Source organism: Procambarus clarkii, chromosome 18 (genome assembly GCF_040958095.1).
Source record: "Procambarus clarkii isolate CNS0578487 chromosome 18, FALCON_Pclarkii_2.0, whole genome shotgun sequence".
Classification (NCBI taxonomy): domain Eukaryota; kingdom Metazoa; phylum Arthropoda; class Malacostraca; order Decapoda; family Cambaridae; genus Procambarus; species Procambarus clarkii.
This window is the reverse complement of record NC_091167.1, coordinates 12,391,651-12,463,739: the sequence shown is the minus strand read 5'-3', so window position 1 is coordinate 12,463,739 and position 72,089 is coordinate 12,391,651. Positions and strand designations below refer to the sequence as shown.

General features: G+C 51.1%; 1 protein-coding gene across 1 annotated transcript; it reads left to right on the top strand.

Annotated features, from left to right (window-relative positions):
* The first annotated feature begins 26,553 nt into the window (after positions 1-26,553).
* LOC123760572 (uncharacterized) lies at positions 26,554-71,755 on the top strand. Its single transcript, XM_069326260.1, has 4 exons — positions 26,554-26,631; positions 33,476-34,913; positions 69,363-69,565; positions 70,838-71,755. Exons 2-4 carry the CDS (start codon positions 33,515-33,517, stop codon positions 71,012-71,014), a joined length of 1,779 nt encoding a protein of 592 aa, XP_069182361.1. The 5' UTR covers positions 26,554-26,631; positions 33,476-33,514; the 3' UTR covers positions 71,015-71,755.
* The last annotated feature ends 334 nt before the right edge of the window (positions 71,756-72,089 follow it).

Genomic DNA, 72,089 nt, shown 5'->3' with positions numbered 1-72,089 from the left:
CGGGGAGCACAAGAGTGCATGTATCCGGGGAGCACAAGAGTGCATGTATCCGGGGAGCACAAGAGTGCATGTATCCGGGGAGCACAAGAGTGCATGTATCCGGGGAGCACAAGAGTGCATGTATCCGGGGAGCACAAGAGTGCATGTATCCGGGGAGCACAAGAGTGCATGTATCCGGGGAGCACAAGAGTGCATGTATCCGGGGAGCACAAGAGTGCATGATCCGGGGAGCACAAGAGTGCATGTATCCGGGGAGCACAAGAGTGCATGTATCCGGGGAGCACAAGAGTGCATGTATCCGGGGAGCACAAGAGTGCATGTATCCGGGGAGCACAAGAGTGCATGTATCCGGGGAGCACAAGAGTGCATGTATCCGGGGGGGCACAAAGAGTGCATGTATCCGGGGAGCACAAGAGTGCATGTATCCGGGGAGCACAAAGAGTGCATGTATCCGGGGAGCACAAGAGTGCATGTATCCGGGGAGCACAAGAGTGCATGTATCCGGGGAGCACAAGAGTGCATGTATCCGGGGAGCACAAGAGTGCATGTATCCGGGGAGCACAAGAGTGCATGTATCCGGGGAGCACAAGAGTGCATGTATCCGGGGAGCACAAGAGTGCATGTATCCGGGGAGCACAAGAGTGCATGTATCCGGGGAGGCACAAGAGTGCATGTATCCGGGGAGCACAAGAGTGCATGTATCCGGGGAGCACAAGAGTGCATGTATCCGGGGGAGCACAAGAGTGCATGTATCCGGGGAGCACAAGAGTGCATGTATCCGGGGAGCACAAGAGTGCATGTATCCGGGGAGCACAAGAGTGCATGTATCCGGGAGCACAAGAGTGCATGTATCGTGGGAGCACAAGAGTGCATGTATCCGGGGAGTCACAAGAGTGCATGTATCCGGGGAGCACAAGAGTGCATGTATCCGGGGAGCACAAGAGTGCATGTATCCGGGGAGCACAAGAGTGCATGTATCCGGGGAGCACAAGAGTGCATGTATCCGGGGAGCACAAGAGTGCATGTATCCGGGGAGCACAAGAGTGCATGTATCCGGGGAGCACAAGAGTGCATGTATCCGGGGAGCACAAGAGTGCATGTATCCGGGGAGCACAAGAGTGCATGTATCCGGGGAGCACAAGAGTGCATGTATCCGGGGAGCACAAGAGTGCATGTATCCGGGGGAGCACAAGAGTGCATGTATCCGGGGAGCACAAGAGTGCATGTATCCGGGGAGCACAAGAGTGCATGTATCCGGGGAGCACATAGTGAGTGCATGTATCCGGGGAAGCACAATGAGTGCATGTATCCGGGAGCACATGAGTGCATGTATCCGGGGAGCTACAAGTCGTGCATGTATCCGGGGGAGCACAATGAGTGCTATGTATCCGGGGAGCTACATGAGAGCCTGTATCTCGGGGAGCACAAGAGTGCATGTATCGGAGGAGCACAATGAGTGCATGTATCCGGGGAGCACATGAGTGCATGTATCCGGGGAGCACAAGAAGTGCATGTATCCGGGGAGCACAAGCAGTGCATGTATCCGGGGAGCACAAGAGTGCATGTATCCGGGGAGCACAAGAGTGCATGTATCCGGGGAGCACAATGAGTGCATGTATCCGGGGAGCACAAGAGTGCATGTATCCGGGAGCACAAGATGTGCATGTATCCGGGGAGCACAAGAGTGCATGTATCCGGGGAGCACAAGAGTGCATGTATCGGGGAGCACAAGAGTGCATGTATCCGGGGAGCCACAAGAGTGCATGTATCCGGGGAGCACAAGAGTGCTGTATCCGGGTGAGCACAAGAGTGCATGTATCGGGGAGCACAAGAGTGCATGTATCCGGGGAGCACAAGAGTGCATGTATCCGGGAGCACAAGAGTGCATGTATCCGGGGAGCACAAGAGTGCATGTATCCGGGGAGCACAAGAGTGCATGTATCCGGGGAGCACAAGAGTGCATGTATCCGGGGAGCACAAGAGTGCATGTATCCGGGGAGCACAAGAGTGCATGTATCCGGGGAGCACAAGAGTGCATGTATCCGGGGAGCACAAGAGTGCATGTATCCGGGGAGCACAAGAGTGCATGTATCCGGGGAGCACAAGAGTGCATGTATCCGGGGAGCACAAGAGTGCATGTATCCGGGGAGCACAAGAGTGCATGTATCCGGGGAGCACAAGAGTGCATGTATCCGGGGAGCACAAGAGTGCATGTATCCGGGGAGCACAAGAGTGCATGTATCCGGGGAGCACAAGAGTGCATGTATCCGGGGAGCACAAGAGTGCATGTATCCGGGGAGCACAAGAGTGCATGTCCGGGGAGCACAAGAGTGCATGTATCCGGGGAGCACAAGAGTGCATGTATCCGGGGAGCACAAGAGTGCATGTATCCGGGGAGCACAAGAGTGCATGTATCCGGGGAGCACAAGAGTGCATGTATCCGGGGAGCACAAGAGTGCATGTATCCGGGGAGCACAAGAGTGCATGTATCCGGGGAGCACAAGAGTGCATGTATCCGGGGAGCACAAGAGTGCATGTATCCGGGGAGCACAAGAGTGCATGTATCCGGGGAGCACAAGAGTGCATGTATCCGGGGAGCACAAGAGTGCATGTATCCGGGGAGCACAAGAGTGCATGTATCCGGGGAGCACAAGAGTGCATGTATCCGGGGAGCACAAGAGTGCATGTATCCGGGGAGCACAAGAGTGCATGTATCCGGGGAGCACAAGAGTGCATGTATCCGGGGAGCACAAGAGTGCATGTATCCGGGGAGCACAAGAGTGCATGTATCCGGGGAGCACAAGAGTGCATGTATCCGGGGAGCACAAGAGTGCATGTATCCGGGGAGCACAAGAGTGCATGTATCCGGGGAGCACAAGAGTGCATGTATCCGGGGGAGCACAAGAGTGCATGTATCCGGGGAGCACAAGAGTGCATGTATCCGGGGAGCACAAGAGTGCATGTATCCGGGGAGCACAAGAGTGCATGTATCCGGGGAGCACAAGAGTGCATGTATCCGGGGAGCACAAGAGTGCATGTATCCGGGGAGCACAAGAGTGCATGTATCCGGGGAGCACAAGAGTGCATGTATCCGGGGAGCACAAGAGTGCATGTATCCGGGGAGCACAAGAGTGCATGTATCCGGGGAGCACAAGAGTGCATGTATCCGGGGAGCACAAGAGTGCATGTATCCGGGGAGCACAAGAGTGCATGTATCCGGGGAGCACAAGAGTGCATGTATCCGGGGAGCACAAGAGTGCATGTATCCGGGGAGCACAAGAGTGCATGTATCCGGGGAGCACAAGAGTGCATGTATCCGGGGAGCACAAGAGTGCATGTATCCGGGGAGCACAAGAGTGCATGTATCCGGGGAGCACAAGAGTGCATGTATCCGGGGAGCACAAGAGTGCATGTATCCGGGGAGCACAAGAGTGCATGTATCCGGGGAGCACAAGAGTGCATGTATCCGGGGAGCACAAGAGTGCATGTATCCGGGGAGCACAAGAGTGCATGTATCCGGGGAGCACAAGAGTGCATGTATCCGGGGAGCACAAGAGTGCATGTATCCGGGGAGCACAAGAGTGCATGTATCCGGGGAGCACAAGAGTGCATGTATCCGGGGAGCACAAGAGTGCATGTATCCGGGGAGCACAAGAGTGCATGTATCCGGGGAGCACAAGAGTGCATGTATCCGGGGAGCACAAGAGTGCATGTATCCGGGGAGCACAAGAGTGCATGTATCCGGGGAGCACAAGAGTGCATGTATCCGGGGAGCACAAGAGTGCATGTATCCGGGGAGCACAAGAGTGCATGTATCCGGGGAGCACAAGAGTGCATGTATCCGGGGAGCACAAGAGTGCATGTATCCGGGGAGCACAAGAGTGCATGTATCCGGGGAGCACAAGAGTGCATGTATCCGGGGAGCACAAGAGTGCATGTATCCGGGGAGCACAAGAGTGCATGTATCCGGGGAGCACAAGAGTGCATGTATCCGGGGAGCACAAGAGTGCATGTATCCGGGGAGCACAAGAGTGCATGTATCCGGGGAGCACAAGAGTGCATGTATCCGGGGAGCACAAGAGTGCATGTATCCGGGGAGCACAAGAGTGCATGTATCCGGGGAGCACAAGAGTGCATGTATCCGGGGAGCACAAGAGTGCATGTATCCGGGGAGCACAAGAGTGCATGTATCCGGGGAGCACAAGAGTGCATGTATCCGGGGAGCACAAGAGTGCATGTATCCGGGGAGCACAAGAGTGCATGTATCCGGGGAGCACAAGAGTGCATGTATCCGGGGAGCACAAGAGTGCATGTATCCGGGGAGCACAAGAGTGCATGTATCCGGGGAGCACAAGAGTGCATGTATCCGGGGAGCACAAGAGTGCATGTATCCGGGGAGCACAAGAGTGCATGTATCCGGGGAGCACAAGAGTGCATGTATCCGGGGAGCACATGAGTGCATGTATCCGGGGAGCACAAGAGTGCATGTATCCGGGGAGCACAAGAGTGCATGTATCCGGGGAGCACAAGAGTGCATGTATCCGGGGAGCACAAGAGTGCATGTATCCGGGGAGCACAAGAGTGCATGTATCCGGGGAGCACAAGAGTGCATGTATCCGGGGAGCACAAGAGTGCATGTATCCGGGGAGCACAAGAGTGCATGTATCCGGGGAGCACAAGAGTGCATGTATCCGGGGAGCACAAGAGTGCATGTATCCGGGGAGCACAAGAGTGCATGTATCCGGGGAGCACAAGAGTGCATGTATCCGGGGAGCACAAGAGTGCATGTATCCGGGGAGCACAAGAGTGCATGTATCCGGGGAGCACAAGAGTGCATGTATCCGGGGAGCACAAGAGTGCATGTATCCGGGGAGCACAAGAGTGCATGTATCCGGGGAGCACAAGAGTGCATGTATCCGGGGAGCACAAGAGTGCATGTATCCGGGGAGCACAAGAGTGCATGTATCCGGGGAGCACAAGAGTGCATGTATCCGGGGAGCACAAGAGTGCATGTATCCGGGGAGCACAAGAGTGCATGTATCCGGGGAGCACAAGAGTGCATGTATCCGGGGAGCACAAGAGTGCATGTATCCGGGGAGCACAAGAGTGCATGTATCCGGGGAGCACAAGAGTGCATGTATCCGGGGAGCACAAGAGTGCATGTATCCGGGGAGCACAAGAGTGCATGTATCCGGGGAGCACAAGAGTGCATGTATCCGGGGAGTACAAGAGTGCATGTATCCGGGGAGCACAAGAGTGCATGTATCCGGGGAGCACAAGAGTGCATGTATCCGGGGAGCACAAGAGTGCATGTATCCGGGGAGCACAAGAGTGCATGTATCCGGGGAGCTACAAGAGTGCATGTATCCGGGGAGCACAAGAGTGCATGTATCCGGGGAGCACAAGAGTGCATGTATCCGGGGAGCACAAGAGTGCATGTATCCGGGGAGCACAAGAGTGCATGTATCCGGGGAGCTACAAGAGTGCATGTATCCGGGGAGCACAAGAGTGCATGTATCCGGGGAGCACAAGAGTGCATGTATCCGGGGAGCACAAGAGTGCATGTATCCGGGGAGTACAAGAGTGCATGTATCCGGGGAGCACAAGAGTGCATGTATCCGGGGAGCACAAGAGTGCATGTATCCGGGGAGCACAAGAGTGCATGTATCCGGGGAGCACAAGAGTGCATGTATCCGGGGAGCACAAGAGTGCATGTATCCGGGGAGCACAAGAGTGCATGTATCCGGGGAGCACAAGAGTGCATGTATCCGGGGAGCACAAGAGTGCATGTATCCGGGGAGCACAAGAGTGCATGTATCCGGGGAGCACAAGAGTGCATGTATCCGGGGAGCACAAGAGTGCATGTATCCGGGGAGCACAAGAGTGCATGTATCCGGGGAGCACAAGAGTGCATGTATCCGGGGAGCACAAGAGTGCATGTATCCGGGGAGCACAAGAGTGCATGTATCCGGGGAGCACAAGAGTGCATGTATCCGGGGAGCACAAGAGTGCATGTATCCGGGGAGCACAAGAGTGCATGTATCCGGGGAGCACAAGAGTGCATGTATCCGGGGAGCACAAGAGTGCATGTATCCGGGGAGCACAAGAGTGCATGTATCCGGGGAGCACAAGAGTGCATGTATCCGGGGAGCACAAGAGTGCATGTATCCGGGGAGCACAAGAGTGCATGTATCCGGGGAGCACAAGAGTGCATGTATCCGGGGAGCACAAGAGTGCATGTATCCGGGGAGCACAAGAGTGCATGTATCCGGGGAGCACAAGAGTGCATGTATCCGGGGAGCACAAGAGTGCATGTATCCGGGGAGCACAAGAGTGCATGTATCCGGGGAGCACAAGAGTGCATGTATCCGGGGAGCACAAGAGTGCATGTATCCGGGGAGCACAAGAGTGCATGTATCCGGGGAGCACAAGAGTGCATGTATCCGGGGAGCACAAGAGTGCATGTATCCGGGGAGCACAAGAGTGCATGTATCCGGGGAGCACAAGAGTGCATGTATCCGGGGAGCACAAGAGTGCATGTATCCGGGGAGCACAAGAGTGCATGTATCCGGGGAGCACAAGAGTGCATGTATCCGGGGAGCACAAGAGTGCATGTATCCGGGGAGCACAAGAGTGCATGTATCCGGGGAGCACAAGAGTGCATGTATCCGGGGAGCACAAGAGTGCATGTATCCGGGGAGCACAAGAGTGCATGTATCCGGGGAGCACAAGAGTGCATGTATCCGGGGAGCACAAGAGTGCATGTATCCGGGGAGCACAAGAGTGCATGTATCCGGGGAGCACAAGAGTGCATGTATCCGGGGAGCACAAGAGTGCATGTATCCGGGGAGCACAAGAGTGCATGTATCCGGGGAGCACAAGAGTGCATGTATCCGGGGAGCACAAGAGTGCATGTATCCGGGGAGCACAAGAGTGCATGTATCCGGGGAGCACAAGAGTGCATGTATCCGGGGAGCACAAGAGTGCATGTATCCGGGGAGCACAAGAGTGCATGTATCCGGGGAGCACAAGAGTGCATGTATCCGGGGGAGCACAAGAGTGCATGTATCCGGGGAGCACAAGAGTGCATGTATCCGGGGAGCACAAGAGTGCATGTATCCGGGGAGCACAAGAGTGCATGTATCCGGGGAGCACAAGAGTGCATGTATCCGGGGAGCACAAGAGTGCATGTATCCGGGGAGCACAAGAGTGCATGTATCCGGGGAGCACAAGAGTGCATGTATCCGGGGAGCACAAGAGTGCATGTATCCGGGGAGCACAAGAGTGCATGTATCCGGGGAGCACAAGAGTGCATGTATCCGGGGAGCACAAGAGTGCATGTATCCGGGGAGCACAAGAGTGCATGTATCCGGGGAGCACAAGAGTGCATGTATCCGGGGAGCACAAGAGTGCATGTATCCGGGGAGCACAAGAGTGCATGTATCCGGGGAGCACAAGAGTGCATGTATCCGGGGAGCACAAGAGTGCATGTATCCGGGGAGCACAAGAGTGCATGTATCCGGGGAGCACAAGAGTGCATGTATCCGGGGAGCACAAGAGTGCATGTATCCGGGGAGCACAAGAGTGCATGTATCCGGGGAGCACAAGAGTGCATGTATCCGGGGAGCACAAGAGTGCATGTATCCGGGGAGCACAAGAGTGCATGTATCCGGGGAGCACAAGAGTGCATGTATCCGGGGAGCACAAGAGTGCATGTATCCGGGGAGCACAAGAGTGCATGTATCCGGGGAGCACAAGAGTGCATGTATCCGGGGAGCACAAGAGTGCATGTATCCGGGGAGCACAAGAGTGCATGTATCCGGGGAGCACAAGAGTGCATGTATCCGGGGAGCACAAGAGTGCATGTATCCGGGGAGCACAAGAGTGCATGTATCCGGGGAGCACAAGAGTGCATGTATCCGGGGAGCACAAGAGTGCATGTATCCGGGGAGCACAAGAGTGCATGTATCCGGGGAGCACAAGAGTGCATGTATCCGGGGAGCACAAGAGTGCATGTATCCGGGGGAGCACAAGAGTGCATGTATCCGGGGAGCACAAGAGTGCATGTATCCGGGGAGCACAAGAGTGCATGTATCCGGGGAGCACAAGAGTGCATGTATCCGGGGAGCACAAGAGTGCATGTATCCGGGGAGCACAAGAGTGCATGTATCCGGGGAGCACAAGAGTGCATGTATCCGGGGAGCACAAGAGTGCATGTATCCGGGGAGCACAAGAGTGCATGTATCCGGGGAGCACAAGAGTGCATGTATCCGGGGAGCACAAGAGTGCATGTATCCGGGGAGCACAAGAGTGCATGTATCCGGGGAGCACAAGAGTGCATGTATCCGGGGAGCACAAGAGTGCATGTATCCGGGGAGCACAAGAGTGCATGTATCCGGGGAGCACAAGAGTGCATGTATCCGGGGAGCACAAGAGTGCATGTATCCGGGGAGCACAAGAGTGCATGTATCCGGGGAGCACAAGAGTGCATGTATCCGGGGAGCACAAGAGTGCATGTATCCGGGGAGCACAAGAGTGCATGTATCCGGGGAGCACAAGAGTGCATGTATCCGGGGAGTACAAGAGTGCATGTATCCGGGGAGCACAAGAGTGCATGTATCCGGGGAGCACAAGAGTGCATGTATCCGGGGAGCACAAGAGTGCATGTATCCGGGGAGCACAAGAGTGCATGTATCCGGGGAGCACAAGAGTGCATGTATCCGGGGAGCACAAGAGTGCATGTATCCGGGGAGCACAAGAGTGCATGTATCCGGGGAGCACAAGAGTGCATGTATCCGGGGAGCACAAGAGTGCATGTATCCGGGGAGCACAAGAGTGCATGTATCCGGGGAGCACAAGAGTGCATGTATCCGGGGAGCACAAGAGTGCATGTATCCGGGGAGCACAAGAGTGCATGTATCCGGGGAGCACAAGAGTGCATGTATCCGGGGAGCACAAGAGTGCATGTATCCGGGGAGCACAAGAGTGCATGTATCCGGGGAGCACAAGAGTGCATGTATCCGGGGAGCACAAGAGTGCATGTATCCGGGGAGCACAAGAGTGCATGTATCCGGGGAGCACAAGAGTGCATGTATCCGGGGAGCACAAGAGTGCATGTATCCGGGGAGCACAAGAGTGCATGTATCCGGGGAGCACAAGAGTGCATGTATCCGGGGAGCACAAGAGTGCATGTATCCGGGGAGCACAAGAGTGCATGTATCCGGGGAGCACAAGAGTGCATGTATCCGGGGAGCACAAGAGTGCATGTATCCGGGGAGCACAAGAGTGCATGTATCCGGGGAGCACAAGAGTGCATGTATCCGGGGAGCACAAGAGTGCATGTATCCGGGGAGCACAAGAGTGCATGTATCCGGGGAGCACAAGAGTGCATGTATCCGGGGAGCACAAGAGTGCATGTATCCGGGGAGCACAAGAGTGCATGTATCCGGGGAGCACAAGAGTGCATGTATCCGGGGAGCACAAGAGTGCATGTATCCGGGGAGCACAAGAGTGCATGTATCCGGGGAGCACAAGAGTGCATGTATCCGGGGAGCACAAGAGTGCATGTATCCGGGGAGCACAAGAGTGCATGTATCCGGGGAGCACAAGAGTGCATGTATCCGGGGAGCACAAGAGTGCATGTATCCGGGGAGCACAAGAGTGCATGTATCCGGGGAGCACAAGAGTGCATGTATCCGGGGAGCACAAGAGTGCATGTATCCGGGGAGCACAAGAGTGCATGTATCCGGGGAGCACAAGAGTGCATGTATCCGGGGAGCACAAGAGTGCATGTATCCGGGGAGCACAAGAGTGCATGTATCCGGGGAGCACAAGAGTGCATGTATCCGGGGAGCACAAGAGTGCATGTATCCGGGGAGCACAAGAGTGAATGTATCCGGGGAGCACAAGAGTGCATGCATCCGGGGAGCACAAGAGTGCATGTATCCGGGGAGCACAAGAGTGCATGTATCCGGGGAGCACAAGAGTGCATGTATCCGGGGAGCACAAGAGTGCATGTATCCGGGGAGCACAAGAGTGCATGTATCCGGGGAGCACAAGAGTGCATGCATCCGGGGAGCACAAGAGTGCATGCATCCGGGGAGCACAAGAGTGCATGTATCCGGGGAGCACAAGAGTGCATGTATCCGGGGAGCACAAGAGTGCATGTATCCGGGGAGCACAGGAGTGCATGTATCCGGGGAGTACAAGAGTGCATGTATCCGGGGAGTACAAGAGTGCATGTATCCGGGGAGCAAAAGAGTGCATGTATCCGGGGAGTACAAGAGTGCATGTACCCGGGGAGCACAAGAGTGCATGTATCCGGGGAGTACAAGAGTGCATGTATCCGGGGAGTACAAGACTGCATGTATCCGGGGAGCACAAGAGTGCATGTATCCGGGGAGCACAAGAGTGCATGTATCCGGGGAGCACAAGAGTGCATGTATCCGGGGAGCACAAGAGTGCATGTATCCGGGGAGCACAAGAGTGCATGTATCCGGGGAGTACAAGAGTGCATGTATCCGGGGAGCACAAGAGTGCATGTATCCGGGGAGCACAAGAGTGCATGTATCCGGGGAGTACAAGAGTACATGTATCCGGGGAGCACAAGAGTGCATGTATCCGGGGAGTACAAGAGTAGCATGTATCCGGGGAGTACAAGAGTGCATGTATCCGGGGAGTACAAGAGTGCATGTATCCGGGGAGTACAAGAGTGCATGTATCCGGGGAGCTACAAGAGTGCATGTATCCGGGGAGTACAAGAGATGCATGTATCCGGGGAGTACAAGAGAGCATGTATCCGGGGAGTACAAGAGAGCATGTATCCGGGGAGTACAAGAGAGCATGTATCCGGGGAGTACAAGAGATGCATGTATCCGGGGAGTACAAGAGAGCATGTATCCGGGGAGTACAAGAGGCATGTATCCGGGGAGTACAAGAGAGCATGTATCCGGGGAGTACAAGAGGCATGTATCCGGGGAGTACAAGAGAGCATGTATCCGGGGAGTACAAGAGGCATGTATCCGGGGAGTACAAGAGTGCATGTATCCGGGGAGTACAAGAGTGCATGTATCCGGGGAGCACAAGAGTGCATGTATCCGGGGAGTACAAGAGATGCATGTATCCGGGGAGTACAAGAGTGCATGTATCCGGGGAGTACAAGAGTGCATGTATCCGGGGAGTACAAGAGTGCATGTATCCGGGGAGTACAAGAGTGCATGTATCCGGGGAGTACAAGAGTGCATGTATCCGGGGAGTACAAGAGTGCATGTATCCGGGGAGTACAAGAGAGCATGCATCCGGGGAGTACAAGAGAGCATGTATCCGGGGAGTACAAGAGAGCATGTATCCGGGGAGTACAAGAGAGCATGCATCCGGGGAGTACAAGAGAGCATGTATCCGGGGAGTACAAGAGAGCATGTATCCGCGGAGTACAAGAGAGCATGTATCCGGGGAGTACAAGAGTGCATGTATCCGGGGAGTACAAGAGAGCATGTATCCGGGGAGTACAAGAGAGCATGTATCCGGGGAGTACAAGAGAGCATGTATCCGGGGAGTACAAGAGAGCATGTATCCGGGGAGTACAAGAGAGCATGTATCCGGGGAGTACAAGAGAGCATGTATCCGGGGAGTACAAGAGAGTATGTATCCGGGGAGTACAAGAGAGCATGTATCCGGGGAGTACAAGAGAGCATGTATCCGGGGAGTACAAGAGAGCATGTATCCGGGGAGTACAAGAGAGCATGTATCCGGGGAGTACAAGAGAGCATGTATCCGGGGAGTACAAGAGAGCATGTATCCGGGGAGTACAAGAGAGCATGTATCCGGGGAGTACAAGAGAGCATGTATCCGGGGAGTACAAGAGAGCATGTATCCGGGGAGTACAAGAGTGCATGTATCCGGGGAGCACAAGAGTGCATATATCCGGGGAGTACAAGAGAGCATGTATCCGGGGAATACAAGAGTGCATGTATCCGGGGAGCACAAGAGTGCATGTATCCGGGGAGTACAAGAGAGCATGTATCCGGGGAGTACAAGAGTGCATGTATCCGGGGAGAACAAGAGAGCATGCATCCGGGGAGTACAAGAGAGCATGTATCCGGGGAGTACAAGAGAGCATGTATCCGGGGAGTACAAGAGTGCATGTATCCGGGGAGTACAAGAGAGCATGCATCCGGGGAGTACAAGAGAGCATGTATCCGGGGAGTACAAGAGAGCATGTATCCGGGGAGTACAAGAGAGCATGTATCCGGGGAGTACAAGAGTGCATGTATCCGGGGAGTACAAGAGTGCATGTATCCGGGGAGTACAAGAGTGCATGTATCCGGGGAGTACAAGAGTGCATGTATCCGGGGAGTACAAGAGAGCATGTATCCGGGGAGTACAAGAGTGCATGTATCCGGGGAGTACAAGAGTGCATGTATCCGGGGATTACAAGAGAGCATGCATCCGGGGAGTACAAGAGAGCATGTATCCGGGGAGTACAAGAGAGCATGTATCCGGGGAGTACAAGAGAGCATGCATCCGGGGAGTACAAGAGAGCATGTATCCGGGGAGCACAAGAGAGCATGTATCAAGGGGGTACAAGAGAGCATGTATCCGGGGAGTACAAGAGAGCATGTATCCGGGGAGTACAAGAGAGCATGTATCCAGGGGGTACAAGAGAGCATGTATCGGGGAGTACAAGAGAGGCATGTATCCGGGGGGTACAAGAGAGCATGTATCCGGGGGGTAGCAAGTGAGCATGTATCCGGGGGTACAAGAGAGCATGTATCCCGGGGGGGTACAGGAGAAAATGTATCCGGGGGGTTCAGGAGAGCATGTATCCGGGGGGTACAGGAGTGCATATATCCGGGGGGTACAGGAGTGCATGTATCCGGGGGGTACAGGAGTGCATGTATCCGGGGGGTACAGGAGTGCATGTATCCGGGGGTACAGGAGTGCATGTATCCGGGGGGTACAGGAGAGCATGTATCCGGGGAGCACAAGAGTGCATGTATCCGGGGAGTACAAGAGAGCATGTATCCGGGGAGTACAAGAGTGCATGTATCCGGGGAGTACAAGAGTGCATGTATCCGGGGAGTACAAGAGAGCATGTATCCGGGGAGTAGAAGAGAGCATGTATCCGGGGAGTACAAGAGAGCATGTATCCGGGGAGTACAAGAGAGCATGTATCCGGGGAGTACAAGAGAGCATGTATCCGGGGAGTACAAGAGAGCATGTATCCGGGGAGTACAAGAGAGCATGTATCCGGGGAGTACAAGAGAGCATGTATCCGGGGAGTACAAGAGAGCATGTATCCGGGGAGTACAAGAGAGCATGTATCCGGGGAGTACAAGAGAGCATGTATCCGGGGAGTACAAGAGAGCATGTATCCGGGGAGTACAAGAGAGCATGTATCCGGGGAGTACAAGAGAGCATGCATCCGGGGAGTACAAGAGAGCATGTATCCGGGGAGTACAAGAGAGCATGTATCCGGGGAGTACAAGAGAGCATGCATCCGGGGAGTACAAGAGTGCATGTATCCGGGGAGCACAAGAGTGCATGCATCCGGGGAGCACAAGAGTGCATGCATCCGGGGAGCACAAGAGTGCATGTATCCGGGGAGCACAAGAGTGCATGTATCCGGGGAGCACAAGAGTGCATGTATCCGGGGAGCACAAGAGTGCATGTATCCGGGGAGCACAAGAGTGCATGTATCCGGGGAGCACAAGAGTGCATGTATCCGGGGAGCACAAGAGTGCATGTATCCGGGGAGCACAAGAGTGCATGTATCCGGGGAGCACAAGAGTGCATGTATCCGGGGAGCACAGGAGTGCATGCATCCGGGGAGCACAAGAGTGCATGTATCCGGGGAGCACAAGAGTGCATGTATCCGGGGAGCACAAGAGTGCATGTATCAGGGGAGCACAAGAGTGCATGTATCCGGGGAGCACAAGAGTGCATGTATCCGGGGAGCACAAGAGTGCATGTATCCGGGGAGCACAAGAGTGCATGCATCCGGGGAGCACAAGAGTGCATGTATCCGGGGAGCACAAGAGTGCATGTATCCGGGGAGCACAAGAGTGCATGTATCCGGGGAGCACAAGAGTGCATGTATCCGGGGAGCACAAGAGTGCATGTATCCGGGGAGCACAAGAGTGCATGTATCCGGGGAGCACAAGAGTGCATGCATCCGGGGAGCACAAGAGTGCATGGATCCGGGAGCACAAGAGTGCATGTATCCGGGGAGCACAAGAGTGCATGTATCCGGGGAGCACAAGAGTGCATGTAACCGGGGAGCACAAGAGTGCATGTATCCGGGGAGCACAAGAGTGCATGTATCCGGGGAGCACAAGAGTGCATGTATCCGGGGAGCACAAGAGTGCATGTATCCGGGGAGCACAAGAGTGAATGTATCCGGGGAGCACAAGAGTGCATGTATCCGGGGAGCACAAGAGTGCATGTATCCGGGGAGCACAAGAGTGCATGTATCCGGGGAGCACAAGAGTGCATGTATCCGGGGAGCACAAGAGTGCATGTATCCGGGGAGCACAAGAGTGCATGTATCCGGGGAGCACAAGAGTGCATGTATCCGGGGAGCACAAGAGTGCATGTATCCGGGGAGCACAAGAGTGCATGTATCCGGGGAGCACAAGAGTGCATGTATCCGGGGAGCACAAGAGTGCATGTATCCGGGAGCTACAAGAGTGCATGTATCCGGGGAGTACAAGAGTGCATGTATCCGGGGAGTACAAGAGTGCATGTATCCGGGGAGTACAAGAGTGCATGTACCCGGGGAGCACAAGAGTGCATGTATCCGGGGAGTACAAGAGTGCATGTATCCGGGGAGTACAAGACTGCATGTATCCGGGGAGTACAAGAGAGCATGTATCCGGGGAGTACAAGAGAGCATGTATCCGGGAGCACAAGAGTGCATGTATCCGGGGAGTACAAGAGAGCATGTATCCGGGGAGTACAAGAGTGCATGTATCCGGGGAGTACAAGAGAGCATGTATCCGGGGAGCACAAGAGTGCATGTATCCGGGGAGTACAAGAGAGCATGTATCCGGGGAGCACAAGAGTGCATGTATCCGGGGAGTACAAGAGAGCATGTATCCGGGGAGTACAAGAGTACATGTATCCGGGGAGCACAAGAGTGCATGTATCCGGGGAGTACAAGAGTGCATGTATCCGGGGAGTACAAGAGTGCATGTATCCGGGGAGTACAAGAGTGCATGTATCCGGGGAGTACAAGAGAGCATGTATCCGGGGAGTACAAGAGTGCATGTATCCGGGGAGTACAAGAGAGCATGTATCCGGGGAGTACAAGAGTGCATGTATCCGGGGAGTACAAGAGAGCATGTATCCGGGGAGTACAAGAGAGCATGTATCCGGGGAGTACAAGAGAGCATGTATCCGGGGAGTACAAGAGTGCATGTATCCGGGGAGTACAAGAGAGCATGTATCCGGGGAGTACAAGAGAGCATGTATCCGGGGAGTACAAGAGATGCATGTATCCGGGAGTACAAGAGAGCATGTATCCGGGGAGTACAAGAGAGCATGTATCCGGGGAGTACAAGAGAGCATGTATCCGGGGAGTACAAGAGAGCATGTATCCGGGGAGTACAAGAGAGCATGTATCCGGGGAGTACAAGAGAGCATGTATCCGGGGAGCACAAGAGTGCATGTATCCGGGGAGTACAAGAGAGCATGTATCCGGGGAGTACAAGAGTGCATGTATCCGGGGAGCACAAGAGTGCATGTATCCGGGGAGTACAAGAGTAGCATGTATCCGGGGAGTACAAGAGTGCATGTATCCGGGGAGCACAAGAGTGCATGTATCCGGGGAGTACAAGAGAGCATGTATCCGGGGAGTACAAGAGTGCATGTATCCGGGGAGTACAAGAGTGCATGTATCCGGGGAGTACAAGAGTGCATGTATCCGGGGAGTACAAGAGTGCATGTATCCGGGGAGTACAAGAGTAGCATGTATCCGGGGAGTACAAGAGATGCATGTATCCGGGGAGTACAAGAGAGCATGTATCCGGGGAGTACAAGAGAGCATGTATCCGGGGAGTACAAGAGAGCATGTATCCGGGGAGTACAAGAGAGCATGTATCCGGGGAGTACAAGAGAGCATGTATCCGGGGAGTACAAGAGAGCATGTATCCGGGGAGTACAAGAGAGCATGTATCCGGGGAGTACAAGAGTGCATGTATCCGGGGAGTACAAGAGAGCATGTATCCGGGGAGTACAAGAGAGCATGTATCCGGGGAGTACAAGAGAGCATGTATCCGGGGAGTACAAGAGAGCATGTATCCGGGGAGTACAAGAGAGCATGTATCCGGGGAGTACAAGAGAGCATGTATCCGGGGAGTACAAGAGAGCATGTATCCGGGGAGTACAAGAGATGCATGTATCCGGGGAGTACAAGAGTGCATGTATCCGGGGAGTACAAGAGTGCATGTATCCGGGGAGTACAAGAGATGCATGTATCCGGGGAGCTACAAGAGATGCATGTATCCGGGGAGTACAAGAGTAGCATGTATCCGGGGAGTACAAGAGTGCATGTATCCGGGGAGTACAAGAGATGCATGTATCCGGGGAGTACAAGAGAGCATGTATCCGGGGAGTACAAGAGTGCATGTATCCGGGGAGCACAAGAGTGCATGTATCCGGGGAGTACAAGAGAGCATGTATCCGGGGAGTACAAGAGTGCATGTATCCGGGGAGTACAAGAGATGCATGTATCCGGGGAGCACAAGAGTGCATGTATCCGGGGAGTACAAGAGTGCATGTATCCGGGGAGTACAAGAGTGCATGTATCCGGGGAGCACAAGAGTGCATGTATCCGGGGAGTACAAGAGTGCATGTATCCGGGGAGTACAAGAGTGCATGTATCCGGGGAGTACAAGAGTGCATGTATCCGGGGAGCTACAAGAGTGCATGTATCCGGGGAGTACAAGAGTGCATGTATCCGGGGAGTACAAGAGTGCATGTATCCGGGGAGTACAAGAGAGCATGTATCCGGGGAGTACAAGAGAGCATGTATCCGGGGAGTACAAGAGTGCATGTATCCGGGGAGTCACAAGAGATGCATGTATCCGGGGAGTACAAGAGTGCATGTATCCGGGGAGTACAAGAGTGCATGTATCCGGGGAGCTACAAGAGTGCATGTATCCGGGGAGTACAAGAGTGCATGTATCCGGGGAGTACAAGAGTGCATGTATCCGGGGAGTACAAGAGATGCATGTATCCGGGGAGTACAAGAGTGCATGTATCCGGGGAGTACAAGAGTAGCATGCTATCCGGGGAGTACAAGAGTAGCATGTATCCGGGGAGTACAAGAGATGCATGTATCCGGGGAGTACAAGAGAGCATGCTATCCGGGGAGTACAAGAGAGCATGTATCCGGGGAGCACAAGAGGCATGTATCCGGGGAGTACAAGAGAGCATGTATCCGGGGAGTACAAGAGAGCATGTATCCGGGGAGTACAAGAGAGCATGTATCCAGGGGGTACAAGAGAGCATGTATCCGGGGAGTACAAGAGAGCATGTATCCGGGGGGTACAAGAGAGCATGTATCCGGGGGGTACAAGTGAGCATGTATCCGGGGGTACAAGAGAGCATGTATCCCGGGGGGGTACAGGAGAAAATGTATCCGGGGGGTTCAGGAGAGCATGTATCCGGGGGGTACAGGAGTGCATATATCCGGGGGTACAGGAGTGCATGTATCCGGGGGGTACAGGAGTGCATGTATCCGGGGGGTACAGGAGTGCATGTATCCGGGGGGTACAGGAGTGCATGTATCCGGGGGGTACAGGAGAGCATGTATCCGGGGAGCACAAGAGTGCATGTATCCGGGGAGTACAAGAGAGCATGTATCCGGGGAGTACAAGAGTGCATGTATCCGGGGAGTACAAGAGTGCATGTATCCGGGGAGTACAAGAGAGCATGTATCCGGGGAGTACAAGAGAGCATGTATCCGGGGAGTACAAGAGAGCATGTATCCGGGGAGTACAAGAGAGCATGTATCCGGGGAGTACAAGAGAGCATGTATCCGGGGAGTACAAGAGAGCATGTATCCGGGGAGTACAAGAGAGCATGTATCCGGGGAGTACAAGAGAGCATGTATCCGGGGAGTACAAGAGAGCATGTATCCGGGGAGTACAAGAGAGCATGTATCCGGGGAGTACAAGAGAGCATGTATCCGGGGAGTACAAGAGAGCATGTATCCGGGGAGTACAAGAGAGCATGTATCCGGGGAGTACAAGAGAGCATGTATCCGGGGAGTACAAGAGAGCATGTATCCGGGGAGTACAAGAGAGCATGTATCCGGGGAGTACAAGAGAGCATGTATCCGGGGAGTACAAGAGAGCATGTATCCGGGGAGTACAAGAGTAGCATGTATCCGGGGAGTACAAGAGAGCATGTATCCGGGGAGTACAAGAGATGCATGTATCCGGGGAGTACAAGAGAGCATGTATCCGGGGAGTACAAGAGAGCATGTATCCGGGGAGTACAAGAGTGCATGTATCCGGGGAGTACAAGAGAGCATGTATCCGGGGAGTACAAGAGTGCATGTATCCGGGGGAGTACAAGAGAGCATGTATCCGGGGAGTACAAGAGTGCATGTATCCGGGGAGTACAAGGAGTGCATGTATCCGGGGAGTACAAGGAGTGCATGTATCCGGGGGAGTACAAGAGTGCATGTATCCGGGGAGTACAAGAGTGCATGTATCCGGGGAGTACAAGGAGTGCATGTATCCGGGGAGTACAAGAGTAGCATGTATCCGGGGAGCACAAGAGTGCATGTATCCGGGGAGTACAAGAGTGCATGTATCCGGGGAGTACAAGAGTGCATGTATCCGGGGAGTACAAGAGTGCATGTATCCGGGGAGTACAAGAGAGCATGTATCCGGGGAGTACAAGAGTGCATGTATCCGGGGAGTACAAGAGAGCATGTATCCGGGGAGTACAAGAGTGCATGTATCCGGGGAGTACAAGAGAGCATGTATCCGGGGAGTACAAGAGTAGCATGTATCCGGGGAGTACAAGAGAGCATGTATCCGGGGAGTACAAGAGATGCATGTATCCGGGGAGTACAAGAGAGCATGTATCCGGGGAGTACAAGAGTAGCATGTATCCGGGGAGTACAAGAGTGCATGTATCCGGGGAGTACAAGAGTGCATGTATCCGGGGAGTACAAGAGTGCATGTATCCGGGGAGCACAAGAGTGCATGTATCCGGGGAGTACAAGAGAGCATGTATCCGGGGAGTACAAGAGTGCATGTATCCGGGGAGCACAAGAGTGCATGTATCCGGGGAGTACAAGAGTGCATGTATCCGGGGAGCACAAGAGTGCATGTATCCGGGGAGCACAAGAGTGCATGTATCCGGGGAGTACAAGAGTGCATGTATCCGGGGAGTACAAGAGTGCATGTATCCGGGGAGCACAAGAGTGCATGTATCCGGGGAGTACAAGAGATGCATGTATCCGGGGAGTACAAGAGTGCATGTATCCGGGGAGTACAAGAGTGCATGTATCCGGGGAGTACAAGAGTGCATGTATCCGGGGAGTACAAGAGTGCATGTATCCGGGGAGTACAAGAGTGCATGTATCCGGGGAGTACAAGAGTGCATGTATCCGGGGAGTACAAGAGATGCATGTATCCGGGGAGTACAAGAGTGCATGTATCCGGGGAGTACAAGAGAGCATGTATCCGGGGAGTACAAGAGAGCATGTATCCGGGGAGTACAAGAGAGCATGTATCCGGGGAGTACAAGAGAGCATGTATCCGGGGAGTACAAGAGAGCATGTATCCGGGGAGTACAAGAGTGCATGTATCCGGGGAGTACAAGAGAGCATGTATCCGGGGAGTACAAGAGAGCATGTATCCGGGGAGTACAAGAGAGCATGTATCCGGGGAGTACAAGAGAGCATGTATCCGGGGAGTACAAGAGAGCATGTATCCGGGGAGTACAAGAGAGCATGTATCCGGGGAGTACAAGAGAGCATGTATCCGGGGAGTACAAGAGAGCATGTATCCGGGGAGTACAAGAGAGCATGTATCCGGGGAGTACAAGAGAGCATGTATCCGGGGAGTACAAGAGAGCATGTATCCGGGGAGTACAAGAGAGCATGTATCCGGGGAGTACAAGAGAGCATGTATCCGGGGAGTACAAGAGAGCATGTATCCGGGGAGTACAAGAGAGCATGTATCCGGGGAGTACAAGAGAGCATGTATCCGGGGAGTACAAGAGAGCATGTATCCGGGGAGTACAAGAGAGCATGTATCCGGGGAGCACAAGAGTGCATGTATCCGGGGAGTACAAGAGAGCATGTATCCGGGGAGTACAAGAGTGCATGTATCCGGGGAGCACAAGAGTGCATGTATCCGGGGAGTACAAGAGAGCATGTATCCGGGGAGTACAAGAGTGCATGTATCCGGGGAGCACAAGAGTGCATGTATCCGGGGAGTACAAGAGTAGCATGTATCCGGGGAGTACAAGAGTGCATGTATCCGGGGAGTACAAGAGTTGCATGTATCCGGGGAGTACAAGAGTGCATGTATCCGGGGAGTACAAGAGTGCATGTATCCGGGGAGTACAAGAGTGCATGTATCCGGGGAGTACAAGAGTGCATGTATCCGGGGAGTACAAGAGATGCATGCTATCCGGGGAGTACAAGAGTAGCATGTATCCGGGGAGTACAAGAGAGCATGTATCCGGGGAGTACAAGAGAGCATGCATCCGGGGAGTACAAGAGAGCATGTATCCGGGGAGTACAAGAGATGCATGTATCCGGGGAGTACAAGAGTAGCATGTATCCGGGGAGTACAAGAGTGCATGTATCCGGGGAGTACAAGAGAGCATGTATCCGGGGAGTACAAGAGAGCATGTATCCGGGGAGTACAAGAGAGCATGTATCCGGGGAGTACAAGAGAGCATGTATCCGGGGAGTACAAGAGAGCATGTATCCGGGGAGTACAAGAGAGCATGTATCCGGGGAGTCACAAGAGTAGCATGTATCCGGGGAGCACAAGAGTGCATGTATCCGGGGAGTACAAGAGTGCATGTATCCGGGGAGCACAAGAGTGCATGTATCCGGGGAGCTACAAGAGTGCATGTATCCGGGGAGCTACAAGAGATGCATGTATCCGGGGAGCACAAGAGTGCATGTATCCGGGGAGTACAAGAGTGCATGTATCCGGGGAGCACAAGAGTGCATGTATCCGGGGAGCACAAGAGTGCATGTATCCGGGGAGTACAAGAGAGCATGTATCCGGGGAGTACAAGAGTGCATGTATCCGGGGAGTACAAGAGAGCATGTATCCGGGGAGCACAAGAGTGCATGTATCCGGGGAGTACAAGAGAGCATGTATCCGGGGAGTACAAGAGTGCATGTATCCGGGGAGCACAAGAGTGACATGTATCCGGGGAGTACAAGAGAGCATGTATCCGGGGAGTACAAGAGTGCATGTATCCGGGGAGTACAAGAGTGCATGCTATCCGGGGAGTACAAGAGAGCATGTATCCGGGGAGTACAAGAGAGCATGTATCCGGGGAGTACAAGAGTGCATGTATCCGGGGAGTACAAGAGAGCATGCATCCGGGGAGTACAAGAGAGCATGTATCCGGGGAGTACAAGAGAGCATGTATCCGGGGAGTACAAGAGAGCATGTATCCGGGGAGTACAAGAGTGCATGTATCCGGGGAGTACAAGAGTGCATGTATCCGGGGAGTACAAGAGTGCATGTATCCGTGGAGTACAAGAGTGCATGTATCCGGGGAGTACAAGAGAGCATGTATCCGGGGAGTACAAGAGTGCATGTATCCGGGGAGTACAAGAGTGCATGTATCCGGGGAGTACAAGAGAGCATGCATCCGGGGAGTACAAGAGAGCATGTATCCGGGGAGTACAAGAGAGCATGTATCCGGGGAGTACAAGAGTGCATGTATCCGGGGAGTACAAGAGAGCATGTATCCGGGGAGCACAAGAGTGCATGTATCCGGGGAGTACAAGAGAGCATGTATCCGGGGAGTACAAGAGTGCATGTATCCGGGGAGCACAAGAGTACATGTATCCGGGGAGTACAAGAGAGCATGTATCCGGGGAGTACAAGAGTGCATGTATCCGGGGAGTACAAGAGAGCATGCATCCGGGGAGTACAAGAGAGCATGTATCCGGGGAGTACAAGAGAGCATGTATCCGGGGAGTACAAGAGTGCATGTATCCGGGGAGTACAAGAGAGCATGCATCCGGGGAGTACAAGAGAGCATGTATCCGGGGAGTACAAGAGAGCATGTATCCGGGGAGTACAAGAGAGCATGTATCCGGGGAGTACAAGAGTGCATGTATCCGGGGAGTACAAGAGTGCATGTATCCGGGGAGTACAAGAGTGCATGTATCCGTGGAGTACAAGAGTGCATGTATCCGGGGAGTACAAGAGAGCATGTATCCGGGGAGTACAAGAGTGCATGTATCCGGGGAGTACAAGAGTGCATGTATCCGGGGAGTACAAGAGAGCATGCATCCGGGGAGTACAAGAGAGCATGTATCCGGGGAGTACAAGAGAGCATGTATCCGGGGAGTACAAGAGAGCATGCATCCGGGGAGTAAAAGAGAGCATGTATCCGGGGAGTACAAGAGAGCATGTATCCGGGGAGTACAAGAGAGCATGTATCCGGGGAGCACAAGAGAGCATGTATCAAGGGGGTACAAGAGAGCATGTATCCGGGGAGTACAAGAGAGCATGTATCCGGGGAGTACAAGAGAGCATGTATCCAGGGGGTACAAGAGAGCATGTATCCGGGGAGTACAAGAGAGCATGTATCCGGGGGGTACAAGAGAGCATGTATCCGGGGGGTACAAGTGAGCATGTATCCGGGGGTACAAGAGAGCATGTATCCCGGGGGGGTACAGGAGAAAATGTATCCGGGGGGTTCAGGAGAGCATGTATCCGGGGGGTACATGAGTGCATATATCCGGGGGGTACAGGAGTGCATGTATCCGGGGGGTACAGGAGTGCATGTATCCGGGGGGTACAGGAGAGCATGTATCCGGGGGGTACGGGAGTGCATGTATCCCGGGGTACAGGAGAGCATGTATCCGGGGGTACAGGAGAGCATGTATCCTTGGGGTACAGGAGAGCATGTATCCGAGGGGTACAGGAGTGCATGTATCCGTGGGGCACAGGAGTGCATGTATCCGGGGGTTACAGGAGTGCATGTATCCGGGGGGTACAGGAGAGCATGTATCCGGGGGGTACAGGAGTGCATGTATCCGGGGGGTACAGGAGTGCATGTATCCGGGGGTTACAGGAGTGCATGTATCCACGGGTACAGGAGAGCATGTATCCGGGGGGTACAGGAGTGCATGTATCCGGGGGTTACAGGAGTGCATGTATCCGGAGGGTACAGGAGAGCATGTATCCGGGGGTACAGGAGTGCATGTATCCGTGGGGCAAAGGAGTGCATGTATCCGGGGGTTACAGGAGTGCATGTATCCGGGGGGTACAGGTGAGCATGTATCCGGGGGGTACAGGAGTGCATGTATCCGGCGGTACAAGTGTGCATGTATCCAGAGGGTACAGGAGTGCATGTATCCAGGGGTACAGGAGTGCATGTATGCAGGGGTACATGAGTGCATGTATCCATGGGGTACATGAGTGCATGTATCCAGGAGGTACTGGAGTGCATGTATCCGTGGGGTACAGGAGTGCATGTATCCAGGGGGTACTGGAGTGCATGTATCCAGGGGGTACTGGAGTGCATGTATCCAGGAGGTACTGGAGTGCATGTATCAAGGGGTACTGGAGTGCATGTATCCAGGGGGTACTGGAGTGCATGTATCCAGAGGGTACAGGAGTGCATGTATCCAGGGGGTACAGGAGTTAATGTATCCAGAGGGTACAGGAGTGTATGCATCCAGGGGGGTACAGGAGTGCATGTATCCAGGGGTACAGGAGTGGATGTATCCAAGGGGTACAGGAGTGCATGTATCCGGAGGGTACAGGAGTGCATGTATCCAGGGGGTACTAGAGTGCATGTATCCAGAGGGTACAGGCGTGCATGTATTCAGGGGGTACAGGAGTTAATGTATCCAGGGGGTACAGGAGTGCATGTATCCAGGGGATACAGGAGTGCATGTATCCAGGGGGTACAGGAGTGCATGTATCCATGGGATACAGGAGTGCATTTATCCAGGGGGTACCGGAGTGCATGTATCCAGGGGGTACAGGAGTGCATGTATCCATGGGGTACAGGAGTGCATGTATCCAGGGGGTACAGGAGTGCATGTATCCAGGGGATAGAGGAGTGCATGTATCCAGGGGTTACAGGAGTGCATGTATCCAGGGGATACAGGAGTGCATGTATCCAGGGGGTACAGGAGTTCATGTATCCGGGGGGTACAGGAGTGCATGTATCCAGGGGGTACTGGAGTGCATGTATCCAGAGGGTACAGGAGTGCATGTATCCAGGGGGTACAGGAGTTAATGTATCCAGAGGGTACAGGAGTGTATGCATCCAGGGGGTTACAGGAGTGCATGTATCCAAGGGGTACAGGAGTGCATGTATCCGGAGGGTACAGGAGTGCATGTATCCAGGGGGTACTGGAGTGCATGTATCCAGAGGGTACAGGCGTGCATGTATTCAGGGGATACAGGAGTTAATGTATCCAGGGGGTACAGGAGTGCATGTATCCAGGGGGTACAGGAGTGCATGTATCCAGGGGGTTAAGGAGTGCATGTATCCAGGGGGTACAGGAGTGCATGTATCCAGGGGGTACAGGAGTGCATGTATCCAGGGGGTACAGGAGTGCATGTATCCAGGGGGTACAGGAGTGCATGTGTCCAGGGGGTACAGGAGTGCATGTATCCAGGGGGTACAGGAGTGCATGTATCCAGGGGTACAGGAGTGCATGTATCCAGGGGTACAGGAGTGCATGTATCCAGGGGGTACAGGAGTGCATGTATCCAGGGGGTACAGGAGTGCATGTATCCAGGGGGTACAGGCGTGCATGTATTCAGGGGGTACAGGAGTTAATGTATCCAGGGGGTACAGGAGTGCATGTATCCAGGGGGTACAGGAGTGCATGTATCCAGGGGGTACAGGAGTGCATGTATCCAGGGGGGTACAGGAGTGCATGTATCCAGGGGGTACAGGAGTGCATATATCCGGGGGGTACAGGGGTACAGGAGTGCATATATCCGGGGGGTACAGTGGTGCATGTATCCAGGGGGTACAGGAGTGCATATATCCGGGGGGTACAGTGGTGCATATATCCGGGGGGGTACAGGAGTGCATATATCCGGGGGGTACAGTGGTGCATGTATCCAGGGGGTACAGGAGTGCATATATCCGGGGGGTACAGTGGTGCATATATCCGGGGGGTACAGGAGTGCATGTATCCGGGGGGTACAGTGGTGCATATATCCGGGGGGTACAGGAGTGCATGTATCCAGGGGGGTACAGGAGTGCATGTATCCAGGGGGTACAGGAGTGCATATATCCGGGGGGTACAGGGGTGCATGTATCCAGGGGGTACAGGAGTGCATATATCCGGGGGGTACAGTGGTGCATATATCCGGGGGGTACAGGAGTGCATGTATCCAGGGTGGTACAGGAGTGCATGTATCCAGGGGGTACAGGAGTGCATATATCCGGGGGGTACAGGGGTACAGGAGTGCATATATCCGGGGGTACAGTGGTGCATGTATCCAGGGGGTACAGGAGTGCATATATCCGGGGGGTACAGTGGTGCATATATCCGGGGGGTACAGGAGTGCATGTATCCGGGGGTACAGGAGTGCATGTATCCGGGGGTACAGGAGTGCATGTATCCGGGGGTACAGGAGTGCATATATCCGGGGGGTACAGTGGTGCATATATCCGGGGGGTACAGGAGTGCATGTATCCAGGGGGGTACAGGAGTGCATGTATCCGGGGGTACAGGAGTGCATGCATGTTAATACATAACAGACAATTCTTTCTATTTATTCAAGATCATGTTCATAAAAACCGTCATTGTAATTATAAGATCATTATCAATTGTTACATTTATATTTGTTTAAATATTTGAAACAATAAATATTATGTAATTATTCAATTGATAATAACCTGGGGATGAGGTACGAAAGTTTCTTTATATTATTTATTCAATTTTTCTGTTGTAGAACGAAATGTAAAATTATTCTTATCAGAATAATAAAATATCCCCTTTAAAATAAATGGAATAGAAAAAATCAAGTAATACAAGGCTTCGGAAGATATTATAATAATTATTATTATTAATTAAAAGTTAGCAGATATCATCGCGCATCAGACAACTATGCGCGGGCGGCGACCTTGAAGTTGTTGACAGGTGTTGTTACAGCTGTTTACAGGTGTTTATATGTAATTATCCTTTTGCCCCGGGGTTAATAACGTCACATCTTAAGTAGTTTACCTTAGGGACTATCTTAAGAGGCTATCTGCGGAGTGTTTAGTGGAGATAAAGTGACTCGGGGTACGGGCCGTTATATTCAAACGGGTGAGTATGTGGTAAGGTACAGTGACGCCTCAGTTGGTGGCCAGCCGTGGTGGGGGACACGTCGCTCCTCCGTCACTGTGTTGTGCTCACGCCTTGTGTGGTGTTGCTGCCCTGAGGTAATAGTGGTGACCCGTGCCCACAGTGGTGACCCGTGCCGACAGTGGTGTCCCGTGCCGACAGTGGTGTCCCGTGCCGACAGTGGTATCCCGTGCCGACAGTGGTGTCCCGTGCCGACAGTGGTGTCCCGTGCAGGCAGTGGTGACCCGTGCCGACAGTGGTGACCCGTGCCGACAGTGGTGACCCGTGCCGACAGTGGTGTCCCGTGCAGGCAGTGGTGACCCGTGGTGACCCGTGCAGGCAGTGGTGACCCGTGCCGACAGTGGTGTCCCGTGCAGGCAGTGGTGACCCGTGGTGACCCGTGCCGACAGTGGTGACCCGTGGTGACCCGTGCCGACAGTGGTGACCCGTGGTGACCCGTGCCGACAGTGGTGACCCGTGCCGACAGTGGTGACCCGTGCCGACAGTGGTGACCCGTGCCGACAGTGGTGACCCGTGCCGACAGTGGTATCCCGTGCCGACAGTGGTGACCCGTGCCGACAGTGGTGACCCGTGCCGACAGTGGTGACCCGTGCCGACAGTGGTGACCCGTGTCGACAGTGGTGACCCGTGGTGACCCGTGCCGACAGTGGTGACCCGTGGTGACCCGTGCCGACAGTGGTGACCCGTGCCGACAGTGGTGACCCGTGGTGACCCGTGCCGACAGTGGTGACCCGTGGTGACCCGTGCCGACAGTGGTGACCCGTGCCGACAGTGGTGACCCGTGGTGACCCGTGCCGACAGTGGTGACCCGTAGTGACCCGTGCCGACAGTGGTGACCCGTGCCGTGCCGACAGTGGTGACCCGTGCCGTGCCGACAGTGGTGACCCGTGCCGTGCCGACAGTGGTGACCCGTGCCGTGCCGACAGTGGTGACCCGTGCCGTGCCGACAGTGGTGACCCGTGCCGTGCCGACAGTGGTGACCCGTGCCGTGCCGACAGTGGTGACCCGTGCCGTGCCGACAGTGGTGACCCGTGCCGTGCCGACAGTGGTGACCCGTGCCGTGCCGACAGTGGTGACCCGTGCCGTGCCGACAGTGGTGACCCGTGCCGTGCCGACAGTGGTGACCCGTGCCGTGCCGACAGTGGTGACCCGTGCCGTGCCGACAGTGGTGACCCGTGCCGTGCCGACAGTGGTGACCCGTGCCGTGCCGACAGTGGTGACCCGTGCCGTGCCGACAGTGGTGACCCGTGCCGTGCCGACAGTGGTGACCCGTGCCGTGCCGACAGTGGTGACCCGTGCCGTGCCGACAGTGGTGACCCGTGCCGTGCCGACAGTGGTGACCCGTGCCGTGCCGACAGTGGTGACCCGTGCCGTGCCGACAGTGGTGACCCGTGCCGTGCCGACAGTGGTGACCCGTGCCGTGCCGACAGTGGTGACCCGTGCCGACAGTGGTGACCCGTAGTGACCCGTGCCGACAGTGGTGACCCGTGCCGTGCCGACAGTGGTGACCCGTGCCGACAGTGGTGACCCGTAGTGACCCGTGCCGACAGTGGTGACCCGTGCCGTGCCGACAGTGGTGACCCGTGCCGTGCCGACAGTGGTGACCCGTGCCGTGCCGACAGTGGTGACCCGTGCCGACAGTGGTGACCCGTGCCGACAGTGGTGACCCGTGCCGACAGTGGTGACCCGTGGTGACCCGTGCCGACAGTAGTGACCCGTGGTGACCCGTGCCGACAGTGGTGACCCGTGCCGACAGTGGTGACCCGTGGTGACCCGTGCCGACAGTAGTGACCCGTGGTGACCCGTGCCGACAGTGGTGACCCGTGCCGACAGTGGTGACCCGTGCCGACAGTGGTGACCCGTGCCGACAGTGGTGACCCGTGCCGACAGTGGTGACCCGTGCAGACAGCACTACACTCGGCCCCCCCCCCTCCAGACACTACTGACTCTCTCCCCCTCCAGACACTACTGACTCTCTCCCCCTCCAGACACTACTGACTCTCTCCCCCTCCAGACACTACTGACTCTCTCCCCCTCCAGACACTACTGACTCTCTCCCCCTCCAGACACTACTGACTCTCTCCCCCTCCAGACACTACTGACTCTCTCCCCCTCCAGACACTACTGACTCTCTCCCCCTCCAGACACTACTGACTCTCTCCCCCTCCAGACACTACTGACTCTCTCCCCCTCCAGACACTACTGACTCTCTCCCCCTCCAGACACTACTGGCTCTCCCCCCCCTCCAGACACTACTGGCTCTCCCCCCCCTCCAGACACTACTGGCTCTCTCTCCCCCTCCAGACACTACTGGCTCTCTCTCCCCCTCCAGACACTACTGGCTCTCTCTCCCCCTCCAGACACTACTGGCTCTCTCTCCCCCTCCAGACACTACTGGCTCTCTCTCCCCCTCCAGACACTACTGGCTCTCTCTCCCCCTCCAGACACTACTGGCTCTCTCTCCCCCTCCAGACACTACTGGCTCTCTCTCCCCCTCCAGACACTACTGGCTCTCTCTCCCCCTCCAGACACTACTGGCTCTCTCTCCCCCTCCAGACACTACTGGCTCTCTCTCCCCCTCCAGACACTACTGGCTCTCTCTCCCCCTCCAGACACTACTGGCCCCCCTCCTCCAGACACTACTGGCTCTCTCTCCCCCCTCCAGACACTACTGACTCTCTCTCCCCCCTCCAGACACTACTGACTCTCTCTCCCCCTCCAGACACTACTGACTCTCTCCCCCCCCCTCCAGACACTACTGACTCTCTCCCCCCCCCCTCCAGACACTACTGACTCTCTCCCCCCCCCTCCAGACACTACTGACTCTCTCCCCCCCCTCCAGACACTACTGACTCTCTCCCCCCCCTCCAGACACTACTGACTCTCTCCCCCCCCCTCCAGACACTACTGACTCTCTCCCCCCCCCTCCAGACACTACTGGCCCCCCCTCCTCCAGACACTACTGGCCCCCCCCTCCTCCAGACACTACTGGCCCCCCCTCCTCCAGACACTACTGGCCCCCCCTCCTCCAGACACTACTGGCCCCCCCTCCTCCAGACACTACTGGCCCCCCCTCCTCCAGACACTACTGGCCCCCCCCTCCTCCAGACACTACTGGCCCCCCCTCCTCCAGACACTACTGGCCCCCCCCTCCTCCAGACACTACTGGCCCCCCCTCCTCCAGACACTACTGGCCCCCCCTCCTCCAGACACTACTGGCCCCCCCTCCTCCAGACACTACTGGCCCCCCCCTCCTCCAGACACTACTGGCCCCCCCTCCTCCAGACACTACTGGCCCCCCCCTCCTCCAGACACTACTGGCCCCCCCTCCTCCAGACACTACTGGCCCCCCCTCCTCCAGACACTACTGGCCCCCCCTCCTCCAGACACTACTGGCCCCCCCTCCTCCAGACACTACTGGCCCCCCCTCCTCCAGACACTACTGGCCCCCCCTCCTCCAGACACTACTGGCCCCCCCCTCCTCCAGACACTACTGGCCCCCCCTCCTCCAGACACTACTGGCCCCCCCTCCTCCAGACACTACTGGCCCCCCCCTCCTCCAGACACTACTGGCCCCCCCTCCTCCAGACACTACTGGCCCCCCCCTCCTCCAGACACTACTGGCCCCCCCTCCTCCAGACACTACTGGCCCCCCCTCCTCCAGACACTACTGGCCCCCCCTCCTCCAGACACTACTGGCCCCCCCTCCTCCAGACACTACTGGCCCCCCCTCCTCCAGACACTACTGGCCCCCCCTCCTCCAGACACTACTGGCCCCCCCTCCTCCAGACACTACTGGCCCCCCCTCCTCCAGACACTACTGGCCCCCCCTCCTCCAGACACTACTGGCCCCCCCCTCCTCCAGACACTACTGGCCCCCCCTCCTCCAGACACTACTGGCCCCCCCCTCCTCCAGACACTACTGGCCCCCCCCTCCTCCAGACACTACTGGCCCCCCCCTCCTCCAGACACTACTGGCCCCCCCCTCCTCCAGACACTACTGGCCCCCCCTCCTCCAGACACTACTGGCCCCCCTCCTCCAGACACTACTGGCCCCCCCTCCTCCAGACACTACTGGCCCCCCCTCCTCCAGACACTACTGGCCCCCCCTCCTCCAGACACTACTGGCCCCCCCTCCTCCAGACACTACTGGCCCTCCCTCCTCCAGACACTACTGGCCCCCCCTCCTCCAGACACTTTTGCCCCCCCTCCTCCAGACACTGCTGGCCCCCCCCTCCTCCAGACACTGCTGGCCCCCCCCCTCCTCCAGACACTGCTGGCGCCCCCCCCTCCTCCAGACACTGCTGGCGCCCCCCCCTCCTCCAGACACTGCTGGCCCCCCCACCTCCTCCAGACACTGCTGCCCCCCCCCTCCTCCAGACACTGCTGGCCCCCCCCCCCTCCTCCAGACACTGCTGGCCCCCCCCCCTCCTCCAGACACTGCTGGCCCCCCCCTCCTCCAGACACTGCTGGCCCCCCCCTCCTCCAGACACTGCTGGCCCCCCCCCCTCCTCCAGACACTGCTGGCCCCCCCTCCTCCAGACACTACTGGCCCCCCCCTCCTCCAGACACTACTGGCCCCCCCTCCTCCAGACACTACTGGCCCCCCTCCTCCAGACACTACTGGCCCCCCCCTCCTCCAGACACTACTGGCCCCCCCTCCTCCAGACACTACTGGCCCCCCCTCCTCCAGACACTACTGGCCCCCCCTCCTCCAGACACTACTGGCCCCCCCTCCTCCAGACACTACTGGCCCCCCCTCCTCCAGACACTACTGGCCCCCCCCTCCTCCAGACACTACTGGCCCCCCCCTCCTCCAGACACTACTGGCCCCCCCCTCCTCCAGACACTACTGGCCCCCCCCTCCTCCAGACACTACTGGCCCCCCCCTCCTCCAGACACTACTGGCCCCCCCTCCTCCAGACACTACTGGCCCCCCCTCCTCCAGACACTACTGGCCCCCCCCTCCTCCAGACACTACTGGCCCCCCCTCCTCCAGACACTACTGGCCCCCCCTCCTCCAGACACTACTGGCCCCCCCTCCTCCAGACACTACTGGCCCCCCCTCCTCCAGACACTACTGGCCCCCCCTCCTCCAGACACTACTGGCCCCCCCTCCTCCAGACACTACTGGCCCCCCTCCTCCAGACACTACTGGCCCCCCCTCCTCCAGACACTACCGGCCCCCCCTCCTCCAGACACTACCGGCCCCCCCTCCTCCAGACACTACCGGCCCGCCCTCCTCCAGACACTACCGGCCCGCCCTCCTCCAGACACTACCGGCCCGCCCTCCTCCAGACACTACCGGCCCCCCCCTCCTCCAGACACTACCGGCCCCCCCTCCTCCAGACACTACTGGCCCCCCCTCCTCCAGACACTACTGGCCCCCCCCTCCTCCAGACACTACTGGCCCCCCCCTCCTCCAGACACTGCTGCCCCCCCCCCTCCTCCAGACACTGCTGGCCCCCCCCCTCCTCCAGACACTGCTGGCCCCCCCCCTCCTCCAGGCACTTTTGCCCCCCCCCTCCTCCAGACACTGCTGCCCCCCCCTCCTCCAGACACTGCTGGCCCCCCCCTCCTCCAGACACTGCTGGCGCCCCCCCCCTCCTCCAGACACTGCTGGCCCCCCCCCCTCCTCCAGACACTGCTGGCCCCCCCCCTCCTCCAGACACTGCTGCCCCCCCCCCTCCTCCAGACACTGCTGCCCCCCCCCCCCTCCTCCAGACACTGCTGCCCCCCCCCTCCTCCAGACACTGCTGCCCCCCCCCTCCTCCAGACACTGCTGGCCCCCCCCTCCTCCAGACACTTTTGCCCCCCCCTCCTCCAGACACTGCTGCCCCCCCCCCCTCCTCCAGACACTGCTGGCGCCCCCCCCCTCCTCCAGACACTGCTGGCCCCCCCCCTCCTCCAGACACTGCTGGCCCCCCCCCCTCCTCCAGACACTGCTGGCCCCCCCTCCTCCAGACACTGCTGGCCCCCCCCCTCCTCCAGACACTGCTGGCCCCCCCCCCTCCTCCAGACACTGCTGGCCCCCCCCCCTCCTCCAGACACTGCTGGCCCCCCCCCCCTCCTCCAGACACTGCTGGCCCCCCCCTCCTCCAGACACTGCTGGCCCCCCCCCCTCCTCCAGACACTGCTGGCCCCCCCCTCCTCCAGACACTGCTGGCCCCCCCCCTCCTCCAGACACTGCTGGCCCCCCCCCCCCCTCCTCCAGACACTGCTGGCCCCCCCTCCTCCAGACACTGCTGCCCCCCCCCCCCTCCTCCAGACACTGCTGGCCCCCCCCCCCCTCCTCCAGACACTACTGCCCCCCCCCCCTCCTCCAGACACTACTGGCCCCCCCCCCTCCTCCAGACACTACTGGCCCCCCCTCCTCCAGACACTACTGGCCCCCCTTCCTCCAGACACTACTGGCCCCCCTTCCTCCAGACACTACTGGCCCCCCCTCCTCCAGACACTACTGACCCGTCCAGACGGTGCTGACAATATCAATGAACAGTCCACTTATTAATGACAATGTAGTCCTATAAAAGACATTTCACCGTTAAGTTCAGATCATAGGCCTAAGCAACGTATCTGGTTTTGCATTACATTCTTACACTTTAAAATGTTCACATTGTGTACTTCACGTGACGTTTGTTAGTGATAATAAGGAATGTATAGTAGTCAGTGATTTCATTACCAGTATACGAGTAGTGGGGTCGACCGGTGGAGCACAGGTAGGCGAGTACACAACTGGGAGTGTACCAATGTGTAAGGCCCCGGCTGTGTACTGTGTGTACATGTGTCTTCATGCTTGAGTATTAACTCTTAAAAGCCCCGCCTCTGGAGCCGGTCTGTAATTTAAATGTTATTTAATTTTTGGATGTAAGTAGGTTTTGGCTGTACTGATCTATTAGGTTTCATTTTTTTCTTTCTTAGAGTTCATCATAACGGGTTGTCTTGAAGTAAAAAAAAAAAATGGAAGTGGTGCAAAGCACAGCTGAAGTGAAGTACACTCTCACCGTTGGTCAGTTCTCCTGCTACCGGGAGCTGGGCGACACCTTCACCACAGACTTCGTACTGTCTGTGAACGGTGTGCGGACCAGCTGGCAGGCCACTCTCACACTCTTTCATAAAGAAAACGTGTGTGCCAGCCAAGACCCCATGAACAGTAACATTGGAATATCGCTGGAGTGTGTCAAGTGTAATATAAATCATCCTGGTATCGAAGTGTATTGCAGTGTTAAAGGCAGAGATCAACACGAGAAGAGGCTGGCACGATCTGGCGATGGTGGCTGGAAATGGCAGGGAATTCTTGTTTCCAGGGTGACCCTTGATGTGTTCAAGCTCCTGATAGATGATGTGCTGACAGCTCACTTACGCTTTGTGGTGAGTGAACATGATATGGCTAAAACACTGGATTCCAGGGAACATCTGATTCGTCACTTAGGAAAACTGCAGAAGACTGGAGTTTACAGTGACATAGAAATATTAACTAGTGACGGTATTAGACTCCCAGCTCACTGCGCAATACTGAATGCCCGCTCGAACCTCTTGCAAAAGGTTCAGTCGAGGAGAGAGAGCCATGAATCCGAAAATGTCAGCACAACACCTCTTGCAGGTACGAGGACGCCCAGTGCTAAGCCTTCCCTGACCAGAGCCGAGACGCCACTCAACAGTACCTTTGAAGGAGTATCATCAATATGTTGTTCAGTAACCTCCTTGTCGCCAGATTCCTCCAGTAGCAATTGTGGGAAATTGCAGCTCTCAAGTGCTTCAAGCATACTTGCTAAGGGTCGTTCTTTACCACCTATCAGCGGCTCACCTGTTAGATGTCTGTTCAGTTCTAGTAGAACAACACCCAGCAAGCTTGGTATGACGTCTCATAACAAGTACCGTCTAAATAACAGCACGGTGTCTCCCAGCAAACTTCAGACCCCCGCTACAACGTTTCCCAGACAGCGTCTTTTGTCTCCCAGCCAACGTCTTTTGTCTCCCAGCCAACGTCTTTTGTCTCCCAGCCAACGTCTTTTGTCTCCCACAAAGCGTTCCCTGTCTCCCACCAAACGTTCCCTGTCTCCCAGCAAGCGTCTCGTGACTTCTAGCAAGCATCTTAGCACCCCTAGCCCTTCCTTTGCGGAGATACCAAGCAGGAGAATGCTCAGAACTCCAGAAAAAAATGATGGTGAACTACCTGATACCTTTCACACAGAACCCCTTCCATCAGATGGTGGCATATGCTTCCCCACTGGCGAGTCAAGGACACCACTGAAGCAACTCGAAAATCAATGTTTGAAAAGTCCCATCAAGCAAGTGTTTGTTAAAGTTAATATGTCGTCTTCCGTCACGGAGCAACTTCTGGAGTGGATCTACATAGGTAAGCAAAACAGTTATATGTTTATGTAATTAAGTCATAGTTAAGAAAATTTTATAATTTGCATAATCTATCTGTTTAGGAAGTTGTTTACTGCAAGTATTGAATTTTCGAGTTACTAGGACAGATTTAAAGTTAAATTAAACCATCAACTTAAACGTTCACACAAATGCAAAACTTCATAGACTTTCATTAATCTAATGTTGAGCGTTACATGTTGGTTAGCCTGATGGTCAGGCATTTGCTAGAAGGACTAAGGAATGAGCTTAGCAGGCATCCTATCCCCAACAATGGTAAACTATGATACAGTTGTCATTTGCAGTTTTATATCTTTGTTGAGTTTATTTTTATATACTTGACGCATCATTTTGATAGGTATATAACAAAAATAGTTGGGCCATTTGTTCTAGGATTTATAGACCTATTTCTAAATGTTGATATTTTCAAACAGTGCCATTGTGTGACATTTAAATATTTAATTGAAGCTTTTGTACACATTCTAGTTCGTTAGTATTTAGAATAAAGGTTGTATTCGTTCTCTCATTTGACGTTATCCAAACTTATTATTTATCCCAGTTTTTTATTCTTCAAGGATTTCGTCTCCAAATTGGTACCTTGTGACTGGCCTCCTGCTCCCTACTCCTATTATAATTAATTTACTTGTTAAACTACAGTTTAAACAGTTAAAACTAGTGTACATTTGTTGGACCATCCCTTCACCTTGGCAAGTCATCTGGTAGTCTTTTGTCTTAATCCTTCTCATAATTTTAGCATCATCAGCAAACAATGAGAGGAATGAGCATTCCCACTTGGCGATTGTTTAAGTATATCAGAAACAAAGTAAGTTCCAGTACTGTGGGGAAATTTGACTCGTGGGATTTTTATTTATTTTAATTCTACTTTATAATTTGTTATGATAGCGGATTGTATGTTTAGTTGAGTGGACTGTATGAATTTAAATTCGCACAACTCATTTCCCACACAACTAGGCGAGTAAAAGTTGGGGGTGGGGTTATTAATTATAGCCTATCAGGTAGGAAAATTTATACTAATGGGTTAGTAGGTTATTCTACTAGGGTTAATTTGAGTACAAATAGCCTTATCTGTTTTGAAGGCTCCAATTTGGGTACTAGTGTGGGACGTGGGAATCGGCCACGAGGCTCGTACCTGGCTGTGGCGTCCATACGTCTTCACCTGTTGAAACGGGTAGATGTCGCCAATTTCTTCAGGTGACCACAGAAGATCCAATTTTGTGTGTTCGCCCTTCTCATTACTGGTTGTCAAGTATAATATTAGAGAGCTCTGTAATAAAATGTTAATTATTTGACAACCGGAAACAATGTACTCCCGTAATGTTGAGGCTGCGGCAGCTGAAAAACTAAATGATGGCTCGGGTTACGAGTATTAACGTGGCTGCCTAGAATGCTTCCTCACCAGAGATTTTCTGTGTATACCATGGCGTCTCCCTCCTTCCCAGGACCTAGTAATAATAATAATATAATAATAATTATAATAATAATAATTTTTATTTAGGCAAAGGTACATAAAGAGATTTTACAAAGTTTGTTGGCTTTATAGATAGAGCTAGTACATACAATGCCTAAAGCCACTATTACGCCAAGCGTTTCGGGCAGGAAAAAACACTACTGACTAAAGCTTAAAACTAATGGGTAAAAAGAAAAAAATGCGTTGAGTACAAATAAAAATAGGGGTAAAAGAGGGGGGGAACATTGTTGAAAAAACAGCACAAATACAATTACAAATTATTACAGAAAATTACATTAAAACAGCGTTGATTTGAAAAACAAAAAAAAAACAAAAAACATACATGGGTTGACAATAGAGGGGTAAGGTAGGTTACAGGGAATTTATTAGGTATAGCTTCGTTTTTAACTTAAACTGGTTGAGAGAGGTACTGTCTTTAACATGGTTGGGAAGGTCATTCCACATTCTGGGCCCCTTGATTTGTAGAGCATTTCTGGTTTGATTAAGTCGTACTCTAGGAATATCAAAACTGTATTTATTTCTGGTGTGGTGCTCATGGGTTCTGTTACAACCTTCTATGAAGCTTTTGAGATCAGGATTGGCATTACAGTTTAGCGTTTTATATATGTATAATACACATGAGAGAATGTGCAGTGACTTAATGTCTAACATATTCAGGGATTTGAGTAGGGGTACCGAGTGATGTCTGGGGCCAGAATTGGATATTGTCCTAATAGCAGCTTTGTGTTGAGTAATTAGAGGACGTAAGTGATTTTGGGTAGTAGAGCCCCAAGCACAAATACCATAGTTGAGATATGAATTGATAAGGGAGTAATAGAGAGTCACCAGGGCAGGGCGTGGTACATAATATCTGATCTTAGAAAGAATGCCCACAGTTTCTGGGGGGAGCCCCGTCGGCTCCCCGGAGCTATCCCAGGCTGATGTGCTAATGTCAGACTTTGGCATCAGTCATGTGTATGGAGTTCTTAGGCCTACCGGGGACCACGGCCAGAACCGGGCCCCCTCAGAGAGGCAAGGGGAGCAATGGCCTATAGAAGCCCCCGTGTAGTTGGAAGCATTCTATGTCTGCCATCGACCGGAACAGACACCCAGAAAGGTAAGCGCCCCAAAACAAACCCCTATTCTGGTTAAAATTGCTACCTAAAACCGAACTAGTGGATAGAACTCCCCAACCGAAAACAAGCAAACTAGTGTGACGTCACACACTGCCGCGCCGCTGTCTGCGCAGCTCCCTCCTCCCCGGGAGGGGGAAGGGGGAGCCCCAGACCCCCCGCGCCAGCTACCCACACCTCAGTTCTTGAGGCTGATGCTATAGGCGATGGTCGTGTGCTCTGGCTCCGGTGTCGCTACTGCACTGTGCTTTGCGTGTGGTGTTAGTTTTGTGGGTGCGAGAGCCAGGAGTTATCTTCAGTACTCGGGCTGCATGCGCCTAGGGCTGCCTTCCCTAGGTGCCCTGTAAGTACTGCCCTTGGGGCTTGGGGCCACCTTCCACAGGCTCCTCGGGGTCTGCCTCTGCTGGTCCGTTTTACCTTTCGGTTTTTCGGCCGCCTGTTGGGCTCTTGGGTGTTCTGTTCTCCCTTGTTACCGGCAGGTAAGAGGCAGTTTGCACTGGTAGGGGCACAGGGTGCTGCTCAGCTTGTATTTCCCGACATCGCGGCCGGCTCTGTTCCTTGGGGTTTGCTGTCCTCTTGCGGGGTTTTGTTTTTCTTTTTGTTTTTGCCTGGTGGGGGGTTCTGTCCTTTTATTCAGTTTGTTTTTGCCCTTCCACTGTTCTCCTCGGTGGCGCCCCCTGCTAGGTCCCCGTGAGTGTACACGTCCCTGGGGTTCAGCTTTAGAAGTTTGCTTGGTAGTTTTGGGCGCCGGTTTGCAGCACCCTGCCTGGGACTACCTGAGCGCGAGTCCTCTTAAAGTAAACGCTCAGGACCCTGGGAATCCCCTAGGGGGCGCGTGGGTCCGATGGATGTGACCCCGGAGTCCCCACTCGCTGTGTGCGAGTTTGAGGGTTGCTCGGTCCCCTTGTCTCAGGGTGACCCTCATTGTTTTTGCCTCTGCCACGCTGCCTGTTGGGTCGGTGATACTTTCGACCCCGAGTCCTGTGAGTGTTGCTGCTTGCTTGCGACTCAATTTACCCAATCCTCTGATGATTCTATTCGGGTACGGGCGGCACGTGCGTTGCAGTCTAGGTTTCGTCTGTTGCAACGCGCTCGGTTGGTTGCTTCCCCGGATGCCCCGGGGCTGCCCCGCTTTGCTTTTCGAGACCCGGACTTGGGGGGTGGGGGTCGCTTCGATCCTGGTTCAGTCTGCACCTCCTCGTCCTTCCCCTTCTGTTCGTTCTGGTCCCCCGCCCCTGCTTCCGGCCCCGAAGCGTCTGAGGGTTTCGGGGTCGGAGCAGGGGTTACTTGATCTCGAGACTCGGGCAGCTTCGGGGGTTGCCCCTTCCGGGGGGGCGGCAGAGGCATTCGAGTCTTTTCTCCCGGCCGAAGCTTCAGGGTCTGACCAGTGGGCCCCCCTTCCTCCAGCTTTTCCGGCTGCTCCGTCCTTGTCTTGTCGGGGCTTGGGGAGAGGACTCGGCCTCGGGTCCTGTGGTGACGGACCTCGAGGCTGGGGAGGGGCTGACTTGGGGGCCTTGGGCCCCGCTGGACCCCGCCTGGGTTTTTCTTCCCACTGAGCGGGGCTTATTGTTACAAGGAGTGGGGTTTTCTTTTCCCCCCTCTGCGTACGAGTTGGATTTGGTGTCGGCCCCTCCCCGGGTTCGGTTCCGTGTTCCCCCGGGTACGTCGGTTCCGTCCTTCCGGAGGTTTTCGGCTTATCGCATCCAACCTGGTGTGGTGCGAGCGGCCTTTGCAGCTTACCTCCTGCGTGACCCGGATTATGCCTCGGAAATGGATCCGTCCACGTTCAGGTTTGGGACTTCGTTCCCTTTCTGGCTCCGTTACGAGGTTCCGGAGTCGTCCTGGCTAGCAGACTGCCCCTTGTTTGGTCTGGATTCCTGGCATTCCTTCTGTCGTTCCCGCACGCTGGAGTGGTGGGAAGCTTCCACGGTGCTTCAGGTTTTCCTGGGGGGTGAACTTGAGTACCTGAATGAGTGCTTGTTTGCCCCTGCCCTTCCCCGCGATGTGGGCGTTATTCAGCTCCATGTGCAGGTTCCCTCCCTTTCGGCGGCGCTCGTGGCGGAGGACTTGCGCGCCCGGGGCCTTTTGTGTTCGGCCTTGCGGTTCTTTTCCCTCCTGGAGCTGTCTTCGGATTGGCTCGTGGAGGATGTGGGGACGCTTGGGTCCGTCCCGGGGTCCGGCACCTTGTCCTCGGCTGCGCGTTCATCGGCTGCCTTGTTGAAGCTGTTCACGCCGATTTTGCGGGATGCGGTTTCCCTGTTCTATGCTTCCCGTCTCGCGTGTCGGCAGGCGGTGCTGGGTTCCTCCGTGGAATCTGCTTGGGCTCTGGCTCTTAGGCGTTCTTCACCTTTTTGTCCTCTCCTGTTTGGGGAGTCGGCCGTGGCGCAGTTTATTCAGGCTGCGTCGGCGGCTTGTCGTCCGATGTCGGACTTGTTGGTTTTCCGGGGGTCCCGGGGTGGGTCTTCCCGGAAAGGTCGTGCCAGGGCTCGGGGTTCCTCTCGTCGTGGTAGGCCTCTGGTGTCAGGTTTGGGGTTGGCTCCTCCTGCGGACCCTCCCTCGTCTGGTCGGCGCGGTGTTCGCGCTGTGCGGGGTTCTGGGTCTCGTAAGGGTCGCCGGCCCTTTCGCGGTTTGCCCCCTTGACGGGGCGATGGGGGGGCGGCTTGCGCTGTTCGCCCGCGCCTGGTCCCACGATTCGTGGGCTTTTCGGGTCGTGTCTCGCGGCCTGCGGTGGCGTTGGGTGGCCCCTCCCCCCTTTGGGGGGTCAGGGCTGGCAGGGCAGGCTTCTTCCCCTGCGCTCTGTCGAGTCGTCTTGGAGTGGGTACGCTTGGGCGTCGTCGAAACGACGTCGTCCCTCAGATGGGTTTCCCGTCTGTTTCCGGTTCCGAAACGGGACTGCGCGGACCTGCGGTTCATTCTGGACTTGTCCCGTCTGAATCCCTGGGTTCATTGCCCCTCCTTTCGGATGACTACGCTGTCTCAGGTTCGGCTCCTCTTGGAGCCGGGAGCTTGGATGGTGTCCCTGGACCTCCGGGACGCTTATTGGCATGTCCCGATTCATCCGCGGTTCAGGGACTGGCTCGGTTTTGTAGTGGGGCGTCTGAGTTACCGCTTTCGTTGTCTCCCGTTCGGGTTGAACCTGGCACCTCGCGTGTTCACACGCCTTACACGGGTTGTGGTGGCTCGTTTGCGTCTCCTAGGTGTTCGGGTGTTGGCCTACCTCGACGACTGGCTGGTTTGGGCTCCCAGCCAGTCAGCTTGCTTGCTAGCCAGGGATTTGGTTCTTTCCCAGCTCGCCGGGTTCGGGTTCTTGGTGAACTGGAGGAAGTCCCATCTGGTTCCCTCTCAGGTTCGGACTTGGATGGGTCTCGTGTGGGACTCTCGAACCGCCTCTTTGTCTCTCCCTCCGGAGTCTCTCCTGCGGCTGCGGTCCCACCTTCGTCTGTTTCTGGAGGGCCCTCGGGTCACCCGGCGGTTGCTCGAGGGGCTGTGCGGGAGCCTGAACTTCGCGATGGTGGTCTACCCGCCGGGTCGGGTTTGGCTTCGGCGGCTGTTCTGGTTCCTTCGGGGTTCCCCCTTCCGCCTCTCTCGCGATCGCAGAGTTCGACCCCCGGGGGACTTGCGTCGGTTGCTGCGTCACCGGCTTCCTCTTCGGGTTTTTCGGGGTTCAGTGCCTTGGCGCCTACCCGAGCCCTCGCTCGATGTGTACACGGATGCGTCGTCTCTCGGCTGGAGTTTTGTGACCAGTGCTCACCAGGCCGGCCAGGGGCGTTGGGATCCGTCCTTCCGTCGAGCTCACAGTACGGTGCGGGAGTTCGCGGCGGTGTGGTTTGCTCTGGGGAGGATTCGGGTGGCCCGCGGATCGACGATTCGGCTCCATTCGGACTGCTCTCCGGTGGTTCATTGCCTGAACCGCGGGGGTTCGATGCGGTCCTTGTCTCTTTGGGGTTGGTCGCTTCGGGTGAATCGTCTGCTGAGTTCTCGGGGTTTGGCTCTCCTGGCGGTTCACGTACGGGGCGTGTCCAACGTCTTGGCCGACGCCCTGTCTCGCTTCGTTCCCCTCTCCACGGAGTGGACGGTCGACGACGAGTCCTTCCGTTGGCTTTGCCAGACGTTCGGGCGCCCCGAAGTGGACCTCTTCGCGTCGGCGTGGTCGCGGCGTCTTCCCGTTTATGCGGCGCCCTTCCCCGATTGCGAGGCCGTCGGGGTCGATGCCTTTCGGCTAGACTGGTCGAGGTGGGGGTTCCTGTACCTCTTTCCCCCGGTTCGGCTGTTGCTCCAGGTCCTGACTCGCTTAGAGACTTACCGGGGGAGAGTTGTCCTTCTGGCCCCTTGGTGGCCGGCGCAGCCTTGGTTTCAGGCGCTGGTTGCTCGGTGTCCGAACCCGAGGGTTTTCCCGCAGCTCCGCCTCTTTCAGCAGATCGGGCCAGTACGTCACGTAGCTGGTTCGATCTTCTCCTCGAGTCTTCGCGTATGGTTTTTTTGACTCGAGTCTATCATCATCTCTATGGTGATCAGGTGGCCTCCTTGTTGGTGTCCCACCTGAGGGCTTCTTCTCGGCAGCAGTATGAAGTTTCCTGGCGGTCCTTCCGTTTCTTTTTGCGTCTTCGTCGTGTTAGCTCCTTGTCTGTTCGGGTGGTCTTGTCCTTCCTCTCGTGGTTGTTTCAGGACCGTCATATTATGCCTAACACTGTCGCTTTGTATCGTGCGGCGCTGGCGGAGCCGCTTCAGCTTGCTTTCGGTATCGATGTTACGTCTGCGCCGTTTCGCAAGCTGTCTCGTGCATTGTTTCACCTCCGGCCTGCTCATGCGTCGCCTGAGCCGTCCTGGTCTTTGGACAGAGTGCTCGCTTTCCTTTCATCTCCTCGTTTCGTTGTGGCCCCTTCGGTCCAGGATTGTTTTTCCAAGGCACTTTTCTTGTTGGCTTTGGCCTCTGGGGGTCGGGTAGGGGAGCTTCATGCTCTCCTCCGGCGCAGGGGTTTCTGCTCTTTTGGTCGTGGTGATAGTTTTGTTCGTTTGCAGCCGTCTCCTTCTTTTCTGGCGAAGAATGAGACTGCTGCGTTCCGGAGGGGTCCATGGGTGGTTGGTGCTTGGTTGGTCAGGCCGGGGGTGCATCATGTTTTGTGTCCGGTTGCGGCGCTTCGCCGTTATTTGCGCGCCACAGCTTCTGTGTCCGGGGACGCGCTGTGGGTTGATCCGGTTTCCCTTCTTCCCTGTTCGCGGGTTCGGGTCTCTCAGGTCGTCCGCAGGGTTATTAGGTCCAGCCAGCCTGCGGTCTATCCCCGTGCCCATGACGTTCGTAAGTTCGCGGCTCTTGCTGCCGTCTTTGGGAATATGTCTTGGTCTGATATTCGGGCGCGGGGATTTTGGCGGTCGAACAGGGTCCTGGCTGCTCGTTACCTTGTGAATGTCCCTGGGCCTCGTCGGGCCTGTGTTGCTTTGGGTCGGCGGTTGCAGCCAGTTGTCTCGGCTTCGAGTTGAGGGGTGAGCGACGACCGCCTCCCGGGTAAGTCCCTCTTTTTCTGTCTGTGGGTAGTTAGCTCCGGGGAGCTGACGGGGCTCCCCCCAGAAAACCAGCGTTGAATGTAATGAAACGCCATTTCCTGGGTGAGTCCCGGAGGCTCCCCGGCATCCCTCCCTCCCTCCGGTCGGCGGTTTTTCGCGTTTTTGACATCCAGCCTCAAGAACTGAGGTGTGGGTAGCCGGCACGGGGGGTCTGGGGCTCCCCCTTCCCCCTCCCGGGGAGGGGGGAGCTGCGCAGACAGCGGCGCGGCAGTGTGTGACGTCACACTAGTTTGCTTGTTTTCGGTTGGGGAGTTCTATCCACTAGTTCGGTTTTAGGTAGCAATTTTAACCAGAATAGGGGTTTGTTTTGGGGCGCTTACCTTTCTGGGTGCCTGTTCCGGTCGATGGCAGACATAGAATGCTTCCAACTACACGGGGGGCTTCTATAGGCCATTGGTCCCCTTGCCTCTCTGAGGGGGCCCGGTTCTGGCCGTGGTCCCCGGTAGGCCTAAGAACTCCATACACATGACTGATGCCAAAGTCTGACATTAGCATATCAGCCTGGGATAGCTCCGGGGAGCCTCCGGGACTCACCCAGAAAATGGCGTTTCATTACATTCAACGCTGGTTTTTTGAAACTTTTTTTGATATGTTTAGAATGTGTCCCTGGAAATTCAGCTTGTGGTCAATGAGATTGCCAAGGAATTTGCCATCTAATTTGTTACAAATTTGGGTATTGTTTATTTTGAGATTTATTTGATTAGAGGATTTATTGCCAAACAGAATATAGAAAGTTTTGTCAATGTTAAGGGTGAGTTTGTTGGCAGTTAGCCACAGATGGACTTTATTTAGCTCAGTATTTACTGTGGCATTTAGAGCAAGGGGATCAGGACTGGAGTAAATGAAGGTTGTGTCGTTAGCAAATAGGATTGGTTTGAGGTGTTGGGAGGCATTTGGAAGGTCATTAATGTAGATGAGAAAGAGGAGAGGGCCAAGTATGCTGCCCTGGGGAACACCAATGTTGGTAAGGTAGGATTTGAGGTATTGTAGGGAGTGTCCTCTGACACCATAATGATGTAATTTAAGAAGAAGGTTTTGGTGGTTGACAGTATCGAAAGCTTTACGCAGGTCCACAAATAACCCAACAGGGAACTCATTTTTATCAAGAGCTGTATGAATTGAGTTAAGCATACTAATAAGTGCATCGTTAGTGCTTTTTTTGGGCCTGAAGCCATATTGGCAAGGGCTAAGTATATTGAGTTTGGCTAGATATGAGTAAAGCTGCTTATAGATTAGTTTTTCAAAATTTTTTGACAAGTTTGGCAGGATTGATATAGGTCTGTAGTTGTTAACATCTGTGAGATCACCACATTTGTGGACAGGCGTTACTCTCGCTTTTTTTAGAATATCTGGAAAGGTTTGGAGTTCAAGTGACTTGTTGAAGAGCAAAGCAATAGCAGGGGCTAAAGATCTGGAGGCTTTTTTGTAGATTAAAGTTGGTATCTCCTCAAGGGCACCAGACTTGGTTTTAAGTGAAAGGATTATCTCATTGACGTCAATGGAATTAATAGGCTTTAGGTACAGAGACTGGGGATAGTTCCCTGTAAGATAGTCCTTAACCCTTAACATGCTCGGGGTCTAATATCCTGCTATCCACACAGGCGCATGTCATTTTGAAAAAAAAAAAATTTTTTTTTTTTGCTAATCTGTTAAGTTCTGTTCACTGATCACGGGAAAAATAAAAAAAAAATTCTATTGTACTTACTTTTGTTGCAATAGAGCCGAGAAGCTCTGCGATGACGTCACAATCTGCATGGTCGCTCATGCAGTACACGCCCGGGAGATGTTGCGCGCGGTCCTCAAACAGCCAGAGTTGCCACAAATATATTTTCGCGCTATTTATTTACAATGTCTAAGCGCATTTTATCTAATTTTTTTTCACTAATTGTGTTTCAAATACTGTTTGAACATATTTTGTATCAATAATTGTTGCATATTTGAGTATACACAGGCGCACACAAATGTTTTCAATTACGGCAATATAATATGTCATTACAGTCTATTATATTATATGTTCTGCTTATATGTTTACATATTTACACACTCGCACACGCTATACACACTTTGAAGCACACTTAGAAGATTTCTAGACTGTGGTAGTCATTGAAGCAGTCGACAGCACATAATGGGATACCACACGTTTCACACCATGTTTGCACAAGCTTCCGTTTCTTGTCTCTACGTGTCGTTGTTTTACACACCAAGCAATCACGTTGGGCTATTGCACGCTTCACACCAGGTGGCAAATACTTAAGTTTGTGTGCTAGGAAGCCTTCAGTGTGAGCGAGGCGTGGAGTACCAGCATGCTGCAACAGTGGGTTTATGATGGGCCGCTGAATACCTGGGACATCTTTTGCAAACTTTCCTAATAACTGTATTGCAGCATCAAATACAAAGTCACGGAAAGTGGGCTTACGTCCAGTTCTCACAAGGTACATGTTGAAACAGTTCAGCATGCTCATGTCCACAAGATGGAAGAACACTTTTTTCGTCCACCTACATGTCTTCCGCACACACTCTGCAGTGCCAATCATCATGTCTGATTTATCAATCAACCGCATGTTGATATTATAGTCTAAAACACAGTCTGGCTTATATAGTGGTGCGTTTGTTTTATGGCTCACTTTCCCACTGTTCACCATTGTTCCATCATGAATTGTTGTCAACAAGTTCACCTCTCTTTTGTCTTTCCACCGAACTGACAGAATGTTATCACTTTTCCTTCTCTGACACTCACCAACTGCAATGTCGTTGTCAAACACAGGCATTTCCCTTCGTTGTGGCTTTACTGTACCAACCAATCCGGTTCTATTTTCTAGCAAGAACCGAGCTAGCAAGGGACTTGTATAGTAATTATCTGTGTATAAAATGTGTCCCTTGTTCATCCACGGAGCCATGATGGTCTTCACTACACTCCCCGAGAATCCATGTTCGTCGTTACCGGGAATGTCTACATCACTAGCCGAGTACAGAATCATGTGTAACACGTATCCTGTCTCACAATCACAAAGAAAAAAAAATTTCAGGCCAAATCGGTTTCGTTTTGAGGGAATGTACTGTTTGAATGGAACACGTCCCTTGAAAAGTATGAGAGATTCATCAACCACCAGCTTCTGTGCTGGTACGTAAAAATCTCTGAATTTTCCAATAACATCGTTCATGTAGTGCCTCACTCGCCACAGTCTATCATCAGGTGTTCAGTCCTGAACACTTCCAAAATGTAGACACCTGAGGAGTATCTGAAACCTGTCTCGTGACATATATTTCCCGAATAAAGGTGTTGGTATTGTCTTGTCCTTGCTCCAATAGTCATTTATTGCATGTTTGTGACAGTGCTTCATCAACAAACAGAGTGCCAAAAACACATACATTTCCGCCACTGTGGTATTTTTCCAACGCTGCAGCCGTGAAAATTCTGTGATTTCCCTCTCAATCAGGTAAGCAGCATGCAGGTTCGTTTGGTGTACAATGTATTCCATGAGTGGTTCATCATAGAATGCTGTAAAATATTCCATCTCAGCCATGTCCTCACCTTGATTAGGGAAAAGGTTTGTAATCCCTACATCTTTATCGTCAAAGTGAGGAATATTAGGAATAAAATCGTCACCATCACTCCACTCAAGTACACCAGGCGTCCTGCGAGATGCAGAGGAAAGACGGCGAGGAAGCGATGCATACCGGCGACCAGGAGCTGAATACCGTCTGCGAGAAGCACGGCGGCTACGTGCACGTGAGGTGGGTGCACGTGAACACGAGGGTCTTGGTGCCTCATGTGGTGCCATGCGGTGGCGCTTGGCTGGGCGAGATGCTGCTGACGCGACAATTTCTCGCCCAGTTACACCACTGGTACCAGCCACAGGCTCAATAAAACTTTGATCTGAGTCACTAAACCCAGAAAAGGAGTCACCTCCCTCTGACTCGTCACCCTCAAACAGAAAATATCCACAGGAACTGTGAGGTCGTGGTAGAATTGGGGTAGAAAATGGGCGAGGAGGCATGGGAGAGCGTATAGGCCTTGCCATGGCATGGCGGTCATTCTCACTTTCACTGCTGCTGCTACTATCTCCCGACAACTGTGTATAATCCTCATCATTGTCTGAATCGTCAAACACACTTTCTTCACCTTCAGAGAATAATTCGTGGGCTATTTGCTCTGGGGTGAGGGACTGAGTGATGCGTGCTCGTGAGGCGTTTGACCGTGCGCTCGCCATGGTGACTCTCGCTAAACTGAGGCCTCCCATGCCATCGGAGCGTGAGCTGGATTTTTTTTCAAAATGGCCGCTGTTTACTAGAGCCCCTGGGCAGCGTATGGGACCCCCAGCTACACCGCGGGCCATTCAAATCGTGCCCGGTACCCATACACTTCATATGAAGTGAAGCGCAGTTGACTGGTAAAACGAATTACACTTCATATGAAGTGATGCGCACTTTAAGGGTTAATGTCAGTACTGGAAGATGGAATATCATTAGCAAGGGATGAACCAATGGAAGAGAAGAACCTATTGAACTCAATAGCAGAATCAGAGGCTGAAAGCTGACCATCGTTATTAGACAGGAGAGTCGGTTTGTTATTTAAAGACTTCTTTGATCCCAATATTTGTGAAATTGTTCTCCATGTTTGTTTAATGTTGCTCTTTATTTGGGTAAATTTATCTTCGTAGTATTTAGTTTTGGCTCGTCTAATTATCTTCGATAGCAATAATGAGTAATTCTTTGAGAATTCTTTGGAGACAATTCCTAACCTATATTTTTTCTCAAGGTCATGTTTTTTATTAATAGATTTAAGTATTCCCTTTGTAAGCCAGGGATTGTTAAGCCTTTTGGTTGTGACTTGTTTTGTAAGCATAGGACAGTGGGTATTATAAAGGCTAAGAGTTTTTTGAAGAAAAGATTGAACTGCTAAGTTGATGTTCTCTATGTTACCTAACTCGGACTCCCAGTTGACATTATCAGTAGCAGTTATAAAATTGTCTATAGCAGTTTCATTGTGTAGTCTAAAACGTATCTCTCTTGACTCAAGAGGTGGTTTGCTAATGTTAGTTAAGAGAAATGTGGGGTAATGGTCTGTAGTGCTATCGGTGATTATACCTGAAGTAAGCGGAGAGGTTATATTTGTCCAGATGTGATCTAGAGTCGTGGTAGTGCTATCAGTGATTCTAGTAGGTCTAGTGATTAAGGGTATGAGGAAGCAGGAATTCATACAGTTGAGGAAGCTAACAGCAGTAGGGTGTTCTGGCTCGCAGAGGTCAATATTAAAGTCCCCTGCGATAATTAGGTGGTTTTTGTTCAGTCTGTTATCAAGTATTAGATTTCTAAGGTTTGAGTTGAATTCGGACACATCAGTGTTAGGAATTCTATAAACTGCACCCACAGACAGGATAGACTCGGCACCCTTGACTCTGAAGCTGGCGAAGATATACTCCCCATAGCAGTCTCTAGTTCTAATTTCTTTTAAGCATGTTAGTTCTTGGTGGTAGTAAAGAGCAGTGCCACCACCTCTCTGAAGTTGACGACAGTTGTGGATTGCCGAGTAGTTAGGCATGTTAAAGAGTTGAGTAGTATCCTCTTTCAACCATGTTTCAGTAAGTATAATAAAAGAGAATTTGTTGTCAATAGCTTCAATCAAGGCACTAACATCATCGAAGTGTTTACCTAGGGATCTAACGTTCAAATTGATTACAGAGATATTGTGACTATGAGTTAATACATTGTTTACATCATGTGCTGCAAAATATCTGCAATTTAGATCATTAAAGTGATTATTGTCATATAGTGGATAAGAGGTTAAGTTCTGGGTCTATACTTGACTGCATAAAAAAAGCTGATTGCAGGAAAAACAAGAAAAACAAAAAGAAATAAATGTACACAATACTGTACCAAACAAACACAAAAGGGGCTTACAGGGGTACAATGGAGTAAGGGAGTATGGCTAGGCTAGGAAACCTAGGTAATGAATGAGATTAAAGAAAAAAACATATAAACATGGACTATACAAAACACAAGATATAGATATACAAAACAAAAATATAAACAAGACTAAGCAATACAAAAAAAAAATTGAGCAAAAATGAAAAATGAGGTAGATTGCTTACAGGTACTCTCAGGTACACTGTAAGTAACAATAGACAGAAAATATATATCAATATAGAAAAGAATGTCACAATACAATAAGAAGCAATTACATGAACAGATGAAAAACAAATCTGCTGTAAAATAGGAAGTAATTATAGCAAAACACAATATAATAATATAACAATACAATAAGAGCTTACAAAGTATTGAGTCTGCTAAATTAGAGAATAATTATGGCAAGACACAACAATAAATGCAAGCAAACAAGGAAGTGAAACAGTTAGAGGTAGAATTAAGGTCACTAGATAGCCATGGAGGATACACAAGTTTGGCGGAGAGAACAAAAAATCAGTAGAGACTGTCAAGATGAATATATAAAAAAATTTGACAAATGATAATTGTAAAGTAAAATAATCTTAAAGATAATAAATTTTATTAAGCTTAGTTTTAACTTATAATTAGTATGAACTTAATTAAAAGAACAAAAATGAGATCAATAATTGATTTCAATAAATGACATAGATCAATACAAATAAATTTAAATTAGTGACGCCACTAGGAGCTGGTTCAATTTTCTGCCCATTTATGGATCAAGATAGGTGTGAAAAAGTTAGGTATTGGAATTTTATTTTGTGGAATTGAGAAAATACATTTAATTTCTTTATCCTTATTCCTGTCGTGATATTCTAATATTACATCCGTCAACTTTAACTGAAAGTCTGGATGGGTCACCTGAGGTAAGACTTGCTTAGCTAGCACGCTAAGTGTAGTAAGCAGCTTATTCCTCACTTTGGGACCATAGAAGAACAGTTGACTAGGCGCGAGCAAACGCAGAGACCTCAAAAGTTTGAAAGCCCCTTCACTTAGGCCGTTGACCTTCACACATCACCGGAGCAAATCTAATAGGCTCTCACAACGTAATTTCAGCCCATCCGAATATGGGGAGGTAAATGTAACGGCACAAGTGTAATTATGTACAATTCCTAACAGGAATTGTACTCATTACACTTAGTATTAAACCGTATTGTCAATTCGGAGGATGCGTTGCATAATTTATACTGTTGTGTGGTGCTATGAATTCAGCCCAATTCTATCTCAAATGAATAGCAAAAGTAAGAGAACATAAGTAAATCAATAAAATGTGTGGTGTGTAATGGAAAAAAGTGTTCAACATAACACGGTTTATTCAACAAAGTACTAACTACTACAACAACGAAAGAAATATCAATGACGTTACTCGAAATTCTTCCTGTGACACCTTGACTGACAGCTAGACACCAGCCACGAGTGCTGCAAAATTAACTAACATGAACATAACGAGTGATCACAGAGGAATTAATAAAGCAAAACATACTTGACATTCTCAGTCTCCGAAACGCTTTGCGTAATAGTGGCTTTAGGCATTGTATGTACTAGCTCTATCTATAAATTCAATATTTGTATCACCCCTTGTATGTATGTACTTTACCTGAATAAACATTTGATTTTTTTTTTACCAAGTCTATAATCACTATGCAACAACAAGAAGGTAGGCAGGTTAGGAGACACGCCTCCAATAACCTCCTATCAGTACTCTACGCGTCTTGCAGCCCTCCCCTGCAATGGCGGTTGCAATGTAATCAAACTAGCAGCCTATCAATGACATGGAAATGACTAATGGGGTTACTGGCAACTCCAGCAACCCTCCTCAATTAAATTTTTACGTTAATACTCCGTCACTCGGACGATCAACAATCAATAACTAATTGATTACGTTAATATCAAAGTAACACTTACGTTGACTTAATCTTGTCAGCTATATCTTGCTCTGGTTAGGCTCCATTTAGATTATGCAGTTCAGTTTTGGTCGCCGTACTATAGAATGGATATAAATTCACTTGAACATGTCCAGCATAGGATGACTAAGATAATTCCCCAAATTAGAAATCTTTCTTATGAGGAAAGATTAACAAAGCTTAAGTTGCATTCACTGGAAAGGCAAAGAGTTAGGGGTGACATGATAGAGGTTTACAAGTGGTTGAATGGACACAACAAAGGGGATATTAATAGGATATTAAAAGTATCGACACAAGACAGAACACGAAACAATGGGTATAAATTGGATAAGTTTAGATTTAGGAAAGACTTGGGTAAATACTGGTTCGGTAACAGGTTTGGTGATTTGTGGAATCAATTACCGCGTAATGTGGTGGAGGTGGGGTCCCTCGATTGTTTCAAGCGCGGGTTTGACATGTATATGAGTGGGATTGGGTGGTTATAGATAGGAGCTGCCTCGTATGGGCCAATAGGCCTTCTGCAGTTGCCTTTGTCCTTATGTTCTTACTAAGATGCAAGATTCAGCCCTCCCAGAATTCCTACAATTCTTCTCTGGCTTGGCTAGGCTCCCTGACCGACCAAAACGGCTGTTCTTAGGAAAATAATTAACCCAAACGTATATTACGTTACTCAAATTGTCTTAGAACAACTTCTCTATAAGCAATTGGTGTTCCCTTAGTTGCAGTATATTGACTCCCAATCACCTCACTGAATACTGGAGCTCGATGACCACCAAATATACAGGAAAATATAACACAAAGTACTCGTCCCAGTGACAAGTTTCACCCACAACACAATAAATCACGGCCACGGTGATATACGATACAATCCGGTTGCAATCACAATTATTACAGAACACTAGTAATTAAATAACTCGGTGCTCTAACCCGCTAGAACACGGCCCATGTAATTTACTAAACTATAATAACACAGTGATTGATCAACACTAGTAACAATCACGGCTCAACAGTTACAATCCCTTTGCAATGACACATTCACACGGTGGTCTAATTTCACTATATTAGAACACGGCCCAACACTTTCCTGCCCGGTTGCAAGGACACACGGTGCTCTAATTACCTCTTAGAACACGGCCACACATTTTGCAACCCGGTTGCAATAACCACTTACTGCAACCACAGAAATAACACACTCAGCTTCGTGATACTACAATTATATATACAGAATATCGTACCTGCTGACCACCTGTAGCCTTCAGCTATCAAACGCTAATAAGGAACACTTAAAGAGATCACACACTCCTGATCAACTTGGGTGAGTGATCAGCGATCCCACAGATCGTTAATTAATCCTGTGAATTACATTACTCGACAGAGCTGTCACTCCTGACAGCCACGTTACTTGCCACAAAGCTACCACATTTATCATAGTCCTGGGAACACAACACTTGTATAAAAACACACGCTGGTATTACTTCACAATAATCAAATGTCAGGAAATCCCCGGTGTTACCACACTGACACTCTACTGTGTACCATGACCGGAAACTGGACTTCCTCACCTGCAAAAGATTACACGGACAGGGATAAGATAATCATAAATCGCCTAGAATGAATTACTTAAAAACTCGTGTGCCTCTCTTCACCAGAGCAGGTCTTGGAGACAATGCTGGCGGAACACCTGACCTCGAACCCAGGCTTAGAGATGATAATCGCCAAATACACACAGGGATACTTAATCATTTAAACAGCTGGCTCTAACGCGCATACACAACTGTCCTACCCCCATCCCTGTCCAGCTTGTTGTTGCCGTGAGGGGGCTTGGTGGGCGGCTGTTGGAGTGTGATGCTCCTTAAGACAGTCCTCTGTCCTTTTGTAGCCTTGTGCTCCTGCTGCTGTCCTTTCTAATTCTGTTGGACACCTTTTTCTTTTTGTTTTGTTTTTCTCCCCTTCTCTTTTCTCGGTGTTATTTCCTGCCGCCCTTGTGCCTGTTTTGATCATTCTTTTGGCCTTCTTTTGTTTTGACGCCCAGGTGTTTGAGGTGGCATACTCTTGCAACTGTAGTACCCAATATCTCGAGCGAGGGGAACCTTTTATTGTCAATCCCCCTTTTGTCACTGAACCCGATCTCGACAGACTGACAGTTCTTAAGGTAGCGTTTGTGGGGCGTATAATCATGTTGCACCCCTAGGGAGCCCCGGCAAGATTGGCAATGTGTCTGTTGTTGGGTGTCCTGCCTCTAATTGTGGCTTCGTGGTGGGTGTGGGGGCTGTTACGGCCCTATTGGGTCGCAACTGGGGTTCTTCTCTGATGTTATTAGAGTTTGGGTATCTGGCCCCAAGTTAGTAGTGGCTTTCAAGGGGTGTGTTCCGTAACACAAGTAAATTAAAGGGGAAGGGATAAAAATGCACTAATTTAAATATATATATTCACCACCACCAATAAATAAATATATAAACAGTCACTCGCTGGGGCTATAACTACACTTATGTACATTAACTTGTCTTCCTCTGAAGACACAGGATGCTCTACGGTGCTCAAGACGAGTAGCCCTGGTTCTCTTCTTGTGGCCTCACGATGAATCCTTCGATTCCCTAGGCGAATCTACCCTGTCCACAGGCCAGCCAAATCACAGTCCCACTGGGTGCACCGTCATGGAGGCCTTCAACCACCAATCCAGCCTGTAGCTGGCAGGTTCCAATCGGCTCTGCTGCGTAGGCCACTCCACGAACGATACTAGGGTTGCGAGCCCTAGGCAGGAGCCTCGTGTGATTCCGCTGATCACTCTCCTCTCTCAACACCCCAGTGGCTAGTCTTCTCCACCAGTCAGCCCCCGGGTACGACAATTCCTCAACTCTGCCACGTCACAGGCAGGCTAACACACTCAGCAGTGTTCGTCCGGGAGCAACTCACAGCTTCTTCAGCAAACACGTGGAGAGACTTTGGCTGCCTTGGGTAGACTGCCCATCGTCCAATCCAGCAGTCCCAGGTCGACTCTGTAACCAGACACGTCATCAGTACTAGGGACACTCTAGGGCACCTCACTTACCGGCTTAGACACAAACGTCCACCTATCCACTCCATAGATGGCGTTGCTGTCTAAGTGCCACCTCACCAGAGGTCAGCAGCGGCTATGTTATGAGCTGATCAAGACGGGAAACCAGCCCTTGTGGCCGGTATATCCCATCCTCGCTAGATGGCGTCGCTCATTTGGAGGGGGTTTCAGGAGCTGACTCGCAGATTGCGTGGTCGTCACCGCTCCGTGCTCAGACGCTGGACTCGGGTCCGTAACAGGGGCACATTCGTGAATAAATGTCTTACTTCTCATCTCTATGGTGCAATCTGTTCTTCTTTTACCTTCTCAGGCTCGTGGGGTGCGCGACCAAGCACCTAAGTCGGACTGTGTTGGAAGACCGGGCTCTGTAGCCCCTGCTGCATTGTGTCCCGACCTTGCTCCTCCTCTGACCCTCCTGACTACTCCTCTCGGCTCCCGTTCCTCCTCTGTGGTTGGGTCGAGCCCCAAGCCCTCAGTGATGAACACCTTATCCCCTGGCACGGCTCAGTCTCTAGTTGTGACTACTGCACCTTTTAACCCCCCCCCCTCTCTCTCTGGGGGTTCTCAATGCCGTCCTCACCATGGCCGTACTCGCTGGATTCCTTCCTGTACTGATGCGTATCAAGCCTTGTTTGGTCCCGCTTCATGGGCCAAATACTTTGATCTCCTCCCCTCTTAATTCTACGCCTGACGATTTCTCCCTCCTTAGGCACCTTGTTGATTCCGTAGATGCCTGTTACTTTCCACCCCACCCGTCTCGGTACACATGTCGTTGCTGCTCCTCCTCAGGATGCAGCTTCCCGCTTGGCCGCCGTGTCCTGCCTTGGCGAGACCCCTGTTCGGGTCTCCAAGAACGCTCTGTTGAATGCCAGTGTTGGTACTATTCTCCTCTCCACCCCATGTTGCAACCGGAATTCGGAATCTCCAGGCCTGCCACGAAGATGTTCGTCATATCCTGAAAGCCCAGGGCCATTCTTTCCTCCAGGTAGACTTGTTTACTCGTCCCCCTCGTGGTCGTTGCCGTCAACCCCTTCGGGTTGTGAAGATTACCTTTGATGGTAGGACCCTTCCACCCTCTTGTCATTCTTGCTGGTGCCAGGTGCTCCGTCCAGGAGTACATTCCCTCTCCTCGGCTCAGTAATGTGCTGGAGGTTTGGGTATGGTGCCCTCCGCTGCTCTGGTACCGTCTCTCTGTCCTTTGTTTGGGGGCGAAGGTCACTCTAAGTCAGAGTGCACTTCTCCCCAGGCTCGCTGCTTCAATTGCTGTGAGGCCCACCCTACTTTCTCCTGTGCATGTATAGATTACAAGCTTGAGGCAGGAAGCACCTGGAGCGTATCTTTTCCTGAGGCGAGGCTCCAAGTTCGCCGTCTCATACCTTATGCTAACGTCTCTTATGCTCGCTTGTTGCGCTCTTCCTCTTCTCGTCCTTCCCCCCTTCCTCAGACTCTCAACCGTTTCCACGCTTTGAACCCTGACCCACCCACCATCTCCTCCTCTGTTCCTTTGAGTTCTGTCCCGAAGGGTCCCCCTCATGGTCCTCTGTCTGGGGTTCCCCTTCTTTCTGCCTGGTCTGTCATGTCTCCTGTGTCTTCTTCCTTGTCTCCCTCTGATCCTCCTTCCCATCATTCTCCTCCGTCTATTGGCTCTCCACGCTGCCTGTCAGTACAGGCTGATGTCCATCGCTCTCCCAACGGCCGTCGTGTATGCTCTCGTTCTGCTTCTCCTGTTGAGACGCTAGAGTCCGTTGCCCAGTACATTGTTGCTGGGACGCCTGTCTCTTTGAGTCAGAAGCGTAAGCCTGGCTTCTCTCCTTCCTCCTCCACGGCGGATAAAAAAGGCTTCGCTTTTTTCCTCGCCCCCTACCTCTGGCTCTCTTGCTCCGTCCCCTCCTGTTTTGGTGATTACGCCCCCGGTTCCTGCTGTGGAGGTGGTCTCTTTGGCTCCCGCTTCCCTCTCGGTTGCTGCCCTTGCTGAGGTGCACAACCTGGTTTCTGCTCCTCCTGTTGCTGTCCTTGACCCTCTGTTATCCCCTCCCTCTTTCTCCTCCGGACCCTACTTGTCCGCACCTGGTCCGTCCTCCAGCTCCCTTCCCTCCTTTACTCAGTTTACCCATGCCCCCTAACCCTGACTTTGCTGACCCTGATCCTGTGCTGCTTTAATGTGCCATGTTCCCTTTTCACCTTTGTTTCTTCGTTGTTCTCTGTTGTCCTTTCTCTTCTTGTCGATGTCTATTCTTCTATGGAGCGTTCGTGTTTATTACGCCAATTTCCTTGAACTCCAACTTCTGATTTTGCGGTTTTTGCCCCTTTGTGTCTGTCTCCAGGAGCCAATGCTTGGTGCTCGTTCTAGTCGCTGTCGTGGCTATTCCTTTCTCCCCCCCCCCCAGCTGTTGCTGGGGCTCCTAACTCTTCTGCTCTCTTGATTCACTCTGATGTTCCCTTTGTCCCCTTACTTTTTCCTTAGCCTCTACATTGTTCTGCTGCTCGTATCTTTGTGAGGAAATGGTTCACCGTTTGTTCCATGTCCATGTTTGTTACTCCCCCGAGTGTCCCTCTTTCTCTTCCCGATCTGAAACACTTATTGGACTCCTTGCCAGAGCCTGTGCTCTGGCTAAGTGATCCCTGGCTCCTGACACCGCCTGCCTCCCCCCTGACACCGCCTGCCTCCCCCCTGACACCGCCTGCCTCCCCCCTGACACCGCCTGCCTCCCCCCTGACACCGCCTGCCTCCCCCCGACACCGCCTGCCTCCCCCCGACACCGCCTGCCTCCCCCCGACACCGCCTGCCTCCCCCCGACACCGCCTGCCTCCCCCCGACACCGCCTGCCTCCCCCCGACACCGCCTGCCTCCCCCCGACACCGCCTGCCTCCCCCCGACACCGCCTGCCTCCCCCCGACACCGCCTGCCTCCCCCCGACACCGCCTGCCTCCCCCCGACACCGCCTGCCTCCCCCCGACACCGCCTGCCTCCCCCCGACACCGCCTGCCTCCCCCCGACACCGCCTGCCTCCCCCCGACACCGCCTGCCTCCCCCCGACACCGCCTGCCTCCCCCCGACACCGCCTGCCTCCCCCCGACACCGCCTGCCTCCCCCCGACACCGCCTGCCTCCCCCCGACACCGCCTGCCTCCCCCCGACACCGCCTGCCTCCCCCCGACACCGCCTGCCTCCCCCCGACACCGCCTGCCTCCCCCCGACACCGCCTGCCTCCCCCCGACACCGCCTGCCTCCCCCCGACACCGCCTGCCTCCCCCCGACACCGCCTGCCTCCCCCCGACACCGCCTGCCTCCCCCCGACACCGCCTGCCTCCCCCCGACACCGCCTGCCTCCCCCCGACACCGCCTGCCTCCCCCCGACACCGCCTGCCTCCCCCCGACACCGCCTGCCTCCCCCCGACACCGCCTGCCTCCCCCCGACACCGCCTGCCTCCCCCCGACACCGCCTGCCTCCCCCCGACACCGCCTGCCTCCCCCCGACACCGCCTGCCTCCCCCCGACACCGCCTGCCTCCCCCCGACACCGCCTGCCTCCCCCCGACACCGCCTGCCTCCCCCCGACACCGCCTGCCTCCCCCCGACACCGCCTGCCTCCCCTGACACCACCACAAATGATGCCAGCCACCTCACCAAGGCTTAACGTTCACACGACCTGTGCTTGTTTTATTGGCCTCCTCAAAATTTATTCTAAATAGATATTAGTACAGTACGTAGGCTGTTAGAGGAGGGAGGGAGGGATCCAGGAAACAAACCCCCCCCCTCCTACCCACTCCCCCAATGGCTCAGAGAGCGACCGGCCGGCCACACAATGCTAGCCGTTATTTACACCCCAATTAAAAATTCTGTGAAAAGGAAATGTGTTCAAACTGTTTAAAATATGTACTGTATATATCACAATTTTCACCATTATTAATGCTCCAATATGACATTTTTGTAATAAAAAGGCTATTTTCAGTGTAGATAATGCGATAATTATCATTAAATTGACTCTTGGCATCTGACGACGAGAGGAGAGTGAGGTAGTGGCTGGTCTCTGTGGTCAGGTGGAGGGGGGGGGGGGGCATGGAGGCGCCAGTCACGTGTTGCCTCCCCTGACACCACTTGCCTCCTGACAACAACTCTCACCAATGCACCCCTGACACCATTTTATCACCATTTTTATCACCATTTCTCCCTAGAAACAATGGGTAAGGATAATAAATAAATATAAATATATAAATAAATATGTTTATTCAGGTACGGTACATACATACAAGTGATGTTACATTAATGGATTGATATATAGATAGAGCTAGTATATACAATGCCTAAAGCCACTATTACGCAATGCGTTTCGGGCAAGAAAAACATTAATATCTAGAACTTAATACTAATTGAGCATAAAGAATAAAAAGTGTTGAGAACAAATACAAATAACGATAAAAAAAAGGTGGAACATGACTGAAAAAGCAGTGCTTAATTTTTATCTTAAACTGGTTGAGAGAGGTACAGTCTTTAACATGGTTGGGAAGGTCATTCCACATTCTGGGTCCCTTGATTTGTAGAGCATTTCTAGTTTGATTTAAGTCGTACTCTTGGAATATCAAAACTGTGTTTATTTCTGGTGTGGTGCTCATGGGTTCTGTTACAACCTTCTATGAAGCTTTTGAGGTCAGGATTGGCATTACAGTTCAGCGTTTTATATATGTATAATACACATGAGAGAATGTGCAGTGACTTAATATCTAACATGTTCAGAGATTTGAGTAAGGGTACCGAGTGATGTCTGGGGCCAGAGTTGGATATTGTCCTAATAGCAGCTTTGTGTTGGGTAATAAGAGGACGTAAATGATTTTGGGTAGTAGAACCCCAAGCACAAATACCATAGTTGAGGTATGGATAGATGAGGGAGCAATAGAGAGTAACCAGGGCAGGGCGGGGTACATAATATCTGATCTTAGAAAGAATGCCAACAGTTTTTTAACTTTTTTTTTTATATATTTAGAATGTGACCCTGGAAATTCAGCTTGTGGTCGATGAGAACGCCAAGGAATTTGCCATCTAATTTGTTACAAATTTGGGTATTGTTTATTTTGAGATTTATCTGATTAGAGGATTTATTGCCAAACAGAATATAAAACGTTTTGTCAATGTTAAGGGTGAGTTTGTTGGCGGTTAGCCAAAGATGGACTTTCTCTAGCTCAGTATTTACTGTGGCATTTAGAGCAAGGGGGTCAGGACTGGAGTAAATGAAGGTTGTGTCGACAGCAAATAGAATTGGTTTGAGGTGTTGGGAGGCATTTGGAAGGTCATTAATGTAGATGAGAAAGAGGAGAGGGCCAAGTATGCTGCCCTGAGGAACACCAATGTTGATGGGTAGGGTGGGAGAAATTGTATTATTCACAGAAACATACTGGAGCCTGTCAGTAAGATAAGATTTGAGGTATTGCAGGGAGTGTCCTCTGACTCCATAATGATGTAATTTAAGAAGAAGGTTTTGATGGTTGACAGTGTCAAAAGCCTTACGCAGGTCCACAAATAACCCAACAGGAAACTCCTTTTTATCAAGAGCTGCGTGAATTAAGTTAATCATACTAATAAGTGCATCGTTAGTGCTTTTTTTGGGTCTGAAGCCATATTGACAAGAGCTAAGTATATTGTGTTTGGCTAGAAAAGAGTAAAGCTGCTTGTAGATTAGTTTTTCGAATATTTTTGACAAGTTAGGCAGGATTGATATAGGTCTGTAGTTGTTAACATCTGTGAGATCACCACATTTGTGGACAGGGGTTACTCTTGCTTTTTTTAGAATGTCAGGAAAGGTTTGGAGTTCAAGTGACTTGAAGAGCAATGCAATAGCAGGGGCTAGAGATCTGGAGGCTTTTTTGTAAATTAAAGTTGGTATCTCCTCGAGGGCACTAGACTTGGTTTTAAGGGAAAGGATTATTTCATTGACATCAGTGGAACTAGTAGGCTTTAGGTACAGAGACTGTGGATAGTTACCTGTAAGATAGTCCTTAGCATCAGTACAGGAAGATGGAATATCATTTGCAAGGGATGACCCAATGGAAGAGAAGAACCTATTGAACTCAATAGCAGAATCAGAGGCTGAAAGCTGACCAGCGTTATTGGAAAGGAGTGTTGCTTTGTTATTTAAAATCTTCTTTGATCCCAATATTTGTGAAATTGTGCTCCAAGTTTTTTTAATGTTGCTCTTTATTTGGGTAAATTTATCTTCATAGTATTTAGTTTTGGCTCGTCTAATTATTTTAGATAGCAATAACGAGTAATTCTTTGAGAATTCTTTGGAGACTGTTCCTAGCCTATACTTCTTCTCAAGGTCGTGTTTTTTGTTAATGGATTTAAGTATTCCCTTTGTAAGCCAAGGATTGTTAAGTCTTTTGCTTGCGACTTGTTTTGTAAGCATAGGACAGTGGGTGTTATAAAGGCTAAGAGTTGTTTGAAGAAAAGATTGCACTGCTAGGTTGATGTCCCCTATGTTACCTAACTCGGACTCCCAGTTGACATTATCAGCAGCAGTTATAAAATTGTTTATAGCAGTTTCATTGTGCAGCCTAAAGCTTAACTCCCTTGTCTCTAGAGGTGGTTTGCTAATGTTAGTTAAGAGAAATGTGGGGTAATGGTCTGTAGTGCTATCGGTGATTATACCTGAAGTAAGCGGAGAGGTTATGTTAGTCCAGATGTGATCTAGAGTCGTGGCAGTACTATCAGTGATTCTAGTTGGTCTAGTGATTAAGGGTATGAGGAAGCAGGAATTCATACAGTTGAGGAAGCTAACAGCAGTAGGGTGTTCAGGCTCGCAGAGGTTAATATTTAAGTCCCCTGCGATAATTAGATGGTTTTTGTTCAATCTGTTATCTAGTATTAGATTTCTAAGGTTCGAGTTGAATTCAGACACATCAGTGTTAGGAATTCTATAGACTGCACCCACAGACAGGACAGACTCGGCACCCTTGACTCTGAAACTGGCGAAGATATACTCCCCACAGCAGTCTCTAGTTCTAATTATTTTTAAGCATGTTAGTTCTTGGTGGTAGTAAAGAGCAGTACCACCACCTCTCTGCATTTGACGATAGTTGTGAATTGCCGAGTAGTTAGGCATGTTAAAGAGTTGAGTATTATCCTCTTATTATTATAAAGAGTTGAGTATTATCCTCTTATTATTATTATTATAAAACACTACATAACTGTTTACACTCTGGCGAATCATAGTTGATGACAGCCAGCTCTGACGCTCGGCCTCGGTGACCGCTTGGACGAACATTCCTCGCTTAATCGAACATTTGTATATTCCACTGAACATTTGGTACCGAATTCAATTTGTTCGGCTCTTCCGGGAATTCGATAGAGCGGGGTTCGTTAGACTGAGGAAGCACTGTAATTACACTTAGGTAATTATACACGGCGGCTTCATACCACCACCGGGCGAAGCGAGTGTTACTACAAGATGGTTGCAAACACTAACAAACGGCTTTCTCTCAATTCCCATGAATTTCTATGGGAAAACTGCCCCTGAACATCGGAAAGATATTCCCCGTTCACTCTACTGCTACAAAACACTAGCAGATCAGAACGTCTGATTAATCACTGGGAGGGGGAATCACGAGTCCATTACCCGCTCGTATGAACTTTACCCACTTCCCACGATTCTTTCCGATACACTCCCTGTCTGTCTCCTATGCAACCTATGACGAGTTCCCGGATTTTGTTTGTCCCATGGATCCACGTCGTAGTTGGAGGAATGGAGATGTACTAGTAGCTACCGCCACGACGCCCTTTACTCGGCTGGCTGACCAAGGATTTCGTCGAACACAGGCGGAAGCTGGAAGGAGAATGGCTCCCATCCGGCCAGGGGCAGGCAAGGTGCCAACTTCTCAATCCTCAAAGGAACCAATCAGAGGAAGGCATACAGCGGCCTATCTCCTCGGTCAATCACAGGTGAGGTTGTATGGTCTGCAGGGAGGCTTCCAAGATGGCCGCTGGCGTTGCTATGGTAACAGAGTGGGCGACAGTTGGCAGGGTACCTCTTCACGGCCTCCCGCCACTCTCTGCTCGCTTCTGTCTCCCTCAACTCTTCACAATAAAAGCTACTCCTCGCACGCTCTCTTTCCACAAATGTGGTACAACCGCCATTGTAACATATTTGGAATGTTGATGACAGGCTCTCCAGTGTGCCCAAACATGGAATGTTTCAGGTACGGGTTGCCAATTCTAGTCAAAGTGCATGGCCGTGCACTTGCTGCAGTGCACGGCTAGCGTTACGGGCATGTACACCAGTGGAACATTTAGCTGGTGACAACTCATTCCCTCACAATAGGGAGGCGTTGATTTTATTTGTTATTTGATCCAGTTATAGAGAACAATTTGTTATTGATTCTAATGCTGACTGGAGGTTTTAAATAATTGATTTTTCTTTGAACGAGTTGCTAAATTAATGTTTGTATTGGTTAATTGATTAGTACAAGAACAGCAACACAATTAGTTGCATATTGTATTAAATAATAAGTGGGGTCGGTTTTTTTCCCGACAAGTACAGAACCCTGTGGGACTCTGCTTTTATTATCTCGCCATTCTGAGCATTCCCCTCACTGTAACTCGGTAGTAGTTGTTGTTTTTTAGATTCAGCTACTCGGAACGAGTTCAAAGTAGCATGGGCTATGGTGAGCCCACTAGTAACTATCATTTTAGATTCGGGTCCTGGAACAATAGTTCCATGTAGCATGGGCCCGTCTGGGTAACTCGGTTTTTTGCTGCTTTGATACTTACCCACTGGAACAATCTTGCCTGTTTCTCCAACTTATGGGGTAATATGTCAAAGGCTTTCTGACAGTCCCAAGAAAATTCTTTATCTTGTCTAATTTGTCACCTGGTCACAGAATTCTATTAAACCTGTGAAGCATGAATTATCATCTGTGAATTCATGTTTCTTCCCTCTAAATGTGCTGCTGGTTTTTTTTTCATCATTGTCTTCATGAACTTTCATGGTTTATACACAAGTTAGGGACACCGGCCTGAAGCACAGGGACTTCTGCCTATAACCTTCTTGTATATTGGTAATAATATAGCTGATTTCCAAATGTTTCTGGTAGGTCTCCTGTTTCCAGTGATCCATTATACACCAAAGAGAGTGGTAGGCACAGTGCTTCTGCATCCTCTTTTAGTATCCACGGTGAGATTCTCAGGTCCAACAGCCTTTGAGAAGATCTTTTGCAACAAGATGGAGTTCGAAGCAGCATCATGGGTAACCCCAAACTCCTAGCAGATTTGGGCACATACCAGGTTAAATAATCTTTAGCATATCATAGTCTAAGGGTTAAGGTGCTCATCTGGCAGTTATTCAGGGCGCTGGTACGATCCCCGTCCTTATCCATATATGTTCTCGTAGATAGATCACGCTATTGTGATTTCCTTGTGTACAGTATTTGATTAGTGTGTTTGATGGAGAACACTGCTATCTGCACCAGTGTGTGTTTAATTACCTAAGTGTAATTACCTAAGTGTAGTTACAGGATGAGAGCTACGCTCGTGGTGTCCCTTCTTCCCAGCACTCTGTCATATAACGCTTTGAAACAACTGACGGTCTTGGCCTCCACCACCTTCTCACTTAACTTGTTCCAACCGTCTACCACTCTATTTGCGAAGGTAAATTTTCTTATATTTCTTCGGCATCTGTGTTTAGCTAGTTTAAATCTATGACCTCTTATTCTTGAAGTGCCAGGTCTCTGGAAATCTTCCCTGTCGATTTTATCAATTCCTGTTACTATTTTGTATGTAGTGATCACATCACCTCTTTTTCTTCTGTCTTCTAGTTTTGGCATGTTTAATGCTTCTAACCTCTCCTCGTAGCTCTTACCCTTCAGTTCTGGGAGCCACTTAGTAGCATGTCTTTGCACCTTTTCCAGTTTGTTGATGTGCTTCTTAAGATATGGGCACCACACAACAGCTGCATATTCTAGCTTTGGCCTAACAAAAGTCATGAACAATTTCTTTAGTATATCGCCTTCCATGTATTTAAATGCAATTCTGAAATTAGAAAGCATAGCATAGGCTCCTTGCACAATATTCTTTATGTGGTCCTCAGGTGATAGTTTTCTATCTAGAACCACCCCTAGATCTTTCTTTATCAGAATTCTTTAAAGATTTCTCACATAATATATAGGTTGTGTGGGGTCTATGTTCTCCTATTCCACATTCCATAACATGACATTTATTAACATTATATTCCATTTGCCAAGTGGTGCTCCATCTACTTATTTTGTCCAGGTCTTCTTGAAGGGCATGACAATCATCTAAATTTCTTATTCTTCCTATTATCTTAGCATCATCAGAAAACATGTTCATATAATTCTGTATACCAACTGGTAGATCATTTATGTACACAATAAACATCACTGGTGCAAGAACTGAACCCTGTGGTACTCCACTTGCGACATTTCTCCATTCCGATACATTGCCTCTGATTACTGCCCTCATTTTTCTATCAGTCAGAAAATTTTTCATCCATGATAGAAGCTTACCTGTCACCCCTCCAATATTTTCCAGTTTCCAGAACAACCTCTTATGTGGAACTCTGTCGAAAGCCTTTTTTAGGTGCAGATAGATGCAGTCAACCCAACCATCTCTTTCCTGTAATATCTCTGTGGCTCGATCATAGAAACTGAGTAAATTCGATACACAGGATCTTCCAGATCGAAAACCATACTGTCTGTCTGATATTATATCATTTCTCTCTAGGTGTTCTACCCATTTAGTTTTGATTAGTTTTTCCAATACTTTCACTATTACACTTGTCAATGATACAGGTCTATAATTGAGGGGGTCGTCCCTGCTGCCACTTTTGTAGATTGGAACTATGTTAGCCTGTTTCCACACGTCTGCTACGATTCCTGTACACAGGGATGACCTGAAAGATCAGGTGAAGTGGAATGCTGAGCTCAGATGCACATTCTCTCAGAACCCATGGTGAAACGCCATCTGGGCCAGCTGCTTTGTTCTTACCGAGCTCCTTGAGCATTTTTTCCACTTCGTCTCTAGACACCTCTATGTGCTCTATGTTGTTCTCTGGAATTCTTATTGTATCTGGTTCCCTAAAGATTTCATTTTGTACCAACACACTTTGGAACTTTTCGTTTAGTGTTTCACACATTTCCTTTTCATCTTCCGTGAATCTATTTCCCATTTTCAACCTCTGAATATTATCCTTTACCTGCAATTTGTTGTTTATGAATTTATAGAATAGACCTGGTTCTGTTTTACATTTGTCTGCAATCCCTTTTTCAAAATTTCTTTCTGCCTCTCTCCTCACTGCCGTGTAGGTGTTTCTCGCATCTTTGTATCGCTGGTATGTTTGGGGGTTCGGCCTCTTCCTGTATTGATTCCATTTTTGTGTCTTTTGGTCTCTAGCCCTCTAGCAATTTCTATTGAACCAATCCTGTATCCTAGTTCTGCATCTGCTTTGGTATAAATTTTTTTGTGCCTTTATCATATATTTCACAAAACTTGACATACATCTCATTCACTTCCTTGCCTAGCATCAAGTCTGTCCAATTATACTCACTAAAAAAATTTCTAAGGTCACCATAATGTCCTCTCCTGAAGTCTGGTTTTTCAACTGCTTCAACCTCCTTATTTTCTTCCAGCTTATAACGCATTGCATACTTTATTCCCAAAAAGACAGTCACTTTTACCCAAGGGAGGAAGGTACTGAATGTCAAATATTTCTTCCTCCTTCCTGGTAAATATCAAATCTAGCATGGAGGGAACGTCCCCTTCCCTCATCCTCGTAGCTTGTTTAACATGTTGATACAAGAATGTTTCCAGGATGAGGTCTACAAATTTACAGGTCCAAAAATCTTCTGTTTTAGCTTCATATGCTTCCCAGTTTATGGATTTAAAGTTGAAGTCACCGACTATCAACAGTCGTGATCTATTGTTATCCGCTCTCGCTATAATCTCTCTCATTATTGTTATAAGACCTTCACGTTTACTATCTAGCTCCTCCTTTGACCATGTGCTGCTTGGCGGTGGACTATATGCATTTATTATCATTAGTTTATCATCCTCATGGCAGATCTCTAGTGCTATTATGTCAACTTCTTGTGGATTGGCAGTCATTATTTCGTTCACCTTTAGGTGTTCTTTTACCAGCACAGCAACGCCACCGCCTTTCCTAATTTTTCTGTCCCGTCTCCAAATTGAGTAGCCCCTTGGGAATATGACCTCATTTAAAATTACATCTTCAAGTTTTGTCTCCGTGAGTGCAATAATGTCTGGTGTGGTGTGTGTGTGTGTGTGTGTGTACTCACCTATTTGTACTCCCCTATTTGTGCTTGCAGGATCGAGCATTGACTCTTGGATCCCGCCTTTCCAGCTATCGGTTGTTTACAGCAATGACTCCTGTCCCATTTCCCTATCATTCCTAGTTTTAAAAGTATGAATAGTATTTGCTTCCACAACCTGTTCCCCAAGTGCATTCCATTTTTCCACTACTCTCACGCTAAAAGAAAACTTCCTAACATCTCTGTGACTCATCTGAGTTTCCACCCATGTCCCCTCGTTCTGTTATTATTACGTGTGAACATTTCATCTATTTCCACTTTGTCAATTCCCCTGAGTATTTTATATGTCCCTATCATATCTCCTCTCTCCCTTCTTTTCTCTAGTGTCGTAAGGTTCAGTTCCTTCAGCCGCTCTTCATATCCCATCCCTCGTAACTCTGGGACAAGCCTCGTCGCAAACCTCTGAACCTTCTCCAGTTTCTTTGTGTTTCTTCAGGTGGGGGCTCCATGATGGCGCGGCATACTCTAAGACGGGTCTCACGTAGGCAGTGTAAAGCGCCCTAAAAGCCTCCTCATTTAGGTTTCTGAATGAAGTTCTAATTTTCGCCAGTGTAGAGTACGCTGCTGTCGTTATCCTATTTATATGTGCCTCAGGAGTTAGATTAGGTGTCACATCCACTCCCAGGTCTCTTTCTCGAATCGTTACAGGAAGGCTGTTCCCCTTCATTGTGTACTGTCCCTTTGGTCTCCTGTCACGTGATCCCATTTCCATAACTTTACATTTACTGGTGTTAAACTCCAGTAGCCATTTCCCTGACCATCTCTGCAGCCTGTTTAAGTCCTCTTGGAGGATCCTACAATCCTCGTCTGTCACAACTCTTCTCATTAATTTTGCGTCATCCGCAAACATTGACATGTATGATTCCACTCCTGTAAACATATCATTTACGTAAATTAGAAAGAGGATTGATCCCAGCACCGATCCTTGAGGTACTCCACTTGTTACTGTTCGCCAGTCCGACTTCTCGCCCCTTACCATTACCCACTGGCTCCTTCCTGTTAGGTAGTTCTTCACCCATACTAGGGCCTTTCCGCTTGCTCCTGCCTGCCTCTCAAGTTTGTATAGCAGTCTCATGTGCGGTACCGTATCAAAGGCCTTTTGGCAGTCAAGAAATATGCAGTCTGCCCAGCCTTCTCTGTCCTGCCTTATCCTTGTTACTTTATCATAGAATTCTAAAAGGTTTGTTAGGCATGATTTCCCTGTCCAGAACCCATGTTGGTGCTTGTTTACAAACCCAATGCTCTCCAGGTGCTCAACAAGTCTTAGCCTAATTATTCTTTCAAGTATTTTGCAGGGGATGCTTGTCAGTGATACGGGTCTGTAGTTAAGTGCCTCCTCCCTATCACCTTTTTTGAAAATCGGTACGACATTTGCCTCCTTCCAGCAACTGGGCAATTCTCCCGACATAAGTGACTCATTAAAGATCATTGCCAGAGGCACGCTGAGAGCCTGCGCTGCCTCTTTAAGTATCCACGGTGATACTTTGTCTGGTCCAACAGCTTTATTTGCATCCAGTTTTGTCAACTGTTTCATTACATCCTCTGCTGTCACCTCTATATCTGATAGTCTTTCATCTTGGGTAATCTCTTCTAACAATGGGAGCTGCTCAGGCTCGGTTGTGAACACTCCATGGAATTTTGCATTCAGTACCTCACAGATTTCCTTTGTGTGTGTGTGTGTGTGTGTAATTACCTAAGTGTAGTTACAGGATGAGAGCTACGCTCGTGGTGTCCCGTCTTCCCAGCACTCTTTGTCATATAACGCTTTGAAACTACTGACGGTCTTGGCCTCCACCACCTTCTCACTTAACTTGTTCCAACCGTCTACCACTCTATTTGCGAAGGTGAATTTTCTTATATTTCTTCGGCATCTGTGTTTAGCTAGTTTAAATCTATGACCTCTTGTTCTTGAAGTTCCAGGTCTCAGGAAGTCTTCCCTGTCGATTTTGTCAATTCCTGTTACTATTTTGTATGTAGTGATCATATCACCTCTTTTTCTTCTGTCTTCTAGTTTTGGCATATTTAATGCTTCTAACCTCTCCTCGTAGCTCTTGCCCTTCAGTTCTGGGAGCCACTTAGTAGCATGTCTTTGCACCTTTTCCAGTTTGTTGATATGCTTCTTAAGATATGGGCATAAGATATGGGTGTGTGTGTGTGTGTGTGCGCGGATTGTGTGTAATGCTTGGGTTGGCGACCAGCACGGTGCCTCCGGACTCCCAGTGGAGTTGGGCAGATCCAAGGTTAAATAATCTTAATCATATCATAGTCCATGGGTTACGACACGTCTGGGGTTAACCATGGTGCTGGGTCGATCCACGTCCTGCTCCAAAGATTTTCCAACAGCCTCTGTCACGTCCAGCTTCCAACAGATGCCTTTTAACCTCATCTCTGGCAATCTCTAAGTCTTCCAAAGTTGCTTGCTTTACTGCTGCATCTCTGTAAACTTCAGAAGTCCTGGGACTTCTTGCTCTATTGTGAAGACCGCTTGGAATCTCTTGATTCACACACTTTGCCATTCTCTCTGTTCCCCCCTTTTTAAGTTTCATCACCCGTTCTTTTTCTGTTTTCATATGAGTGGGTCAGTTTTGGTTGGGTCTTGACTCTGCTTGTGATATCATTTTCATACAGTCTCTCCGCTTCTCTTCTCACTCCTGAAGTACTCATTCCTGGCCCTCTGGTATCTATGCTCTCAGGTATTCTGTTATTCCTGTAGTTTCTCCATTTCCTTGTACTTGATTATTTTGCTTCCTACGTTCCTGATAGTACTGTTGAGGCTAATAGTTTAGTGTTTTAAAATTAGTACAGATTTTGATACATGATTGATAATGAGACAAAATTTTGGTGCAGTGCTGTGGGATTGAACTCGCTCCTCTGGTTATCCCAGATTCACCCAAGATAAGAGTGCATCTTGGGTGCATTCCACAACATTGCTCCAAATTTTGTCATGAAGAAAAATTGTTGTATCTAAATTGTATCCACATCGTATGGGGCAGTAGGCCACTGCTTCTTCCCAAGTTTTTATGTTCTGAACTATTGCAGGTGATTGCAGCGACCTGGGCCATCTAGCGCGACCACTGCTGGTAGCTGGCCTGCGTCACGAGGTGAACGACCTGGTGTGGGCGTGTGAGAACCACCTGGCGGCCGAACTCTCGCCCACCGCCACCCCCGACATGCTGTTGCTGGCGCACAAATATGGGGCTGCAAGGCTCCGCGAGGCCGCCCTCCAATATGCCCTCCAACACGTGCGTATTGTCCCCCACCCCTCTTGTGCCCACATTCTCGCACATCATGTCTTTTTCTTGTCCATAGCCTAGTTTGGCGGCAATGCATGATCACCCAGACTCCTGTTTGTACACTTACGTTGTTATGAATGTGTGTAAAAGTCTGCGTTGCTTTCGTCTTGCACATCTTTCGTCATGTGATGCAAAGCAGAGTGCTGTTCCACTGTACTACCTGTGCCCTAAACCTCGACTAGATGAAATAGACGTTCACACTATATATCTCAATGGAATGATGTCATTCCTAACGAGACAACTCGTGACGTCTCTAGATCTTTGTGTCGTGCAGTGTGGATCACATCCATGCCCTCATCCACCACAGATGGAACTTTCATTCAGATAGGTATTTAGGCTGGTGACGCTCGTGCTTGGACAGTAAAACTCACCTTAGGTAGTAACAGTAGGATTATCTCAAATGTTGCTCCCAGTGTGACATGAATTATCTTCCTGTAAGGATAAATGTAAATTTTTAGGAGCACTTCTAAAATTATTTGAAATAATTTGTAAGAATTTAGTAATATTTTTTTAACAATTTTAAGAAAGAGTTAAAGGCTTAATTAATAAGTAAGGCTATTTATGTGTCTGTATCAAGACATACCCTCTGTACCATGATGGGCTAAATGTATCTAGACCACAAGTTCTCTCTAGCTTTACATAGGGTGTGGAAGGTGCCAGCTCCTAACCACAATGTAATTTTTATGACCCACATTAGGTGTAGGTAGTGTGAGATACCCGCTCACACTGATGCATCTATAGTGACTTCCAAACTCCAAATAATTCTGGTAGACCCTCTGGATGAGATTTTTTTTAGCCCATCATGGAACAGTGGATGGTACATCTCTTGGGAGCCCAGAGATGCCAGTTGAGTTCCATCTATTGTCATAATATTTTCTGAGATACATTATTTATAGTGTGACTTCATTGTTAAAATAGATGTTGTATTGCCTCTTGTGACTGATTAGTTTCAAGGTGAATGAGCATAAAATAATTTAAAACATTTAAATTCGTTATGTTCTCTTACTATAATTATTTGTTAATTTGGGTGGGCACGTTAACCAAACGCTGGGTTAACATCTATGAGGACGCACATAGACAATGTCTATGTGCGTTCATGTAGCAACTGAAAACATCTGTGTGCGTTCATTCAGCCCTGGCAATGTCCATGGGCGTTCATGCAGTTTCTGCATGGTCCATGGTGTGATGGTATCTAATATTTTACATGTATCTTTCCTACAGGCAGCAGAGGTGACAATGCAGCCTTCCTGGGCATCCCTTGCTGCCCGTGCTCCCAACCTCATTTTCGAGTTCTCGCAACGTCTCGCCCAGCAACCCAATGTCAACATAGCATGCCATCCAACATTAAGACCTGACTCCATCGCACACCGGGGACTCACCCCACCTATCCCACATTAAGGACCAACTCCATCCCGCACCAGGGACTAACTACATTCCACACCAGGATATGATTCCATCCCAAATCAACGACACTCGTCTGATATCTGGGACTGAGTACATCCCATACCAAGGAGTGATTCGATCTCGCATCAAAGACCGACTTCATCCCGCACCAGAGACTGACTCTACCCCACTCCAAAGACCGACTCTATCACACATCAGGGAACGACTCCATTCCACTCCAGGGGAATGACACTATCTCCCACCAGGAACCGACTCCATCCCACCATAGACTGACTCTATCTCGCATTGAAGACATAATTTCACTCCCACACAATTGGCATCACCTGACGGGTAAGATAGTATCCTCCTTCAGAAACTTCGCCAACACAACAATGTTATATCCTGCAGCTCTAACTATTGATTTGTCATCTTACGTGGCGATCAAACATTGTCTTGAGGCTTCATAATAAGAGCGCATCAGGCTCGGTTTATTGCAAGGACAGGCTATTTATGTGAAATTATGTAAATATCATATCAATGTTTATATCCACACACACGTGCATACTCTCACACAAACCAGTGCTTAAATAATATCTTCACTACCAGATTCTAGTTATTTTTAATCGCCAGCCCCACCCTATCTGCCCCATTGTCGTCTTGAGGGGGCTTGGTGGGCGGCTGCTGGAGTGTGATGCTCCATGGGTCAGTCCTTCTGTGACCTTAATTTTCTAAATATATTATTATTATTAATTATTATTATTATTATTATTATTATTATGCTCCTGTTGCTGTCCTCTCGAATTCTGCCGGATGACTTTTCCTTATGTTTCGTTTTTCTCCCCCCCCCCTCATCTCCTGTCTAATTGTCATTTCCCACCGACCTTTTGCCTGTTTTGATTATTCTTTCGGCCTTTTGTTTTGGCGCCCGGGTGTTTGAGAAGGCATACTCTTGCACCCGTAGAACTGTGGCACCCAACGTCTCACGCGAGGGGGATACTTTTATTGTCAATCCTTCTTTCGTCACTGAATGTGATCTCGACGGACTGACGGTTCTTAACCCTTACACTGCTCAGGGGTCATATGGACATTT

Coding starts and splice junctions, on each gene's coding strand:
- LOC123760572 (XM_069326260.1), top strand. CDS start 33,515: ATGGAAGTGGTGCAAAGCACAGCTGAAGTGAAGTACACTCTCACCGTT. Junction 34,914..69,362: donor TCTGGAGTGGATCTACATAG/GTAAGCAAAACA, acceptor GAACTATTGCAG/GTGATTGCAGCGACCTGGGC. Junction 69,566..70,837: donor TCCAATATGCCCTCCAACAC/GTGCGTATTGTC, acceptor TCTTTCCTACAG/GCAGCAGAGGTGACAATGCA.